Source organism: Coffea arabica, chromosome 1e, assembly GCF_036785885.1.
Source record: "Coffea arabica cultivar ET-39 chromosome 1e, Coffea Arabica ET-39 HiFi, whole genome shotgun sequence".
Lineage (NCBI taxonomy): Eukaryota > Viridiplantae > Streptophyta > Magnoliopsida > Gentianales > Rubiaceae > Coffea > Coffea arabica.
Genome location: NC_092311.1, coordinates 2,837,707 through 2,909,795, shown reverse-complemented (window position 1 = coordinate 2,909,795; position 72,089 = coordinate 2,837,707). Strand labels below are relative to the sequence as shown.

General features: G+C 35.8%; 4 protein-coding genes and 1 long non-coding RNA gene across 7 annotated transcripts; all 5 read left to right on the top strand.

The window, feature by feature from the left end:
• The first annotated feature begins 20,532 nt into the window (after positions 1-20,532).
• Positions 20,533-24,960, top strand: LOC113699284 (uncharacterized). 2 transcript variants are annotated; one of them, XR_003450396.2, is made up of 7 exons: positions 20,533-20,697; positions 20,846-20,998; positions 21,095-21,283; positions 21,379-21,444; positions 23,889-24,127; positions 24,448-24,505; positions 24,597-24,960. XR_003450396.2 is itself a non-coding variant. In XM_027219549.2 (5 exons), exons 3-5 carry the CDS (start codon positions 21,236-21,238, stop codon positions 23,976-23,978), a joined length of 204 nt encoding a protein of 67 aa, XP_027075350.1. In that variant the 5' UTR covers positions 20,533-20,697; positions 20,846-20,998; positions 21,095-21,235; the 3' UTR covers positions 23,979-24,233. The 2 variants fall into 2 exon arrangements, 1 of the variants encoding a protein (XP_027075350.1); XM_027219549.2 differs by lacking the exons at positions 24,448-24,505; positions 24,597-24,960 and having other exon boundaries at positions 23,889-24,233.
• Positions 24,961-26,129: 1,169 nt separating this feature from the next.
• On the top strand, positions 26,130-27,804 carry LOC113699302 (UDP-glycosyltransferase 74G1-like). The gene is made up of 2 exons (XM_027219567.2): positions 26,130-26,773; positions 27,082-27,804. Exons 1-2 carry the CDS (start codon positions 26,141-26,143, stop codon positions 27,802-27,804), a joined length of 1,356 nt encoding a protein of 451 aa, XP_027075368.1. The 5' UTR covers positions 26,130-26,140.
• Positions 27,805-45,439: 17,635 nt separating this feature from the next.
• LOC113688606 (uncharacterized) lies at positions 45,440-46,771 on the top strand. The gene is made up of 3 exons (XR_003448001.2): positions 45,440-45,684; positions 46,085-46,151; positions 46,615-46,771. It is a non-coding gene; the product is annotated as an uncharacterized lncRNA (long non-coding RNA).
• Positions 46,772-48,621: 1,850 nt separating this feature from the next.
• On the top strand, positions 48,622-51,040 carry LOC113690498 (uncharacterized). 2 transcript variants are annotated; one of them, XM_072071786.1, is made up of 8 exons: positions 48,622-48,863; positions 48,973-49,043; positions 49,175-49,351; positions 49,460-49,681; positions 49,772-49,864; positions 49,957-50,043; positions 50,162-50,505; positions 50,738-51,040. In XM_072071786.1, the coding sequence occupies exons 1-7, from the start codon at positions 48,695-48,697 to the stop codon at positions 50,498-50,500; spliced, it is 1,158 nt and encodes a 385-aa protein (XP_071927887.1). In that variant the 5' UTR covers positions 48,622-48,694; the 3' UTR covers positions 50,501-50,505; positions 50,738-51,040. The 2 variants fall into 2 exon arrangements, with proteins under 2 accessions (XP_071927887.1, XP_071927896.1); XM_072071795.1 differs by lacking the exon at positions 48,973-49,043 and having other exon boundaries at positions 48,728-48,863.
• A 12,303-nt stretch (positions 51,041-63,343) lies between these two features.
• Positions 63,344-65,281, top strand: LOC113688617 (UDP-glycosyltransferase 74G1-like). The gene is made up of 2 exons (XM_027206497.2): positions 63,344-64,029; positions 64,334-65,281. Exons 1-2 carry the CDS (start codon positions 63,397-63,399, stop codon positions 65,054-65,056), a joined length of 1,356 nt encoding a protein of 451 aa, XP_027062298.2. The 5' UTR covers positions 63,344-63,396; the 3' UTR covers positions 65,057-65,281.
• The last annotated feature ends 6,808 nt before the right edge of the window (positions 65,282-72,089 follow it).

Sequence of the window (72,089 nt, the reverse complement as noted above, 5' to 3'; positions counted from 1 at the left end):
AAAATGGGAAAGAGAACAGACCGTATGGACATGGACGAATTTCATAAGGGAATTTAACGAGAAATACCTCCCTCCTTTAGTTCAAGAGAGGAGAGAGGAAGAGTTTATTGGACTACGCCAGGGAACGTTAAGTGTGGCCGAATATGAAACGAAATTTACGAAACTATCCAAGTTTGCTTCTGAATTGGTGGCCACAGAACGGCGAAGAGTAAGACGGTTTATACAAGGATTAAATTTGGAACTCCAAGAAGCATTAGCGGCAGTACAAGTGAATACGTTTACGGAGGCCCTTGAGAAAGCTCAAAGAATCGAGACTGCAAAGGCACAGATAAAAGCTTCCCAGACCCAGAAAATGAGTGCATCGAGTAGTGTAGTGGAGGAATTAAGTGAAGCGAGAGTCCCTTCCAAAGTGCAAAAAGTGAACTTTTTGTCCCACCCACCATGGACATTAGGGGCGATAGGTGAAGGATCTACAAAAGAAAGCCAAATCAGATTTGGGAAAAGTTTTCAAGAAAGCCAAAAGATGGCTTCTCACGTGGTCTGTGGGTACTGTGGAAAGGCAAATCATGTCGAAAGCGATTGTTGGAGAAAGGGGCGGAAATGTTTAATCTGCGGAAGTGGCGATCATCAAGTTAGCAACTGTCCGAGGAGACAGTCACGTGAAACCAATACTCTGCAACTGGATGGAGCTAAATCACAAGTGAATGAAGGAGGGAAACGAACTAGCGGACCGGCAAAGGTTTATGCTTTAGACAACCAACAAGTTCCGGACTCGTCTGAGGCAACTGAAGGTAAAATTTCGAGGACGAAATTTTTTTAAGGGGGAGAGAATGTGAGGACTCGCAAATTTCTTGTATTTTTCTCAAAAATACCCTTTTATTTGAAAATTATTATTTATCAAAGCCCACTACCCAATTATTTCACAATAAGTGTAAGTAAACCTAGAAAATAGGGTTTTACGCTTCGGTTTCAAGTTTGGAGCAAAATTAGGGTTTTCGCGATTTTCCGCCGGATGAATTTTCGGTATGGAGCAAGGATCAAATTTGGTGATTAAAAGTGACTTTTAAGTGAGAAATAATATGTGATTAGGAGCAATGAGATAAGGTTAGTGAATAGGAAGTAAAAACCCTAGTACGTGTGTTTTTAAGAAAAACGGCGCGAACCGGCGGGTCCCGCGCACTACCGGTTGAACGCACCACTTGACCACCACTTTCTTACCATACAAGCTTATTGATATTTGAGCAAAATATCTCCTAAATTCCAGCTAAGCTTGACCGAAATTAGAGGCTGAAAATACAAGAAAAGAAAAGGAAATTTTGCTTGGTAAGGGTTGTGACAAGTGTCACACCATTAGAGGCCATTGACCAAGACATTGTCCAACCTTCTTATCCCCAAAATTGCACCATTCTTCCTCATTATTTCTGCTGAAGAGCCGTGAGAGAGAGAGAGCAAAAACAAGAGAAAAGCTTCTCCATTTCTTCTTGAATCAAGTCACAAAGTGAGGAAACAAAGGAACTAAACCGATTAAAGGCACCCTTGAGTGTTTATTGAGTGAGCTATTGGTGAAATTTTGAAGGGGAAGGCTAGGGTTGCTCTTGGTAGACACTAAGCAAGGTAAGGATGATGATTTCCCCAATTTTTACTCTTAATCTTGTTTAAATTAGCTTAGCATCTCAAGATTGTGATGAATTACGGTTGTTATCATGTTTTGGGTAATTTTCCTTTTGTTACATGAGTTAGGGTTTAATAAATTTCTGCCTAAACTTGATGTATGATGAATATATGTTGTATCCAAGGTTATATAGGGGGTTTTGGTAGCAAGTGGAGTAAGAAATTAAGAAAGTTATCATTGAAACCAAAAAGATTTCAGATTTCTGGAAAATTGTCACTAGGTTCTGCCCGTTTTTGTTGCACCATTTTAGAGGCCGAATTGGGCTTAGCATAAAACATGAAAGTTGTAGAGAATGGTATTTTATAGGTGGCTACAAAATTTCAGCTCAATCGGAGCAACATAACCCATGAAAAGACGAAAATACCCTCACTGTTTTAGGAAATTTCCAGTGTTCCGTTTTGGTCAGTTTATCCAGTTTATCATGTTTTTTCACTAGGACCCATTCTGATTTAGCTTTTTTCCAAAACATGAAAGTTTTAGTGTTCTGTCTTAGCTTTCAAATGCCTCTAAGAACACCTGATTTGGACTTTTGTACACTGAGTTATGACCATTACAGTGCTCTGCGTTTAAACAGCCGACGAATTGGTTTCTGGTTTAGTAATTTGAGAATTTGACCAAGTTACATTAGAAACTGGACTAAGTGACCTTAATGAAACATTATAGCCATGTGTCTTAGCTTCGAAACGGCATAGGTTGCGTCTTAATCCGATAATCGTAGCCTCGGATATGTTATTTCCGCATTCGCACGTCAAATCTGTCTTTTGCTAAATTGAATTTCTGCACTTGTTATTACTGTATTTCTTATTATTATGATATTGTGAGCCTATGGAACGGCTCTTGACTTGAATTGCTTATGTGTGATGTTGGGTTGTGGTTGAGGAAAAATAATGAAGCCAAAATGGCTGGAAAATTAGGTAAACGCAAAGGGCGTGCTGCCCAAATTTTCGCCCGAGGGCTATGTTTCTATTTGAACTTGTATACTTTTGTTTGGCCAATACCATGACCGGTTTTCCATTTGTAAAACATGAATTTTCATCCTTGGGTTCAAACAACCCTCTTCTTACTTGAAAGTCATCTTTACACGTTTTACTCCTAATTAGTCGGGTTTCTTTGTTTCCCTTAACTGTTTTGCTCGATAAACTGTAATATGTTCTCTTGTTCAACCTTAGGTTTCATTGGTGATTAAGGGTAATATCCGGAAGGATATTTTGCACGATATTTTGCATTTCTAGGTGAGTGTTCCTTATTTGATTCTATGGCTTGTGTTATCATTTGCTAATGTGTTAACTGCTTTTAATGATTTCCAAACGAGCTTCCTAGGCGAGTGTGTACTTTATCGCACTCGACCTAAATAACTGTGCAATTTTCAAGGATTTAATGATTGAAATGTTACTTGCGCATGAATGTAAGCCTTTTGGGCTGAACTGGCCATTGCCCCTTGTTACCGGTCGTCTCGAGCCAGAAGCGGACTCGGTCGGGCGATTAGGGACTTGGGTGAACGTTTGGTATACTCGAGTATTACCCTGTAGGTTGGTGGAGACTGGCCAACGGCCAGGATGGGGGTGAATGAATGAATGAATGAACGAACGATCGAACGAGGGTTATTGATAAACGAAAAATGCAGTTCCAAATGATTGGAGGAATAAGGGGAAATGTCAGGAGAACGAATGAACGAAATAACGAATTGCTCCTTGTGAGCCGTATCCTTTTAATGAATGTGTTACTATCGCTTTCCATTGTAAATGTTTCTTGAATTATTGATACTCCATGTTTAATGTATTGGATTGATTATCTGATTATGTGTTCGGAACCTCACTGGGCTTTTAGCTCATCCCTTTAGTTTTGTTTTCCTTACAGGGGAAGGCGAGCGAGGACGTGAGCTTGAGATAGACTAGCCAATCTAGTTTTGTTTCTTTTGTTTCTTTTGTAGTGGTTCTCGCCTAGTGCTTGGCACGGGCTGGACGTATGAAGGATTGAGAACCCTTGTATATTTGATGTTAATATACTCTTTTGGGTTGGCAATGTATATAAGTTCCGCTTTAAGTTTGAATCAATGCCCTATTTATTCTTGTGATTTATTTCAATTTTTAATTGAGGACTGTAGCGAACGACTGAGTCCCGGCGAGAGCTGGGCAGGCGGCCCGCCGAACCCTCTGGTACGCCTCAGGGGGAGGTGGGGTCGTTACAAGTGGTATCAGAGCTTAGGCTTTAGATCTCTGTAGTGTATCCTAGGCTTGAAGTTTAGGATGTCGGACTGTGGGATTCGATTTGACTTGAAAGTTAAACGATTGAGGGATAAAACCTATAGCTGTTTCGCGTGGTCTCTGCGCGACGTGACCCTGGACTAAGTGGTGAATAAGTATGAGGGACTAAGTGAAGCTATGAATTGCGAATGTTATAGGCCTTAAATCTTTCTCATGGTATCTGAAGACCATAGATAGGTATGTCAGGTAGGAATTCCGATTGTAGATAGTTTACTCTTGAGACTGCAGCTCGAGATGTGAATTATTTTATTTCGGATTCTCGTGCCTGAGTACTCTATAGTTGAGGTGCTGCTAAATACTTGAGACTTGTATTTTGGGAACATGAACAGGCTTTGTCTGCCTAGAATGAGCACAAGAGGTCAGGGACATCTAGTTTGGATAGTAAGTGACGTGAGAGACCAGACGGGCTGATACTGGGGTGACTTCACCTTTTCCTTTTGATTTACCTGTATATTGTTACTACATGACGTTAGTATACCTGTATGTACATGGTTATCTGTCCAACTTGATATGTATTTGTGTATTTGCTTATCCGTCTTCTTGGTATGGCGTGTTATGTGGGTATATGTTTATTTGAATATTTGGTGCCCTCAATAGTTACTTTAGTAACCTTATCGTGTTCATTTACTAAATTACCTTTTTGGGGGAAAAGAAAAGAGAGGGAAAACATATATATGGACGGGAGACGTAGCCGTGGACGTGGACGTGGCCGTGGGAATGAACGAGCTCAAGAGCCAAGAGAGGAAAGAGAAACAACAGCTGCACAAGAGCAAGGAACGAGGGTTGAAGCCGAAGACCAAATGGCAACGGTAATGCAACAAATGACAGATATCTTGGCAAGACTGGTGGATCAACAAGGCCAAATGGCCGTGAATCAACCCCAGAACCCTGAAATCGGAGAAGATAAGGCTCTTGAGAGGTTCCAGAAATTTACTCCTCCGAAATTCCTTGGAGGATCTGATCCGGATATAGCCGAACAATGGTTAGAGGCCATGATTAATATTTTCACCGTCTTGAACTACACCGAGCAAAGACAAGTAAACTTTGCGGTGTTCCAATTTGAAGGATCGGCCCGAGCGTGGTGGAACGTTATTAAAGCAAAATGGGAAAGAGAACAGACCGTATGGACATGGACGAATTTCATAAGGGAATTTAACGAGAAATACCTCCCTCCTTTAGTTCAAGAGAGGAGAGAGGAAGAGTTTATTGGACTACGCCAGGGAACGTTAAGTGTGGCCGAATATGAAACGAAATTTACGAAACTATCCAAGTTTGCTTCTGAATTGGTGGCCACAGAACGGCGAATAGTAAGACGGTTTATACAAGGATTAAATTTGGAACTCCAAGAAGCATTAGCGGCAGTACAAGTGAATACGTTTACGGAGGCCCTTGAGAAACAACAGCTGCACAAGAGCAAGGAACGAGGGTTGAAGCCGAAGACCAAATGGCAACGGTAATGCAACAAATGACAGATATCTTGGCAAGACTGGTGGATCAACAAGGCCAAATGGCCGTGAATCAACCCCAGAACCCTGAAATCGGAGAAGATAAGGCTCTTGAGAGGTTCCAGAAATTTACTCCTCCGAAATTCCTTGGAGGATCTGATCCGGATATAGCCGAACAATGGTTAGAGGCCATGATTAATATTTTCACCGTCTTGAACTACACCGAGCAAAGACAAGTAAACTTTGCGGTGTTCCAATTTGAAGGATCGGCCCGAGCGTGGTGGAACGTTATTAAAGCAAAATGGGAAAGAGAACAGACCGTATGGACATGGACGAATTTCATAAGGGAATTTAACGAGAAATACCTCCCTCCTTTAGTTCAAGAGAGGAGAGAGGAAGAGTTTATTGGACTACGCCAGGGAACGTTAAGTGTGGCCGAATATGAAACGAAATTTACGAAACTATCCAAGTTTGCTTCTGAATTGGTGGCCACAGAACGGCGAAGAGTAAGACGGTTTATACAAGGATTAAATTTGGAACTCCAAGAAGCATTAGCGGCAGTACAAGTGAATACGTTTACGGAGGCCCTTGAGAAAGCTCAAAGAATCGAGACTGCAAAGGCACAGATAAAAGCTTCCCAGACCCAGAAAAGGAGTGCATCGAGTAGTGTAGTGGAGGAATTAAGTGAAGCGAGAGTCCCTTCCAAAGTGCAAAAAGTGAACTTTTTGTCCCACCCACCATGGACATTAGGGGCGATAGGTGAAGGATCTACAAAAGAAAGCCAAATCAGATTTGGGAAAAGTTTTCAAGAAAGCCAAAAGATGGCTTCTCACGTGGTCTGTGGGTACTGTGGAAAGGCAAATCATGTCGAAAGCGATTGTTGGAGAAAGGGGCGGAAATGTTTAATCTGCGGAAGTGGCGATCATCAAGTTAGCAACTGTCCGAGGAGACAGTCACGTGAAACCAATACTCTGCAACTGGATGGAGCTAAATCACAAGTGAATGAAGGAGGGAAACGAACTAGCGGACCGGCAAAGGTTTATGCTTTAGACAACCAACAAGTTCCGGACTCGTCTGAGGCAACTGAAGGTAAAATTTCGAGGACGAAATTTTTTTAAGGGGGAGAGAATGTGAGGACTCGCAAATTTCTTGTATTTTTCTCAAAAATACCCTTTTATTTGAAAATTATTATTTATCAAAGCCCACTACCCAATTATTTCACAATAAGTGTAAGTAAACCTAGAAAATAGGGTTTTACGCTTCGGTTTCAAGTTTGGAGCAAAATTAGGGTTTTCGCGATTTTCCGCCGGATGAATTTTCGGTATGGAGCAAGGATCAAATTTGGTGATTAAAAGTGACTTTTAAGTGAGAAATAATATGTGATTAGGAGCAATGAGATAAGGTTAGTGAATAGGAAGTAAAAACCCTAGTACGTGTGTTTTTAAGAAAAACGGCGCGAACCGGCGGGTCCCGCGCACTACCGGTTGAACGCACCACTTGACCACCACTTTCTTACCATACAAGCTTATTGATATTTGAGCAAAATATCTCCTAAATTCCAGCTAAGCTTGACCGAAATTAGAGGCTGAAAATACAAGAAAAGAAAAGGAAATTTTGCTTGGTAAGGGTTGTGACAAGTGTCACACCATTAGAGGCCATTGACCAAGACATTGTCCAACCTTCTTATCCCCAAAATTGCACCATTCTTCCTCATTATTTCTGCTAAAGAGCCGTGAGAGAGAGAGAGCAAAAACAAGAGAAAAGCTTCTCCATTTCTTCTTGAATCAAGTCACAAAGTGAGGAAACAAAGGAACTGAACCGATTAAAGGCACCCTTGAGTGTTTATTGAGTGAGCTATTGGTGAAATTTTGAAGGGGAAGGCTAGGGTTGCTCTTGGTAGACACTAAGCAAGGTAAGGATGATGATTTCCCCAATTTTTACTCTTAATCTTGTTTAAATTAGCTTAGCATCTCAAGATTGTGATGAATTACGGTTGTTATCATGTTTTGGGTAATTTTCCTTTTGTTACATGAGTTAGGGTTTAATAAATTTCTGCCTAAACTTGATGTATGATGAATATATGTTGTATCCAAGGTTATATAGGGGATTTTGGTAGCAAGTGGAGTAAGAAATTAAGAAAGTTATCATTGAAACCAAAAGATTTCAGATTTCTGGAAAATTGTCACTAGGTTCTGCCCGTTTTTGTTGCACCATGTTAGAGGCCGAATTGGGCTTAGAATAAAACATAAAAGTTGTAGAGAATGGTATTTTATAGGTGCCTACAAAATTTCAGCTCAATCGGAGCAATGTAGCCCATGAAAAGACGAAAATACCCTCACTGTTTTAGGAAATTTCCAGTGTTCCGTTTTGGTCAGTTTATCCAGTTTATCATGTTTTTTCACTAGGACCCATTCTGATTTAGCTTTTTTCCAAAACATTAAAGTTTTAGTGTTCTGTCTTAGCTTTCAAATGCCTCTAAGAACACCTGATTTGGACTTTTGTACACTGAGTTATGACCATTACAGTGTTCTGCGTTTAAACAGCCGACGAATTGGTTTCTGGTTTAGTAATTTGAGAATTTGACCAAGTTACATTAGAAACTGGACTAAGTGACCTTCATGAACATTATAGCCATGTGTCTTAGCTTCGAAACGGCATAGGTTACGTCTTAATCCGATAAGCGTAGCCTCGGATATGTTATTTCCGCATTCGCACGTCAAATCTGTCTTTTGCTAAATTGAATTTCTGCACTTGTTATTACTGTATTTCTTATTCTTATGATATTGTGAGCCTATGGAACGGCTCTTGACTTGAATTGCTTATGTGTGATGTTGGGTTGTGGTTGAGGAAAAATAATGAAGCCAATCATATACCACTATTATGGAAATAGTAGCTTTAGGTAAAATTTTAGTTGTCAATAAATTATAATCTCAAAAAGTAGTAATTGCCCATTAGTAAATTTGTAACACTCAATCATAGTGTCACTCGTTTCTGTTTTTATCAAACCCCAAACTAAAAACCTTAAAAACGTGGTTGGAATATCAATTTTGCCATACTTCTATCATTTAATTGATCTTTGAACAAATATCCTTAAGTTTATTAGCTGTGATGCATATAAAAATAAACCAAATGGATACTCTAGTTATAACATTATGGACAACAATTCTAATGGATATATACAATGCTTCAAACAAATCTACAAATTTTCTCAAGTTGATTTCTTCTTTTTCTTTCTAATTATAAATGGTGGGATTGGTTCTGCAAGGTCAATAGTTCCCATTTTTTATATTTCTTCCTTTTCATTTCGATTCTTTTTTATCCTTTTCCGTGCCATCTTGCCACTGCTCATGCAAATTGTAAAGGCTATTTACTTTATTCAATACATATCAGTTTGACTATTAGTGATAAATGACTAATTAAATTTTTATTCAATCAGCGTGCATGTAACTTATAAGTAACCAATTAAGGGTCCGTTTGGTTGGATCAAAATGGAAAATATTTTCCTAGGGACAAGGGAAAATATTTTCCATCGAAGTAATTTTCCTGAAAAATCATTTCTTTCTCCATAATTTTCCAGTGTTTGGTTATTAAGTGAAAATATTTTCCAAATTCCTTTTTTCATAATTTTCCAATGTTTGGTTTGTCAATGAAAATATTTTCTAATATGTTTGTTGATATGTTGTAAATATTTTTCTACTCTTAAAACATTCATTTCATTAGAAGTTAATTTTAGTTTCTATCCATTATAATCATATTATCATTTCTATAAAATATTTATTCATATTACACCATGAATTCTTAAATGAAATTATTAATGATACTAATGAATTGGCTAGGAAAGAAGAGTTAAAAATCAAACGAAAACCTAGCAGAACACTATTCTTTATTGGTATAGTATCATGTCATTATGTTGTTCCTTTGAAAAGGGAGAAGAACCTAAATGCAGAGAATCCTATATTGGAATATAAACCAAGATTTCAGCTCCAGAATAAAAAATCTTATTCATGGTACAGAATTAGAACCATTGGTACATACAAGCACCCTAATCAAGCCTATAGTGACTCAAATCCCTGCTTTAAATGTTGTTGGCCTCAGTTGGATAAAAAATCTAGAACAATTCAATACAGACAGAGGCAAATATAAGCCAAAATATAAAATATTGCTCAACAAAAATGAAAATCACATCTCCAAATGGAAAATGGTCCCAAAAATATCAGTTGCCCAGGTAGTAAATCATGGATACAAAAGGAAACATCTATACAACACGTCACCAATGTTCATGTGAACGTTTTACAGGAAAAAATTTAGTGACCAGAGTCTTGAACAAATCCAGTTGGCTTGCACCTACAAATTCCCAAGACCAAGGCAAGTGGCAAGGCACTCAGTCAGCCCTCCTTTTTTCCACTTGTAGATCATCTCCAAGGTGGTGCTGAAACACAACAGGAAAAATAAATTTCTTAATACGTGATAGAATCTGGTTCTTTCTTAACTAACTGATGCTTTCTTTTTATTTTAACCTGTCACGTGCGTTGATAACTTAGCAATGACACAAAGGACATTGTGAATAGCCAGTAAATAAACCCTCAACAAGGATTTATAATGACTTACCTTACTATCTATGTGACATACATATGGGCATGTTGGACAAAAGAATCTGGCAGGGCGGTCCATATGCGACAATTCATACTGCAATAACATCCCACAAGTCCGGCAAAATTCCATTGCAGTCTCTTTTAGGATAATCCACTATTTATGTATGTCTCTACAAAATTAAAACAAGGGGAAAAAAGCATCAGAGTAACATAATATTAGCACACAAACTTAATCTTCACTTGATTGTTTCATTCACAATTTAAAATAAATAAGTAACACATATGCAAGATGCGCAAAAATGAAGCACTAACACAGTGGCCATAAAGAAAGGAAAACAGAAGTATCTAGATGATTAGAAAAGAAAACAAACTCTTTGATTTGACTCAAAATGATGAGCATTTCATTCCTTTCTATTGTTTACCTTTCAACACACACGCTCTCTCCTTTCTCTTCTTTTTTCTCCCTAATCCCAGAAGAGTATATGTGCAACTGAATGAATATTTAAGATACTAGAGAACCTCACCTTGCGAACATCTTAACAACTTAACCGTTACCCCAATCCCAAAACATAAATCCTAAAATTTAAATTCTCTAGACAAGAAATCCCAACATTCAGTATTCATATCGCTCAGAGAAATCAATAACAACCATATACATTTAACAACAAATTTCTCAATAGAAAGACAAAATCAAACTCTAAGGACACCAATTGATTGATAATTTACAAAAAACTACTGAAGTTTCTTAATCTATCAATCAATTGATACAAAAACAATCATGCAAGCTCAAGCTCTTACCTCAATAAGAATCGTTAGAAAAGGGGTGCGGAGTAATAAATTTTACCAGAATTCCTAGAGCTTCATATAATTATAGAAAAAGAAAACTGAAAACTAAAGATAAAAGAAGCATCTTTCAAAAAAAAAATCCAAATTCCTCCGTGAAACTAGTGCCACAATTCTCAAGAATTATAGCAACAAAATTTAAAAAAAAAATCGATAGAATCCTAGACTGGAACAACCGATTTTATCAGATTTTTTTGGAAAAAATAAAAAGATATTCAAGACAAAGCCCTAAATAAGAATCTCACCCAAGTCACCTTGCCAGAGTTGGAGATGGCTGCCATCAGAAATGATCATATTGTTGGTGATTTCTCAGTCTCTCCAATCTCCATTGCTCACTCTCTGTATCTTTAGCCGCAAAGTCTTTGTTTGTTTTTGTTAGAATGTGGGAGTAGGGAGCTCTATTGTGAAGTGCAAGAGCCGCTCGTTTTAATGAAGGAAAATAACTTCAGTAAGTCAAAAGAGAAAGTTATTTTCCACCAAGTGAAGTAAAATATATTCCCCGCATAAATCTTTTTCCAAGATAAAATGATTACCAAACATGGGAAAATTTGGAAAACATTTTCAGGAAAACATTTTACATTCAAACAAACACACCTCAAATGTAACTAATTTTCACCAATTTGTGAAATAAAAATCTTTATTTCCTTAAACATATCGTAAAATGGGCTAAACATACCTAATGTCTTTGCTTCACCAATATTGATTGATATCCATTGATTTGTCAAAAGACGCTATCTTTGCCCATGACATGCTGCAAAATAAGGTGAATACGATATAATGTGTTAACAATTATATATAGAGTATAGCTAATCAAACCCCAATTTGTATGCCTATATGAACTCTATGTAACCAATTAACAACTATATATTAAATTCATTCTTACATTATGTGTATGCATGTGACAGTGTGTAAGGGCTAACAACCAATTACAAATTTAAACGATAGACTAACTTCTATAAATTTATGACCATGTAAGCGTACATAACATATAGCACTACTCCATATCCACTAACAACGTGTACCCTCAACAGAGAAATTTTAATATCAACTATACCAAAGTTTGTGGAATACATTCCAACTCATGTAACTACTTTTTTCTGCGTTATATCTAATATCTCTTTTATATATATACATAGTCAAGTAACTAACACCTAACATGATGTACATTTTTGTAAACTGATTGTATCTCGTAGATCACCTTGTGTAAGATACTCACAGACAAACAAAGACTACTCATACAAGTAAAATTACACATCTACTGTAGGAAGATGTACAAATTGATCAAATGGCTAAATAACTGCTTCAAATTTATGTATACAATTGCACTACCTTTTATAGATATACGCATTGAAGTAACTAACATCTAACATAATATACATTTTTGTAAACTGATTGTACCTCATAGATCACCCTATGTAAGGTGTTTATAGGCAAATTAGTATTATTCACATAGATAAAATTACACACGCACTGCAGCCTGCAAGGAGATGCACAAGTGGGTCAAAGCATCAATAACCATTCCAAATGTATGCATACTATTGCACTATGCATATTGCTGTGATGACTAATTGCAATATGCATGTGAACAAATAACTGCATGTTTAACAATTTCTATGCATCGTATTGATGAATAACATATTGTACATTCTGATAAATATGGTGTACATCACACACTTTATCTAGGCCAATAACCATTTCAAGGTTATAGATATCATTGCAGTACCTTTCACGGATATACACAGTCAAGTAACTAATACCTAACATGATGTACATTTTTATAAACTGATTGTACCTTTTAGATCACCCAGTATAAAGTACTTATAGGCAAATTAGTATTACTCATACAAGTAATATTACACATCTACTGCAGCTTGTAAAGAGATGCCCAAGTTGGTCGAAACACCAATAACATTTCCAAAGGTATGCATACCATTGTACTATCTTTTATAGATATACACATTTAAATAACTAATACCTAAGATGATATACATTTTCGTAAACTAATTGTATTTATACATCACACTGTATAAGGTGTTTACAGACAAATCAGTACTACTCATACAAGTAAAACATATTTACTAAAAATCAGTACAAGTTGTGGCTGCAACGGCTAATTGCAATATGCATGTGGACAACTAACCGCATATTCAAAAATTTGTACACATTGTATTTGGTCGGTTACATGCTGTACATTATTTCAATCAAATTGTACATTCACTAAGTATGTATGTACTGGCCATTCATTGAAGTAAACTATCTATCTAATTTAATGCATTTTCATAAGCACTAATTGTCAATTTCATAGACAATTGGAACAAATAACCATCTAGTAAAAACATCTGATATAAATGTTATTAATGACTAACATGCTATACGTTCCAATAAACATGATGTACATCACATACCTTGTCTAGACAAAATCTTACAAGTTATCAAAAGTTTTGCCATACTTTAAAAGCAATTACAAGTAGTAAAATTTATACCGTGCAACAAGTTACACCATACTTTAAAAGCAATTACGAGTAGGCAAATATCATTGTAATCATGTTATGGGATACCTTGCAACAAGTGTACCTTCTTGATGTTGTCAAGCCATCCTAATCCTTGTTTAGTTAGACTTTCCGGATGCTGAAACCTATGACAAAATCATATATGTGAGTGATGGTCACATAGTGTCACAGTTGTGCACAATAGGTTTCCGATAATATACATGTTGTTAGATGACAGTTACGGTTTATAGTCATAAATGTACACATTGTGAGTCAGGCATTGCAGTGTTGTACTCCCTATTTCATTTGTGTAACTCACTTTACTTAACTTTTATCTTTGTCTACTGTGATGTAAGCGTCCATACACAGTCGGTAATACAGTTTAAACTATATGGTGTCACTGCTATTCTGCAACAAGAATAAAAAAAAAAAGCAAGTAACAATTACTTTTACACTCTCCCTGTTATTTTATATACCTATAAATATTCTAAATCATTTAATTCGTCTATTGAGTCAAATTTACAAACACTTGGCATGCATAAGTTCCCTGTGCATACATTCTTTAAGTTGGCTCTCAATGTATCGAATTTATGCTACCCATATGATTTCCTTGTTTAGGAGTTTTCGCAAGAATTCCAATTTCATTATTCATGTCACACTATCTTAAAACGAGCTGTACAAACAAAATCATGCAAGTAAATTCATCCCCCTTCTGTCGCAAAACAAGTCAAATAGTGCAATGAGTTTGCAATATTCTTACCTTTGGGGTTTAGTCCAATTCGATTGAGTCTATCTCTGCTTCAGATCTCACCAACTTCTTTCTTTTTGCAGCCTTCATGAAAAATTATTGTCCCGCAACAGTTACTTCTGCAACACTATACACTTTCTCCAAAAACCTCTCATCTGAAACTTTCCAATTTGGGGTAGGGATATTATTTTGCTGATACTCTGGAATTGTGAATAAATGTTCACAAGATATGTTTTTGGAGGGAGACCAAAATTCTATTTCATTTGAAGATTTCAGATGAAGAGTCGTGCCTCATTAATTTGAGCGGGAATTTTTGGAACGGACAGCTGAGGTATTTTAACGGAGCCCGTTAGCCCCTCAGATGTTTTTTTATTTTTTTTTCTACTCACTTACTAAAACAACGTCGTTTTCCTTTGCTGTTGCTCCCATTATACGTGGCCTGTTGCAGTCCTCTCATTTTCTTTTGTGAGAGGACCGCTCAGGGACGGTCCTTCTGCCCCGTATCCCCGTATCCAAACATTAAAGACTTTGTGTCAGATTTGGCTCAATCATGACGAGACAAAAGAGCTTATTTTGTCCTTTATTTATTTATTTGTTGGTGGGGGACTGTAGGGGGAGGGGTGGGATTGGTAGGAATTGATTTATCTTCTCCATAAATAATCAAAAGACCGCAAGGTATTTGTCACCTAAAATTTAGGAAGAGTGACTGACATTGACCCTTTTGGTTGCCATTTTTGGTTGTTTTTTGTTTTTTGGTTGCCATTTTGCCAAACTAATTTTGCGCAACCTAGCTGTTCTCAAGATCATGTGCATTGATGGTTCATCAAAGGTTATGGAAGCTTAATCATGAAATACTAACCCTTCCCCCCTCCTTTCCCAAAAAAATTGAAGTTATACATCTTCCCAGATATGGAACTTGTGCAATTGTCCGTATCAATTACACCCGGCGATGTGTATACTATCATAACAAATATAAATATTTAAAAAATAAATAATAAATTTAGACACTAAAATTACATACATGCACAACAAATTTTGTCCTTCTTTTAAAATTTTTTTCCCAAATTCAATCTCATCACTTCAATTTAAAACTGAACCATGCCCATCATGAGTTGTACTTTACAATCACAATTATTTAATCACCGTCATGAGTTGTCCTTTAATTTTTCTATTATGAATGTCCTTCCGTCTTTTTATTTTTTGAGTTGTTGGGAATAGTAGGGAAAAAGACAGCCAACCTATGATTAATTAATAAAAAGAGCTTATGGTTAATTGACTCGTTATAAGGACAGAAGTGCTAATGTTTTAAAATTTGTATTCATACATGTACACAATCAAATTATCGTAATGGATCTTCTGTCTCACTTTTAATTATATTGTTATTTTTTCTTTATAAATATCATATTTTAGTTCTTTTTTGTTTCCTTAAGATCCAATAACTATTAATCGAGTAATATACAAAATTTAACAAACTTAAAAGATCAAAATGCATAAAAAATGAGATTTTTATGAATTTTTTGATGTATTTTTTCAAAAATTTTTATTATATATTGATTTTTTGAAACTGTTATTTTTGGTTATTATTCAATTAATAGTTATTGGATCCATATAAAATAAAAATGAACTAAAATATCATATTTATGAAAAAAATAGTAATACAATAAAAAAAATGGACAGAAAGTGGCACAAGAAGTGAGACAGAAGATTCGTTACATAAAACTATTTACATACTGACCACAAATTAATAGGGGATAATTTCAGAAACCTCCTCTGAGGTTTCTGACAGTCTCACTTTCCTTCCTTGTGGTTTCAAAAATATCACAAACCTCCACTGAGATTTAGGATTTTGTAACAAAATCAGCCCATGATGTCAAAAGTGAACATAAAAAGTGTTTTCAAGAAAGAAAGGAAATTTTGTTTCCATAAATGCCCCTGAGGTAAGTGTACAAGTTATATTAGTGAAATAATGAAAACTAATAAAAATAAAAAATAAATTAGAAAAAAGGGTTAATTTTATATACAATATTTTATTCATCAATAATATTATATCAAAAGCTTTTATTAGATTGTTATTTGTTCCAATTGCATATTAAATCAACTATTAGTGCTTATGAGAGTGTTTTAAATATTTAGTAGAGAGGTAATTTACTTCAATAAGTAGCATGTATATAAATACTTAGTGAATGTACAATCTGGTTGAAAAAATGTACACCATGTTATCGACCAAGTACGATGCATAGAAATTGTTGAACATGTAGTTATTTGTTCACATGCATATTGCAATTAGTCATCGCAGCAATATGCATTTGCAATATGCATAGTGCAACGGTATGTATACATTTGGAATGGTTATTGGTGTTTTGACCCACTTGTGTATCTCCTTATAAGTTGCAGTGGGTATGTAATTTTATCTATATGACTAATACTAATTTGCCTATAAACACCTTACAAGGGGTGATCTATAAGGTACAATCAGTTTACAAATATATATATTATGTTAGATATTAGTTACTTGACTGTGTATATTTATAAAAGGTAGTGTAATGGTATGCATAAATTTGGAATGATTAGGTGTTAAAAAAATGTATATCATGTTAGGTGTTAGTTATTTGACTATGTATAGATGTAAAAGGGAGATTAAATATAGCGTAAAAAAAAGTAATTACGTGAGTTGGAATGTATTTGTCCCGATAATCATGAAATATTAGTTGACTTGTGAGGATATTTAAGTTTTTTGGCCATGATGATGTAAGAAATGAGACCTAAATTCTGACAGGGGAGGTTTGTGATATTCTTGAAACTACAAGCGAGGAGAGTGAGACTGTCAGAAACCTCAGGGGAGGTATTTGAAATTATCCCAATTAATAAACATGACTTCTTTTATTTTATTTTTTGGGGCCATAACTTAAGTCAATTTTAAAATCCGAAGAGCAGTGCTTCTTCCTTCATTCTATTTTTTAAGTTGTTAGGAACAGTAGGGAAACGGGCAGCCTTTGATTAAATAATAATGAGAGGTTATGTTTAAACTATTCATCGTAAAGGACATATGTATTGATTTTATAAAATATGTATTCATAAATGTACACAATCAAATTATTTACATTGCCTCACAAACTAATACCCATGCCTTCCTTTTTTATTTTTTTTATAAAAGGAATAATTTCATTCTGGTATTTGCACGAATGACAGCAAATACATCAGAACATGACACGGATACATAGATCAAAAAATCAACTTATACAACAAATTTAAAATTATAATATGCTTGATCATAATATTAAAACTCCGAGAGCATGCCTTCTTTTACCCATGCCTTCTTTTACTTTACTTTTTTTGGGACAGCAACTTAAGTTTACATTCTCTTTCATTAATTAATGTTCTTAGCAACCAGCTCGTGTAAGCTCAATTAGTAAGAATAGATACTTGTCCCGATGAAAAAATAGAAAAAGATACTTGTCCCGAGAAATGTCCCATCCCACGATGACGACCTCAAATGTAAACACTTAAACTTTTCTTTTCCCAAAAAAAAAAAAAAAAAACTAATGCACCTAGCATGCCCTTCCGACTAGGGATGTACGCGAGCCGAGCTACTCGCGAGTAGCTCGGGAGTAGCTCGGGAGTAGCTCGGGAGTAGCTCGGTCAACGACTCGGCTCGAACTCGGGTTGACCGAGTTCGAGCCGAGTTTCAAGTAGCTCGAATGAAAATCGAGTTGAGTTTCGAGTCGAAATATCCCAGCTCGAGGCTCGTTGAGTAGCTCGACGAGCCGGAGTTATTTAAATAATATATTTATAATTTAAATAATATATATGTATTATAATTATAAAATGACCGTTATGGGTATAAGTTATATGGAATTTACAATATATTCTTCTTTATAATAAAATCCTATAATGGCAAAAAAGTAATAACATAATTGTAAAAAGACCTAAAATGAAAAAATGTCTAAAAAAAGGAAGAAAATACTTTCTTCTCTGTTCGAAGAAAGCCTCGCCAAAAAATTCACTTTACCAACCACTGATTCTGACTGATTTAGATCTAAACCCTCACTCCATCACTCTCAGTCTCTCGTTCGTCGCCGACGCCGTTGCTCGCCGCATCTGTGAGACTCCATCGCCATCGCCATCGCATCTGGTTACTGGTATGTCTGCCTCTGCTCTAATGTAGTATGATTGATTACCGCATCTGGTTACTCTGAGTTTGTTAAAGTTGGTGTCTTGGTAATTTTCGCCGCAGCTCTTGTGGTATCCTTTGCTTGATGATTTGCTTTGTCGAACTTTCTTGGACTGTGCCTCGGTGCTGTAAAAATCATTTTTGAACTGTTCTCTAAATAGGGGTTTATTGACTATCCATGCTTCCATAGCAGTACTTAGCTGCTTAAATAGTTTGTTTCAAACCTTTCTCTTGGATTAGTAGGTAGAATTGTACGGTGGAATGATTTCCCTGCATCTTTGGGTAAAGCTGTAATTGGAGATTTGAATGAATGAATGAAATGTTTTTTTTTATACAGTAAAAAAAAAATAAAAAAATTCAAGAGTGACTAAATTAATTCCTATATAAGCACTTGATTCCGCAGCATAGTACCAAACAGAAAATTTATTACTTGCTTATTCTGTTCGTTTTACAGTAACGAATATTCCGCATGGCTCTCAAAAATTGTTTTCTGTCTGCCTTCTTCGTCATCATGCCATTTTTGTCCAGTTTTTGTTCTTGCGGAAGTGTTGGGTCGCTTAATGTAACCAATTGTTCATGTCATAATGTCTACCTCAATTTAGAAATGATATCACCAATTGTTCATGATTTTTTTTTTTAACAATATTCTGCCATTCATGAAGGTAGTGTACTTTGCTTGCTAACTTTGGCTTCTCATGCCTCCTTGAGGTTTAGCACAATTGTTAGAAGCTCCCCTTAGATATGAAATGTTGCACGTAGCTCCCTGATGCTTTTTTTGGTGTCAGCATAGGTGATACAGCTATAGTATATAAGGAACTCAAAAGTCAACAATTGTGATTGGCTTTTATTTGGATTATAGATTTGAGCAACCTCACATGCTTATTCTTTTTCTTTTTCTGCTCCTTCTTAGACCACACTTTGTTGTTTTGGATGTCTTACTACCTTCATGTCTTCTGAATCCAGTCGGGCAGAATCGTTGACAAGAAAATGCAAAGTGGCACTAGACATTCAACGAGTTGCTCAAGATTAGAAGGCAATGCCGAAGGAATTTCTGGATAGATCTTGGCATTGGTTTCTTGAATTGAGCTTGTGGTAGTTGGGATATTGTGGCTGTTTGAGATAATTAGTGATATTGTGGTGTTTGACATAATTGTTTGTCTCTCAATTTGGTGGCTCAGCTCATGTTTTGCTGAGTTTTGGAATTTTGTGGGGAATTTTGGTTAGTTTGGGTACTTTCGCAGCACACTTAGGAACTATGGTCCGAGGAATTAGAATCATCCAGTTTTTGCTGCTCTTGTGGGCACCTACCGTTGGTGGGTAATTGCTGAATTTGAAAGTTTCATTGACATCAATCCAGCAAGTGGGAATTTCCCTTTTTTCTTCTCTATTCTTCTTTGTGGTGAATCTGATTTTTAGGGGTGTTAAAGATGCTAACTATGGGAGGTAGAATGTGGATACTTTTGGTTGTATTTGTATCGATGAATCATAGATTTTATGCCTCATTTACTCTAGTTGATAGCTACTTGCGTGCCTTTGAATCTTCCCAAAACGTCACCTTTGATCTGGTTTTTTGGTCAAATCGAGTCAAAAAGCTTGATAAGGCTCGACTTGATAAGGCTCGATTAAAGGTCGAGCCTTATTGAGTCGAGTCTCAAGCCTAAAGGAAATTCTTCGAGTCAAGTTTCGAGTATCGATTTTTTGGGCTCGATCGAGCTCGAGCTTTGGTGTTTATGAGTCGAGTCGAGTCGAGTCGAGCTCGAGTATAGCACTCGAGTTCGACTTGGTTCGATTACACCCCTACTTCCGACCAATTTTCTTTGATACTCAAGGAAAGCTAAAACATTATATTTATTTCAAAATTATTCTTGTTTATGCACTACTTTTTTAAATCTCGAGCCATATTGAGAGGGCTGCTAATGAAAACTCTGCCCTCTTTCTTAGATTGTTTATGCACTTTACTTGTTTCAGCTGCGTATAATGCAGCAGGGCTATCAAGAACGATGTAAGAACATTGAGCTCAAGTTCCAGACACTACAACAAAAATGATCTTTTCTGACATATCTATAAGGACACTTGCTGGTTTGTGCCATTATAAAACTTCTATCATGACACAAGTTATCAACTCAATAATATATACTCTAATTTTTTTTTATTTTATTTGATATAAAAATAATAATGTACCTTTAGACTCCCTATTATGACACTTATGAAAATGTGAGATACACCAAAAAAAATTAAAACACAAAACGACGTCGTTGGATTTTGGCGGAAGATTCCTTTGCCAAAACACTTAGTGAAATCTCAAAACTTCATTTTGCCTCCCAGTGAAATTTTGCTTCTTCTTTATCTCTCGCACAAAGTCTCTCTCTCGGCAAACTGTCTCTCAAAACTCTTGGCCAAAATTTTGCTTTCCCGCAGAGTTTTTCCTGTTGAATCTCTCCGCAATCAAACTACCCTTACTTTCCCATTGAAGGTATGTAATTGCATGATAAATTTTTGCCCTAAATTGATTTCTCTCGGTTGCCTAAATTTTTGCCCTCTGCCTCTCTCGGCCACTTTCCTCTCCTCTGCTCCCTACCTCCGCCGTCCCGTCGCCCCTACTCTTTCCCTCTCATCATCAGGTTTAGGTTCGTCAAAACCAGAAAATGGAACAACATGACATTGAAGAGGACGAGTTCGGATTCTCCAGAAATTATTTCTTAGCAAACGAATTAGGCAATTCCGGTAAGAAATCCAGCCGCATGCTCGCAGATATCGATGTCGTCGATGAACAGGTTATACTCTGTAATTTTTCTATATGTAAATTTTGGTTGGTGGTTTCCTGCAAAAAGAGTTACGTTTTTGGGCCTTTTCCTTACTGAATAATGCAGGAGCTAAGGGAAGCCCTCGCCCATCTCCCCAACATTTCTAATTTCCAAATTGGTGTCCGACGAAAATTAGGGCTCTGAGTCTGAGAGAGACCTTAGATTTGGGGCAGTTATTCTTTCTTCGATTTCAACGATTAGCAGCAAATGTCGCCTCCTCCTGGACCCTACTCCGGCACCAGCACTCTCGCCTTGGTAAACCATCTACCTCCGCCAGCTTTAATTTCTCACAATTTCATTGATGTCTGATTTAATTTGGATTTTTTTCGTTTTCGTATAACTGGTGGCAGGTGGCTCGTGCTTCAGCCTTCATGTTTGGAGTCGTCTATGGAAATCTGAAGCTTAAGTATCTTAAGGTATTATTCTCTATTATTTTTCTATTTTTCTCTAATTTTTTGAAAATTTTCTTTTGTTTACTTTTGTCTGATTTTGAGTTCTTTTTGGGTAATTATTTTTTGTTAGTTGGTGATTTGGGTTTACATAGTCAGAAATGAACATGTATGGTGCATTTAGATTTGATATTTTTTGGGGAGTTTTACAGTCCCTTTAGGGTACTACATGGATGAGATTAAAGGACTGTAGCATTTTGTTGTTTTTTAAACTGAGTGTTAGAGAGTGGTTTTAGAGGATTAAGCCGTAGAATGATTAGGCTTTATAAATCATAGCTTGCTTTATTCGCTACCCGAATGTAGACTTGTATAATTTACTTTAGTGCTTGGTAATCACTGGGAACTGATTCAGTTTGTTGAGTGTTATAAGAAGTACTGGTAGGCTTTGGCAGCATAGGGGTGTATTAATAATGAGTCGTACATGGATATTTGAGAGGCTTGAGTCATGGGGATTGTAGCTTCTGATGCATCTGTGATGTTGAATTGGTGATACAATCAGCACTAGTTTATCATGCTGTTGGATAGCAGTTAAAAATTATCTTTTCGTGTGAGAGAGTATATAGACAAAATGCCGAAACTTTAATTTGTCTCCTTGTCGTGGTTGCCTTTGGTGAGGTTCTGACCTGATTTTGCATGATCCCTTAATCTGATTTCGAAGAAGTGCTTTGATCTGATGTACAAGTTTATAACTTTGAACTTGGACAACATCTATGGTTATGTTTGTGTGAAATAAGATTAAATTTTGCTAGCATATGATTCTTTAGCTTAAGGGATGCTTGGTATCGAACACTGTTCTGACTGATCATGCTGGTGGTTCTACCATCATTTTCATAAAAGAGAGAAATTTAAGAATCTCTCATGCCTCTGAGCTCCTGAATCTGTGCACTTTTGTGTCTGCATCCACACTCGTCCCTTTTGTCGTGACAAATGCCCCTTGTAGTTGGTCAAACATAATATATATTATCTGATGTTTAAAGGAGAATGATTAATCTGCTTAGTCATACTGTCTTTTGTTCAGTGTATTACTTGACAGTGTTGGTACTGTGATCACTACTGTATGTAATGTTGCATGGACGACGAGCTTTAGTTTCAGCTTGTTGACAATGTTTGCTGTTCAGGCACCAGTTAGTGATTGGGAGTACAATGCTACGCTCCCCAAAACTGCGACACCTTGAGCAATCCATACACAGAGTTTGCATAGGCAACCATAAATACAGAAATTACAAATATCATCCCGAGCTGCATAACTAATTCCAGAATGGCAAAACTGGCAGCAGTTTAGTGCATAAGATGCTCCTCTAACATTCTACAAAAACCTTCCTAAAGGGGATAGCATTATAACTAAGTCTTCATATAACAAAACTATATTGTAGGCGTTTCTGGAACTTGGTTCTCACAATAAACAATCACATACCCCACTTTCCAAATTTTCAAAACATAGGTGACAGGACCAGGTTAGTGTTAGGTACATACGTGATTTTGTGTCCAAAAAATTTTGAGAAAAAAGGAATAAAGAAAAAAGAATCCTAGTTTTCGATGTACAAAAAATCAAAGGACAGTTTGATCAAGTCCAACAGTCTAAACTGCAATATCAACCAAACATAGTGGAGAAAGAACAGAAAAGATTGACTGAACCTGGACAGATCTACTAAGAAGATCCATTAAGAAGAAAATGGTAGATCTCTAAACATTTATGCCTCAGACGTCAATCTAAAGCATTTTTCAGCTATCAAGGAGGAGATGGCATTTCTTGAAATATGGCCATCAATTTTATTATGCCCCTTAGCTCAAATGGAAAGTTTCCTACAGAGTTGCATATAGGTCTGACACCCCTTCTACCTTTACTGTTTGACAATCTTGTATTCTTATTTTAGGGGGTCCTAATTAAAGATAACATAAGCACTGGAAAAAGGAGCAGAAATGTAACAGCAAAACCAAAAAGCACTGAAGATATAGCTTTCTTGGTGGCATCTGATAAGTAGCAACAATTAAGTTTCCTAACCTCTGTACTCCCGTATAAGTTCAAGATAGCAGTATGGGGCAATAGCTTCAGCAAACTCTCACATAGGGATAGGTGCAAAACTTCACCAGTTAAAACTAGCAACTTCAAAGAACTACGAAGTCCCATATAATGTGGACCTTGCAAAGGAAGGAGGACTGCTCTCAATAGTGATGGAACTGCAAGTAGGAAATTGCAGTACATAGTTATGTCCAATATCTATAATTTTTTCCATAGCATTTGATAGACCAAAGGCTATATTTCTAGCATGACATGATTTCCAGTAGGTTGAATTGCTTGAACGCAAACTATTTCCTGGGGTGTTATTCTATTATTATTGTTGCAATTTTTTTCCTATCATTTTCCAATCTCAAATGCTCAAGAATTGGAAAAAAAATTTCTGTTTCCCCAGATCACTGGATACACTTTTCTTCATCCCTTCAATTTCTCGGCTGTTTTCTCTTCTTCTGAAGGATTGGCACTAACCTCTACTAAAGCATAGCCGGACTGCTCCACCTAGAGATGGCTGAAGGAAGTGGAAATGAGGAGACAACTCTTGAGCATACATCAACATGGGCAGTGGTAGTTGTTTGTTTCATCTCGATTGCTGTTTCCATACTTATTGAACATGGTCTTCATCTTCTGGCTAAGGTAAGCCATACATTTCTATTATGATTCTACTAATGTTTGAAGCACTAAATGTGAAATTGCTATCTATTTTGAATGAGTATCTGTTTCTATGAAAACTTTGGCCAAATATGCATATGACAATAGTTTCTAATGAAGTTACAAACGATGCTGAACCTCTGGCATTATACCAAGAAGGTGTTAATCAAGTTAACTGGTTTCACTTCTAAGCCCTTGCCTGTGGGCAGAATCTAAGCTAGCTTTATTCATTTGTAGCAAGAAGTAATTTTGCATGCCAGTGCCATGCATTGTTGACTAACCTGTCGCATTCAGTGTTTGGATAGGTGGGAGTATATTGGCGGCACTTGGTTCCTTTCAGCAAATGTGGTTTTCAAAATCTGAGTAAGCTTTTACATCCACTCTACCTTTCAATATTCAACTTTTTTTCTTTTTTTCTCCCCATTTTCAGTCTGTTTTATCTCTCGATTAACAGGTTTGAGGAACATGGAACTTCTTATGTTCAAAGAAAATGCCCGTAAAGTACTTTACTGGTGCAAACAATTATCACATTAGACAGAAATTCATGGAGCTGACTTCACTTTGATTAGTTTGCTGATGGTATGGGTTGCTCGGTTTTAATATCCTGCTTTATAGGAACCCAAACAATGTACTATATATATACTATACCTCTCGCGGATCGTTGCTAATATTGTACAATTACATTACCTGACTTTTAGCATTTCTTTCAACTTGTTAGGGATGAGAGTCTTTTTGTTTGTGCACAAGAAAGTCTTTCAAGTTATTGTAAATGAGAATCTTTCGGTACTTTATTGGGATTTTAGTACTTGCTTTGAGCACTTGTTTGCGATTTTAGTAATTGCTATGTTTGTACTTGTTATCGACTTTTAATTCAATGAATTATATTTGAGTATCGACTTCTTCTTTTAAATTGCTATATGCATTCTGCTCTTTGAGATAATTTTACAAGTCCCTTAGGATTTTGGTTGATGGAATGTACAGCAGGGAGGACTAATTGCAGGTTGCTTCCATATAAAAAAAAACAGGGAAAAAACTCCTGGCAATTAAAAGTGTCAGCATAGCTTAGCTTCGAAAAACACTAATGACAAATGGGCATGTCGTCCAAAGCAGTGTAAATTCACATGGCTACGTGTCCTTAAAGTCATATATTAAGACAACTAAAGATGCCTTCATAAATTGGATATACTACTGATCCGCTACTGATGTTCTAATGCTATACGGACACTTTCGATTATCACAAAAAAAAGTTTTTGTTGGCAGAGGGAATGCTATAGCAGCATGGTTTTCCGGACACGTTTGAATGTTGCTAAAGATTTGAGGCTATCCCCACATTGGAAGGGACAACACTCGCCCTAGGTGTGAGGATAGATAAAATGTCAGGTTAGATTATCTATACTGACACTTTTAAATGCCTCTAAAGGCCATTTTTGTTGTAGTGAGACGTGGTTGGAATTCTTTACCTCTGATTAGATTGATAAAAGGAGAAGATCAACGTTGATTTCTTATTAAATGTCGACATTTGTTGTGTTAGTACCGATTGAGAAGAATCCAACCTGATCCAATCAATAGCTATTAGATGTTAGCTAATTTGAAGATTGTAATTTATAAAAATAGCCATTGTTCTCTGAAATAGCGGCAAGGAAGCAACCGCTCCAAAAGGTTTTTACTAGTGTGTTTGAATAGTAAATTATTTGAAAATTTTCTTTATGTTGTATTATAAACACATTTTTTAAAATCTTTTAATTTTTCAACCAATTTTAAGTATAATATATCTTGCATTTCAAAAAAAATACTATAATATTATTATAAAAACTTTTCCAAACAATGTTCAATGAAAATAATCTAAAATATTCCAACTTTCCATTGGTCCATAGCGATGGACAGCACCGCCTACTGCGCTATATTAAATTCTAATGTCCTGTTTTCTGCTACAAGTGCTATGCAAAGGTTGTGGAACCCCAAACATTGCATACTCAAATTTCTTGGTTATAGCAATTGATGGAAACTCACAGAGCTCATTGCCTGATATTGCCATATCCCGTCCAAGGTCACATAAACCCAATGCTCCAATTTGCTAAGCGTCTGCAACATGAGGGCGTCAAAGTCACGTTTGCTACAACCAAGTTCTTGTTTGAAACCGTGGGTGAAGTCTCAGCTTCTATCTCAGTGGAGACCATCTCTGATGGATATGATGAGGGAGCAAATGGAATTGCAATGGAAATATACTTTCCTAGGTTTCAAAAGGTTGGCTCAGAAACTCTGACTGAGCTAGTCTTGAAGCTTCAAGATTCGGGCCGTCCTGTTGATTGTATCATTTATGATGCATTCTTGCCTTGGTGTCTAGATGTAGCCAAGGATCTTGGCGTACGTGCGGGTGTGTTCTTCACTCAATCCTGTGCTGTCAATAACATCTACAACCATGTCCACAAAGGACTTTTGAAGCTTCCTCTAGAGGAGAGTGGAGTGGACATTCCCGGTTTGCCACCATTATTAGCTTCAGATCTGCCCTCTTTTGTGTCTAATCCTGGTCTATATCCAGCAAGTACACAGATGTTTGTACATGACCAAATCGAAAATTTTGAAGAAGCTGACTGGATCTTTTTCAACACATTTTACGGGTTGGAGGAAGAGGTAAGCGTACTTCAATACGTCTTTTTTTTTTATTTTCTTATTTTAATAGGGAAATTATTAGATTTAAGAAGCCCGGGAGGGAGAGGGAGAATTTGAATTTAAGATTTCTAATTTTTGAGAGCTGAATTTTAAGCACTAGATCAAGATTCCCTCCGGCCAATAAATCTAATAATACCTACACATATTACAGTCGGGAACCTAAGTCCTGAATGACCATGCCAGTTAGGTGTTTGTTAACTAAAAACTGAAAAAGTGGCATTTTGTCTACTACTATGAATTTTATTGGTTTTGTATTACATATTGCTTAGGTGATTCACTGGATGGCAAAAATCCTACCGGTAAAGACAATTGGACCAACTATTCCATCCATGTACTTAGAAAAGCGCCTTGAAGATGACAAGCAATATGGTCTCAATCTTTTTAAGCCAATGACTAATGCTTGCATGTCATGGCTAAATGAAAGGTCAATCAATTCAGTTGTTTATGTATCATTTGGAAGTTTGGCAAAACTTGAAGTTAAGCAGATGGAAGAATTAGCATGGGGCTTGAGAGCTAGCAGCTATCATTTTCTCTGGGTGGTTAGAGAATCAGAGTCAAAGAAGCTGCCAAAAGACTTTGTTAAAGAAACATTTGGCAAAGGACTAATAATCTCATGGGGTCCTCAGCTTGACGTTTTAGCCCACAAATCTATAGGCTGCTTTATAACACATTGTGGGTGGAATTCAACATTGGAGGCCTTAAGTTTGGGAGTCCCGATGATAGCAATGCCACAATGGACAGATCAAAGCACAAATGCCAAGTTTGTAAATGACATTTGGAAAATGGGAATCAAGGCTCAGCCAGATGAAAATGGAATTGTTAGAAGAGATGTCATTGGTCAATGCATAAGCATAGTGATGGAGGGGGAGATAGGACAAGAGATTAGGAAAAATGCAAAAAAGTGGAAGGATTTGGCAAGACAGGCTCTTGAAGAAGGGGGAAGTTCAGATGAAAACACTAAAGACTTCGTATCCAAATTGATTCAATCATGAAGAGATAAAAGAGTTTATTTTGTCCTTTTTTTTTTTTTTTTGGTTTTTGGAGGGGGGGGGGGGTTGTTGTAGGAATTGATTTGTCTTCTTCATAAATAATCAAAAGACTAGCAGGTATTTGTCAATTGTCACCCAGCAATTGTTGTGGAAATATGGAATTCCTGATGCCTTGATGTCTAGCACATGTTGTCCGTGTACACAAATTGAATCAATATTAATAAAAGTGTTTGCAATCAGCTAGAGTATCATTTAGTTATATAAATTGTATTTTGACATATGGGTAACAAAGTACCTAGTTGTGTTGGAAGAACGAATGGATTAGGTGGTAGAAGAGGAGAAATTATAAGTAATAGATTTCGGATTTCAGACTTTCAATTTGCAAAAAAAAAAATAAAAAAAATTGTATCTCCTTACGCTTGTTGCCTGGTTCTTTTATTGCTGAAATGAGAATAAGGAAAAGGGAACCAAAGACAAAAAAGAATACTAGGAAGTTTAGTTAAAATGGTCAAAAGATAAAAATAATTAACCCTAAATTCAAGAAACACTCTTAAAAAATAAATAATAAATATAGACACTAAAATAGCATACATATATAACAAATTTTGTCCTTCCATTGAATTTGTGTTCCAAATTTAATCTCATCCCTTCGATTTAAAATTGAACCATGCCCATCATGAGTTTGTACTTTATTATCACAATTATTTAATCACCACTATGATTGTAGAAAACCATGCCCATCTTAAATGAAGCTTTTGCTTTCATGTTTATGATCTGCTTATTTTTTGGTTTTTCCAGATACCCAAGGCTACAACCATATTTGTCAGCTTGCAAACGGGGCGTATAAACACTTATTTATTTGAGAGCTCAGGCTGGAATCCAGGGCCATCCTTTCAGTACCTTCACCTTCGTGACTATGTATATGAACGTGTGATTGGTTTCGGATACTACTGGGATCGGGACATCATTGATACCTTTGCGTTATTTTTGGTGGATGCTCGCTTTTTACACCCTGCAGTTGCTAGTGCTTTAGCTTTATTTGTGCATTTCCTAAATCTAAAAGCTAGATCTCGATTGGGAAACTCGTTCATTGTTCTGCAGTCATGCTTCGTTTAAATTCTGATATAATCATTTGAAGGATATAGTGTGTAAGGAACTGGCATTGCGATTGTTCCTATTTGAGTAGCTCCATGCAAACAAACTACTTCCTGAAGAAGTAGTTTGTGCAAGGCTGCTGAAAGGAAGATGGTTCTTTGATCAAACTGTTCAGAAATTGTTCATTTAATCATCGACTTTCCTCCGCAAAATCTCTTTCAAATCAGAAGAGCCGTGCTTCAATTTTTCTATTATGAATGTCCTTTTGACTTTTTAGTTTTTACTTTTTGAGTCGTTAGGAGGAGTTGGGAAATGGACTGCCAGCCTATGATTAATTAATAAAAAGAGCTTATGGTTAATCGACTCATTGTAAAGGACAGAAGTACTAATGTTTTAAAATTTGTATTCATAAATGTACACGATCAAATTATATACATTCCGACCACAAATTAATACGCACGACTTCTTTTTTCTTTTTTGATAAAAATGGTAATTTTATTCCAGTATCTGCACTAATGATGGTAAGTACATCCAAATATGACACAAATGCAATCAATTGATACAACGGATCTGGAGAATAATAAACTTATTTTATTTTTTTTTTATTTTTGGGACAAAAGCTTGATTTTACATTCTCTTCATTAATTAATGTTTCTAGCAACCAACTCATGTTGGCTAAATTGGTAAGAATGTATGCTTGTTCTAAGTAATGTCCTTTCCTGTAATGATGACTTGAATTGAAAACACCCGAATTTTTCTTTACCAAAAAGAAAAAAACTAATGCTCCTAGCATGCCCTTCCGACCAATTTTCTTTGGTATCTATCAAGCAGCAGGGTAGATGCTTGAGGAAAGATAAAACATTATATTTATTTCAAAACATGAGAGACTTATGCTACAAATAATTTTAAATCTTCCAAATATAAGAGTTGTATTAGAATAAGCAAACTAATTCCTATTGAAAATTAATTTTAGGTTTCTGGTTAGCTTATTTGTCTATAAATATTTATTAAGTTTTTGGTAGCAAGACTAAGCAACACACAAATTACCTGAGATTTTTTAGAAAAATATTGAAAGGAAAATACTCAAAGTTCGTCCAAGAAAATAAGAAAAAATTCACGTCTCTTATTTCTCTCAGTTGGGTGGACTTTTCATATTAAAAAACTAGGGTTTATCTTGTCAAATTTATGTGATGTGTTTTGGCAGTAGTTAGCACTAATCTAGCAAAGTTGATTCAATCTAGGAGGTTCTAACTAAGGAAGTTTATGTTGATTACCATTAGAGGCTAGACCCATGTGCGGTTACATAGATCTCTTTGCCGTCCTATGCTTCAAACTCCATCTCTTTAAGACGATTTTCATGGGTTGAAATAATCTTGTGAAACAAACTCTATGTCATGTGAACTTAATCGAAAGACGATCTATTAAGGGATCAAAAATTTTAATTTTTTCGCTGTGCATGCTCGTGCGATTCCCTACAGCTATGTGTCAGGCAAATGCAACGTTCCTATTTTTTTAATTTATACTATATTCTAGAAGAAGGGAAAAAGAAAAAAGAAAAATTCAAGAGCAAAGTTGGTGTTTTCAGATAGTAAATTATTTTAAATTCCTTTTTTATTACATTATGATTAAGCACGTTTCTAGGAATTAATAATATGCCTAAAGTGGTGGATCTTATACATGATGGAAGCTGGAGTTGGCCCAGTGGAAGAAGAGTTTCTGACTGGTGAGGTGAAGGAATTTCAGGCTGCAACTCCAAGTACTTTCTTGAGTCAACTACACATAGATGATCATGTGCTATGGACTGGGTATTCATCAGGGTCTTTCTGTCAGGTCAACTGTGAAAAAAAAATCACCTTCCGGTGTGAAAGCGCAATGGAGTAGGTAGCTTGGGCCTTCGTGTTGTGATTACTATTGAGGCAACGGCTGACTACTAAAGATAGATTAAGGAAATAGGGTATTTTGAAGGGAGAACGGTACCAATTGTTCCTCACATAATACAGATCTGAAAATTTAGTCCCTAAAAATAAAAATAATTAATTTTAGTTTCTAACAAACAAAAAATGATCATCTTTGATCCCTTTTCACTTTTTCGAGCAAATTTTGGCCGGAACTCACTGAGTTCACATGCCATGCCCAATTTTTAAACGATAAAAGTGGCAAACCCCCGTTGACCAATTATGTGAGGGACTAAACGTGCAAAATTTTAGTTAAACATTCATCAAAAAGCACAAAAACTAACCCACCATTATTTGCAATTGATCTCAACCCAAAATCTTAATACCTAGCAATTCAAACAGTATATCATTGGCCTTAAATCTTAATAAATCTCACCAATGTGCTCAAGAAAATAAGTGATTTACCAAAATCATTCTCGGATTAAAAAGCATGTACTGGTACTAGTACTAGTATAAAGTCCTTGCCGTTCAAATTTATCCACCGCTGTCATTTCTCAGACCATCAAAAACCCCTTCCACAAAACGCTGTGCCCCGTGGCCAACATCATTCCCTTGACACCACAGCATGCATGCCACCAAAATGAAACATCCTCCCCCACCGCACTACAACAAATCCCAGGCAAATCCATTGCCAATTTAGCACCAAAATTGTACCCAAAATGTCAAAGTCTGTTCCTCCACCACTTCCCTTGACCCCTACCCACTTCCCCTCCCAAAAATTCCTCCTTGCCATTCCAAAACCCAAACATACTCCATTACATCAGAATTTTGTCCTAGTTCATTTGCCCTGGAATGATAAGAAAACCCGGGACTTTCCAAATTTGTCTGACTGCCATGGCTGTGGCCTTTGGATCGATTATAGTAATCCCAAACAATGCCTTCAACCCCCTAGACAGCTTTTGAAGGATTGTTCTTTGCAAGAAATGCATCAAGCACATAACTTCTGGCCAAATATGTATCTACTATTTCAAAGACATCACAAATCCTTCTTCTAGCTAAATATGTCTCTACCCTGATCCTGATTATTGCAACTTTTCAAAGTATTAATGCATCTTTTCATCAATCCTAAAATTCTTTCATTTAGGATTAAAATATACATACCGTAATCTGGAATTCTGGTGTTATCTTCTTCATTCATTAGCTCCGTTAGCTTTTCTCTTACAAGACTTCAATCACCAATTTCCTTCAGATGAATTTCAATCATCTGGGAGTTTGCAATTCGGGTTTGTTTTATGTTGAGATGAATCATAGGTAATGTTGGGTTAGTTTTTGTGTTTTTTTCTGAATGTTTAACTAAAGCTTTGCACCTAGTCTAGTCTCTCACATTTCTGGTCAATAGTGAGGTGGTTTGTCACTTTTATCCTTTAAAAATTGGGCATGGCATGTGTACTGAATGAATTCCGGCCAAATTTTACTCGGAAAAGTGAAAAGAGACCAAATGTGATCATTTTTCGTTTGTTAGAAATTAAAACTGATCATTTTCGTCTTGAGAGACTAAATTTTCACATCAGTGATATGTGCGGACGATTGGTGCAGCTCTCCCTATTTTGAATATATCACCCAAGTGTGAGCTGTGTCAGCACCAAGAAGAATCTCAAAGTCATTTATTTTTTATTGCAAGTTTACTAGAGCAGTGTGAGATAAGGTCCAGAATCTTTGTTTACTATTTAGAGGCGCAATTACTTGGTCAGAGGAGGTTTAGTGGCGGTGTAGACACTGCAGCACAAACTGCTTTGACCATAGAGGTAAAAGGCTTGCTTTTGCTAATTGCTATGGCGGTCTACTTTATTTGGCAGGCAAGAAACAAGTGTCCTTTCCAGCATTTGAGACCATCTATTCTGGGTGTGGTTGCTGCTGTGATTAACGTCATGCAGCTAGTTGATGCTTCTTGGAGTAAGATTCCACACACTAAACAGAACTGGGAACTGGCAATAGAGTTGGGCATAGAACATAGCTGTTTTCTTTGATAAGTACTACTCGCTTTGTTTTTCTCACTAATCTTTTTTTGACAAGTAAAATGTATAGAATAATGTAGTGAATGTAGATACAAGGATTCTCCCTCCTTTGTGAAGCTTTCATAGTTGATCAGTAAATGAAAAGTTTAATTTTGCTCCAATAATTTTACTTTTTTTAATCACCATTACATCTCACATGCAACAGCATTACAAAATGAATTAGACAGTGTTGTTCTATTAAATTTTCCAAATAATTTAGAGTTTTGTTTTTGGTGAACAAACCTAACCAACACTCCGTTGGCCCCATAGCGATGGACAATACCACTTACCAGTTGTGTTTTCTTTTGTTTTCTTTACATTTTCTTGATCCACTCATACAAGGTACAAGTACAACCCCGCGAGCTCACAAAGCAGTCCATACTCAATAGTCTCTTGGTCATAGCAATTATGGAAACTTACAGAGCTCATTGCATGATATTGCCATTCCCCATCCAAAGTCACATAAACCCAATGCTCTAATTTGCTGAGCGTTTGCAACATGAGGGCACCAAAATCACCCTCGCTACAACCAATTTCTTGTTTAAAACACTCAATGAAGGCTCAGGTTCTATCTCAGTGAAAACCATATGTGATGGATATGATGAGGGAGCAAATGGAATTGTACCGGAAATATACTTTCCTAAATTTCGAAAGGTTGGCTCAGAAACTTTGACTGAGCTAATCTTGAAGCTTCAGGATTTGGGCTGTCCTGTTGATTGTATCATTTATGATTCACTCTTGCCTTGGTGTCTAGATGTAGCCAAGGATCTTGGAGTACGTGCGGGTGTGTTCTTCACTCAATCTTGTGCTGTCAATAACATCTACTACCATGTCCACAAAGGGCTTATGAAACTTCCTCTAGAGGAGAGTGAAGTGGACATTGTTAGGGTGGTTATTTATATTTAACTTTTGGTGAAAATCATCACCTATTAAACCCAAAATCAATATGGCGATTATTAAGAAATAAATTAATAGAAAAAATTGCAGAAGCGTACCTGGATTCATATCGACAAACTGATATATGAATCTCCAAAGGTATTGGGGTGGCCTTCCAGGTCAACACGTATTCACCGATTCTTGAGAGAGCCCTTTAGTATCTCTTTGGAATCTTTCCTGATGATAGGATATTAGGGAAGAACTATATTTTGTGGTACTAGAAAATACGACAAAAGAATAATTCGTGTGACCTGAGGATCATAACCCTATTTATAGGTAACATTCCTGTTACTTTTTGGAACCCTATTTCAGCCCATCATAGAAATAGGAGCCCTTAAGTTTCTACATATTAAAGGCCCACACCCTATTAGATACTGTTGGAAGTAGTTAGTGATGAATCCCACATCGAAAAGACATGAAGAATAGAAGAAGTTTATAATCAAGTGCACACCTATTCAAATCAATTTGGATAATAGGAAATTTTGGAGGGAAACTTCAAAATTTCACATGCATTTGTCATGTTGACTATTAAATTAAAATATAAATTTAATGGTCAAAAGATTGGCACTTGGGCACTTGGATCTTAAGAACTGAAATTAATTTTAATTAATTTCGTTTTAATATTTCTTCCTAACTAAACGGTTTTCGTTAGGGGTTGCATCTGATGATACAACACATACAACCGTTTACGTGTCCATTCGTTTGGAATGGTACCTATTCATGAAGAAATACGCATCCAAAAGACATGACATTTCTTTTGGGGCATCTAAACGCTATAAATAATAGCGTCCAGATAACAGAGGCCTCACTTTACTTTTAATTTTTATTCTTCTTCTATTTTCGTTCAAAACAATATTCTCTAAATCGTCTTGGGAGAGTTTCTGCATACTACTGTGTGGAAATTCTGATTGGCTTTGTTATTCCTAAAGGAATTGCTGCAAACCCGGTAGTAGAATAGTGGGGGCAAATTTCCCTAAGGAAAGTGAATTTTCACGTCAAAGTCGTATTTTGTTGTTGTAGTTATTACTGTTTTCCTAACAATCTTAAGGAAATTTGGTCAACATGGAGGGCACCAGTTCGGATAATCTTCTGAACAAATTTTTCAAGTCTGATATGATCAAGTTGGATCGGTTTGATAGCACCAATTTCACCCGCTGGAAAGACAAGTTGTTGTTTCTTCTCATGGAATTGGGCGTTGCATATCTGTTGGCTGATAATCTGCCAAAAATCCCTGAACCATCTGATGGCGAGTCTGATGAGATCAAGGCAAGTTGCAAGAAACGTGAGAAAGACGAAGTTCGCTGTAGGGGCTTCATCTTAAACGCCTTGTCAGACCGCTTATATGATCTGTTTCGTTCACGTAAATCACCACAGGAAATTTGGAAGGCTTTGGAGAACAAATACATGTCTGAGAAACAAGGTACAGATAGATTTTTGACTATGAAATTCTTTGAGTTTCAAATGTTAGATAACAAGTCTGTGATGAATCAAGTGGATGAATTACTTATGTTAGTGTCTAGACTAAAGGATTTAAGTATTGAAGTGTCGGATCAACTTCAAGTGGGTGCTATGATTGTAAAATTACCATCCACTTGGAATGATTATAGGAAGAAACTACTGCACACTCCTGAAACTTTCACCATAGACCAACTTACAAAGCATATCCGAATTGAAGAGGAAACTCGTATTCGGGAGAATAAATTTGCTTTGGAATCTGGTACTAAGGTGAATAATATTGAGTCTAGCGGTACTAAAAAATATGGAAAAAGCGGAAACAAGTCCGGTAATAAGAGAAAACATGGAGATATGTCTTCTGGAAATTCTGCGAATAATAAGAAAGACAAGTCATGTTTTTTCTGTGGAAAGAAAGGGCATTTTAAGAAAGAATGCAGGTTCTACAAGAAATTGAAGACAGAGGCAAATGCTGGACAAAAGAAGGCAAATGTTGTTGAAGATTCTCTTCCCAACAGTGCTGAAATTGTTGCTATGATTGGTGGACTTTCCATCAATGTAGTAACTGAATGTAACTTGACAAATTGCCAATCTAATGATTGGTGGTATGATTCGGGTGCTACTGTTCATGTATGCAATGACAAGAATCTATTCAAAGATTATCAAGTTGCTGCCCCAAATCAAATTGTGTTAATGGGAAATCATAACACATCTGATGTGTTTGGAAAGGGGACGGTTGAATTGGAGTTTACCTATGGCAAAACGTTGGTTCTGACCAATGTTTATCATGTTCCCGACATAAGGAAGAATCTGGTTTCCGCAAGTGCACTATGCAACAAGGGATTGAAGGCTGTCATAGAGGCAGGAAAATAATTCTATCCAAAAATAATGTATTTGTTGGCCAAGGATATTCATGTAATGGCATGTACAAACTAAGTATCAATAAAGTTATTAATATTTATGCTTATTTGATTGAGTCTTCCATTGATTTATGGCATGCTCGTTTGTCACATGTTAATTTTAGATCAATCAAGTTCATGTCAAAACATGGATTAATATCTTGCACAAACGACAATTTTGGAAAATGTGAAACATGTCTACAAGCAAAAATGACTAAGAAACCTTTTCCAAAAAATGAAAGAACTTCTAAATTGCTTGAAATTATACATTTTGATATATGTGAATTGAATGGTCATTTAACAAGGGGTGGAAATAGATATTTCATAACTTTTATAGATGATCATTCTAGATTTACATATGTTTATTTACTGAGAACAAAAGATCAGGCATTTGATATGTTTAAATTGTTTAAAACTTTGGTTGAAAATCAGTTGGAAAGGAAAATTAAAATCCTACGAAGTGATCGAGGAGGCGAATATTTTCCAAATGAATTTTCTATTTTTTGTGAAGAAAATGGTTTGATCCATCAAACAAGTGCGCCATACACCCCTCAACAAAATGGTTTAGCCGAAAGGAAAAATAGAACATTGGTTGATATGGTAAATGCTATGCTTATGCATGCTAGATTACCATTTAACCTTTGGGGAGAGGTTTTATTAACCGCTTGTCATATACATAATCGAATACCTTCAAAGAAGATAAAGGTTTCGCCATATGAACTATAGAAAGGAAGAAAACCTAATTTAAATTATTTGAAGGTGTGGGGTTGTATAGCCTATTATAAGGTTCCTGATCCTAAAAGAACAAAATTAGGACCAAGAGGCTTAAAAAGTGTTTTTGTGGGATATGCTGAAAATTCTAAAGCATATAGATTATTAGATTTAGACTCAAATACAATAATGGAGTCTAGAGATGTTGAGTTTTTAGAAACAAGCTTTCTAAGTGATTCAACTTCTAAACCAGATTCTATATTACCACAAAACACGGCTATGGATCCTAATACTTCTACAAATGATAATAAAAGGAAAATAGTTGAAACTCCTAGTGAACTTAGAAGGAGTAAGAGAGCACAAAAAGAGAAGAATTTGGATCGAAATTTTATTTATTCACAGTCATTAGTCTTTTTAGTTGAAGGTAGTAGGAATGGTGTATTCAATAAAATACCTATACTTTTACATTTGGAAGAGGATCCTAAAACTTATAAAGAAACATTAGCTTCAAAGGACTCAGCTTTTTGGAAAGAAGCAATTAATGATGAGATGGATTCTCTTATGTCAAATGGTACATGGGTGTTATGTGATTTACCTCCTGGTTGTAAACCTATAGAATGTAAGTGGATATTTACAAGAAAACGTAACACTGATGGTTCGCTACTAACCTTCAAAGCAAGACTTGTTGCAAAAGGTTTTAAACAAAAGGAAGGAATTGCTTACTTTGACACTTATGCTCCTGTTGCAAGAATTACTTCTATAAGAGTATTGTTTGCTTTAGCATCCATATATGATTTATACATTCATCAAATGGATGTTAAAACAGCATTCTTAAATGGAGATCTGGACGAGGAAGTGTATATGTGTGACAGCCCCACCTTCCCCTAAGGCGAACCAAAGGGGTTAGCGAACTGCCTGCCCAACTCTCGCCAGGACTAACGGTTCGGGATAGAGCGAGCTAATACATTCCGGAACTTACCAACGCGGTAAACAAATCAAAATGTCAAAATAAAAAAAATGAAACCGAAGTCGGCTATGAATAGTAACCGACCCGTCAGAACCCAACCAAATATCAAGCAAACATTCACATCTTGAAACTTAGCATTTACAAGCCAAAGTGGCATACAAAAGTATTCAAAAGTGGATACATGTCTGGTTTGCCAAGTAAAAAGGGAAACGGTCCCAAAAGTACATTTAGGGTTTCAATACATGAGCTATACAAAAGATATGTTCAACTAGCTCAATTTGGCAGGTAATTGTCAAATCCAGTCCAAAAGTATTTATTTTCCTGTAAGGAAAACAAAAACGAACAGAAAGGGGTGAGTTTTCGCTCAATGAGGTACCAAACATATAGCAGAAAAATCATGGCATTTCACATTTAACAAATCAGGTACACATGACAGATGTAAAGTAAAGGAACCAATGATTCAAATCAGAACGATACAGGTGGCTCTCAGGAGCCAAATTCCCATTAGCATCATCGAAGCTTGATCGAAATAATAGTTGACACTCCGTCAACGCTAAAGGAGTAACCAATACCGTAGACTCCACTTTCTTCGATTCCTTCCACCTCACATACCCCACCGGGCCCGAAATCCAATCAGATCAGAAATGGTAATACTCGAGTATACCCGGAATCAAGGGTCTCAATACCCAAAGATCCCAAAACAGACTACCGTGGTTCGTTATCTAATCGACCAAGCCCTTGCCGGCCCGACTCGAGTAGCTGGCCACAGGTGTTGAGCTCAGAGGTCACAGAAAGGTCGTTGGACACAGGCTTCCAAACGACATCAGAACAGATACAGATCCAGATACAGATAACAGATACAGATACAGATAGCAGATTTAGATACGCGCTCAAAATTGTCATATGAACAGACTAGAGAACGAGTGTGATAAAGTACACCCTCGCCTCCCTTTTATCAAAACAGTATTTGACTCCAACAGTCATAAATCAAGTATTTCAGATATTCAGATATTTCACATAACGGGTAGCAGGTAGTGGAACACTCACCAGGGTCAGTACAGATACCTCCCAAAAGAGAGCTTTAATCACCAAGAAACCCTAAGATAATCCAAAGAAAACAATTGAAGGTTCCACTTTCAAAATCAAGTATACAGAATGCACATGTGAGGCTCGACTACCAGTCGTATGCCTAGCCAAATAATTTCTAAAGCAAGGGTGCAAAACATGATTTTTGGAAACGAAAAGGTAACATGAAGACTTAGGCTCAAACAACCCAAAAGCCCTTCGCTAAATTCACATATAAATCCAACTAGCCTTCAAGTAAAATTTCGGCAGCATAACCCTTGTGTTTACCTATTTTCCAGTCATCATGGCTTCATTATTTCCTCAAAGAAGTCCCAACATTTCGTACAAAAATAATCTCATTCCCAAAAGCCGTTCACTAGGCTTAATGGCATTCAAGTACAAAATTTAGCTAGGAATTGACCGGATATGAAAGGCAAGCCCTAAACTATTCAAATAAACACAATAAGACTTTATTACAAGTCATAAACCAATTCTACATACTACCAAAACAGGGTTCCCTACACATACACAAGCAAGAGAGGAAACCAGAAAATTCGGAAATGGAACTAGCTTTAACCCTGAAAAAATAGTTTTTGACGTCATTTTGCGGTAATGGCACCAATGGCGCTACGATGGTCGGATGAAGGTACAAGACCCACCGTTTCGAAGCTAAGAAATAGGGCTACAATATTACAGAAGGTCACTCAACCCAGTTACGAGTGTAACCAGGTCAAAAATGCAAGATACTATACCAGGATCACAAAAATAGATTCACAAAACGCATTCTAGCGGAAACATCATAACTCAGGTTCTCCAAGTCCAAATCCAGAAATTCCAAAATCATCTGAAAGCTAAGAAACAGGGATACATTTCATCAGAAGACCTAAACAACCAATTCGGAAGCAATTCCAGCCAAAACAACCAATTACAGGCGCAAGTCTTACATTTGGGTAAAACCAGAACAGCAATAGTAATTTCGACTTATCTCATTCTACACTAATCCGATTGATCTGAAATTTTGTAGGCACCTCTAAACTGTCATTCCCTACAACTTTCATGTTTTAAGCCAAGGCCAATTCGGCCTCTAACTAGGAGCTAAAAATTCGGGCAGAATGCTCCCACTAGAACCCTAATTTTCTGAAATTTCTTCCAAACCAGAAATTGGTTGCAATTAATCACTTTTTCCACCTTCTAGAATCATTATATATCATTTCCAATCATCATAGATAGCCACACAATCATGCTTATATTAAAACAAAAAAATCTCCAAAAATAATAAAACTTCATCATTTCAACCACGTACAAATCAAGAAATAATCCATAAACTTGCATCTCATACTACCACTAAGCATGATTTAAGCATCAATTAAAGAAGGAGGGTGGTTCTTCACAACTTACCTTAAAAACAAGAGAGAGAGAGAGAGCAATTGGTCACCTTAACTTTCCAAATAACTCCACAAATCAACTCACTAACACAAATTGAAGAGGTTTTATGGAACAAAGACAAGTTTAAATGGTTGGTTTAGTGATTTGGAGCAAGATGGAATCAAGAAATTGAAGAGGTTTTCTTTCTTTCCTTGCTTAAGAGATTCGGCCAAGAGGAAGAGAAGAATGAGGGATTTTTGGTGAATTTTTTATTTATTTGGTCAATGGTAAGAAAATGAATAGTGGTCTTACAAGTTCCTCCAATCAATTGGTGACACTTGTCACTTATTTAATGCAAGTCTATCACTTTGTTCCCCCTCACATCAATCCAAATAGCTTCCTCTAATTATCTCTTAACACCCGATAAATTAATTCCAGTATCCAAAACTTAACCTAGTTGGCCGAATTTTTCCGAACTTTTCGCACTAGTGGGTCCCACGTCCAGTATACGCTCTTAATTTCTCAAAACCTATTCGATACTAGAAAAATCATCTAAAAACTATATCTGCTCCTTAACAATATCTAGAATTTTTCCTAATCACGAAAATGCAGAAAACAAGCCATGAAAAATGCGAAAACCTAGAAAATGCAAATTACGGGTTCTCACAATATGGAGCAACCTGAAGGGTTTGCACTTCCTGGAAATGAAAAGAAAGTTTGCAGATTAGTTAAATCCTTGTATGGTTTAAAGCAAGTTCCAAAACAGTAGCATGAGAAATTTGATAAAGTAATTTTATCAAATAGCTTTAAACACAATGAAGCAGATAAATGCATTTATTCTAAATTTACCAAAGACTATGGTGTAATAATATGTCTCTATGTGGATGATATGTTAATCATGGGGACTAACATGCAAGGAGTAAATGAAACTAAGAAATACTTAACCTCCCAATTTAAAATGAAAGATATGGGAGAAGTTGATACCATCTTAGGAATTAAAATTAAGAAACATAGTGGGGGTTATGCTCTATGTCAATCTCATTACATTGACAAGATTCTATCCAAATTTAATCATTTGGGAATAAAAGAAGCTAATACCCCATTTGATGTTTCTAATAAGCTAATAGAAAATTCGGGAAGATCTATTAGTCAGTTAGACTATGCTAGTGCAATTGGTAGTTTGATGTATGCTATGCATTGTACTAGACCTGACATTGCGTTTGCTATTTGCAAACTTTCTAGATTTACTCATAATCCTAGTACTGACCATTGGAGAGCAATTGGACGAGTACTGGGTTACCTTAAAAAGACAAAGTCTTTTGGATTATATTACAACAAGTTTCCTTTGGTACTTGAAGGTTACTGTGATGCTAGTTGGATAACTAGTATAAAAAGTAATAAATCAACATCTGGTTGGATCTTTAAAATGGGCGGATGAGCTATCTCGTGGGTTTCTAAGAAACAGACGTGTATTACTCATTCGACTATGGAGTCTGAATTTGTTGCATTAGCAGCAGCAGGTAAAGAGGCAGAATGGTTGAGGAATTTATTGCTAGATATAGAGTTGTGGCCACAATCGATGTCAATCATCTCTTTGCACTGCGATAGTGAAGCAACTATGTCTAGGGCATTTAGCAAGATTTATAATGGTAAATCTATACATATTGCTTTGAGACATGACTATGTAAGACAATTAATTTCTGATGAAATTATAACAGTTGTCTATGTCAAGTCTAGTAAAACCTTCTGCAAGTACATGGTGGCCCAACATTTTGCATTGTAACACTCTATGCCCTTGGTCAGTTTATGATCCAACCTTTCAACACTCTGTCCGTCATTCGTATGTCCTTCTTATCCAATTCTCTAGTAAAACGCAGTGAGGGTTGTCTCAGATACTTAATTAATTTTCATTGTTGTAACTAAGAACGAACAAAGTTGTAAGTAAGAACGTACGAATTGTAATTAAATATGCACTTTGGTGTTGACCATCATAGTGTGTTGTTGTTGTTGTTCCACTAATCATATGAAGTTCGTGTATTAAGATAACCATACAATCTCTCATTATAAACTTAATAGTGACAGGTTTGCTGATGTCATTAACACAGAACAATTTTGTAACGCAAGTGAATTCAGATGTAACTAACATCATAATACTTCAGCTTAAAACTTGCAATACAAATTGGTATGTCTTCATTCAACAATACAAGGATGTCACATACTGTGCGAATGAGCATACATTTACGACAAACTACCAGCGAAATCCGGTTCATATGTCTTTAAGTCTGGGTAAAGTAGAGTCAGCGAAAAACTGCTATTATTAGCAGCAGAAGGCCAATCGATACCGAAATCATCAAGAATATTTTCATTTGTCGAATGTCACTCTCAATGCATTGCACAGGATACGAGAAAGTGTTTGATTGATGGAGCACTGTTCCGGGATTGTCGAACGAGCTTTCTTTGCTTATTTCTTATCAATTAGGTGAGGTAATAGTTAGTCTGAACAAACTCATGATCCCTCCCTATTGGATGAGCCCAGGCGAAAAAAGAACATACTTTTGTTTCACAGACGAAGTACAGCAAGCCCTTCGTTGGTTTCTGTGACTCCACGATTTTCAAGCCAACCCTTTTTTCACAATTACAGTACCAATATTGGTACCTTAACTCACTAGATCCGCCACCAATATTGTTAGATGAAGACATGTGAACGGCGTAAACCTCCTTTGATAATATGTTAGGCAAAGTGTTTGGTGGGAGGATGAAGTAATGGTTGTCTGTTGAGAAGAGATCAGTCACACAGGTGGGCTAGTGGTAATATGTAGTGTTAGAAGATGTAAACTAGCAACTAATATTAGCTGCGGAAATGAGTACGTATGAAATCCCAGGTTGCTTTTTGTTGTTAAAGATACAGAAAAACTAGTGTACATTTTTAGCTGCATATGTTTCGATCTCTACTATGATAATAATGCAAACAATTATTTTATAAAACTTGCTTGTTAGTCGACGTGTTTGGGTCGATGTTGTATAACAATGCATGTATTGTAACTTTATATGTGTTCTGTGTAATACACTTTGAACTATGAAAGCTATTCTTGGGTCCAAACGTGACGTTGCTTTTTTTATAACAACTCTTGGCCACAAATCTTACATGATATAACAAGTAGTTGGCATGGACTTATGCTTTGTTGTTAAAAAATATCATGCTTGTTTAAGGTTAAGACACAGTTGATTTAAATGGTGTCTTTGGTCCAAATCGTAGGGATATTTCGAAATAGCAAGTGGATTATATTACAAGGTTTCGTGTTAGAGGTTTCATCAAAAAGTATATCGAATTTTCTGTGTAATGCATTCCCTACTGCTGGAAAAAATGGTTATTTGTCGAATTATCAAAAAAGCATGCATTCAATTGGCCACATGAACATCTTTGCTATTGGCTCAAAATCGTGAAACCAATGGTGACCTTCGGTCCAATTTATGATGTCTTGTATGGACCCCATACTGTAATGTGTTCGTCATCCAAATTTAACAACAAGTACACTTATGTACATATGATGACTGTCAATTTAAACGATTGAATAACATACAATCAGGTTAATATAGTCCTTCTCATTGGACCAAAACCTAGTCTACACCAATCCAAAAGCTACATTAGACACATAACAATGTACAAATGGGAGAAGATCCAATTTTGTCCAACTATAGTCATATCTAACTTGTCTTCATTCAGGCATTACCAACATTCAATCGCGCCCGTTTTGGTACTTCCAGGTTTGCAAAGCTGTCCGAAAACTTAGAGTTCTCCGTTGAGGTACACAATCGAGCTGTGTACAGTACTCGATACTTGCCAATACTTTCCTATCCAATTTAAACGTAATAAGCATTTTCGAAAGCAAAGGTAACAACTATAGACCACAATTCCAGATGTAAACTAGGAAAAAAACAAGCGAAAATTGTAATACCTCTGTAAGCCGAACAGCCAACCTTTCGCTCCAATACTCTAGGAATATCATAATGAAGACACCACTGTCACATCTGTTCATGTTGTCTTCTCATTATTCAGTTGGAGTATATGTGTTGTAATAAAATATTTGCAACTCTAACAATAATGATGTGAGAAGTCAAACTATTTACACTTTATTTGGTGAGTGATGAGGGACATCGGCAACTGCAAACGAGAAACTAGAGAAGTCAATTTCCTTGCCAAACTTTGTTGCCACGACCAACCTCGGAGCATGTTTCTATAGTACCAAAGATTATGTAAAATAGATTAGAAACACTACTATTTCATCTTCTTCTCTTGTAATGCATTTAGATGACAGTCCAACATACCAGTCGATTAAGTACACTTATGTCTTTGCTTTTTACTTGATCGTTATTAGGGTCTAGCAGGTGCACTTCTCTCTGTGAGACATCAAAACTGTAGACAAACCAATACCTTTCTATGCATTCCGGGACAAGTATCTGAAACGATTGAGGTATAAAAAAAGTAACATAGAAAAGGTATGTAACCTGATTCTACATTTTTGGATATTCAACATCTAATAAAAAAGTCTTGGGTTAAAGGTGTTAATTGCATACCCACTCATAATTCACGGGATCAACCCCCGTATTGTTATTGTCAACTTTGAATAGTTTTTTCAGCTTTGCAGATAAGCTGGCATTAGATAGCTTGTCGAATTTTTTTATTTCTAAAATTCCTTCCTGCAACCAATAACATGGGCGAGTTGGAAGGAGTGTAGAAGAGATCAGTAATAGTGCATTGGCTCGTAATACCAATTTACATATGATGCTGAAAAAATTTAACACATAATAAGATGCAGTCCAAATTACAAACTCACAACTGCGATGAGTTCAACGATGTAACGTTCAAGTTTCCTATTTTTGGCAGTTCTTCCACCCCAATTCATGAGACAGGCAAACATGTCAATCACCTAATCAATATTCAATGGTAACCAAAATATATAATTGAGTGTTACAATTGCATTTACACTACAAAAAATTATTTCTTTCGTGACAAATTTTTCATGACAAGAAACCTTTTCGTTAGGAAAACCATGCTTTTTATGACAACCCGTCAAGCAAATATCCTTCAAAAGGTGCTGCTACTTTAAACGAGTTTTTCTATTTATTTCATTGTCTAAAATTACTTTCCCCACATCAATTTGTCAGGAAAAGTTTTCATTCTCCCTCCATTTTTTTCCCACCAATTTTTTTCCCCTCTTGGACCGAAAAGGAATTTAGAAGGACATCTTGTCCTTATGACATAGACACCGGGAAATTCAAGAAGCACTTTTCCCAAATCTCTACTTTTGGAACAACAACAACAACAAAGTACACTTTCTCCAAATCTTCAGCTTGTCTTCATCTCCAACAACAGAGAACACCAACGAACTCCTCCAAACTTGTCTTCATCTCTTTCAACAAGAGAGACAACACGATGGTCTAAGGTGATGTAAAAATCAAATAATCCTTCAATTTTGTCTTGAATCAGCTCCCTTTCTCCGAATCCCCCTTCAATTTTGTCCTTAATTGACTGTGAAATGACGGTCCTACAGATCATCAGTTCAAGTTCGGTGTCAAATATTTTCTATGCATAAAAATTGACTCATTTGTGATCTAAGTTTTCAGAAATTGTTTTGAAGAACCTCATTTGGCCCCTTAAAGTTTCAAATTTGATTATTTTCATTATTTTGGTTGAGAATGAGGAATTTAGTGCAAATTTGATAGGCTCCCATCTCCCTGATGTTCACAAAGGAACGGTTCTTGGAAAACTTGTTCTTGCGTGTGAAGAGTTGAGAATTCTGCACATGTACATATAAAATTGATTTGCCAGTTCGTTTTTGGCAGAATGGTGCAGCAGTCTGGTGCATCAGCTTTCGGAAAATTCAGGGTCAAGGATTGACTATTCTTGGAGGTGAGTCCTTGACAGGTTCAGTTCCCATTGGGCAGATATGACTTGTAAATTGCAAAATGAAATATTACTATATGAGCAAAATGGGTCCTATATTTTGGATTAACTCCAGAGTAGATCCAAACTTATGGTGCAATGTTCACATCTAGGTGTGCTAGACGCTTGTCTTGTGTCGAACATTTTTCCTGATTTATCCTTGTTATTTGTCTTTCAGTTTTTTGTCATACATGTGATGGGCAACCGGCTTTCAACAATTTTATCTACTACAATTTTCTTTGATTTTTCAATGTCTGAAACCTTGTTAAGGATTCATCTCTGATTGATCATTTAGTATGAGCCTTCAATGTGATGGCAGAGATACATGTTCAGTGTTTCTGGTTTGTCCTCTTGTTTTGTCATGAAAGTGTCTGAATGAAACTGGAATTTGTTTCCTATTTTTCTTCATTATTTGTTTCCTTTCATGCAGACCTTGTTCTGAAAGACAAGATTGTTGTTTATGATTTGGCTGGCCAAAGGATTGGATGGGCTAACTATGACTGTAAGTTCCCATATCAAGAGCATTTTCCAGCCGTTGGCTTGATTTTTACAGTGCCTTCTATTCATCATTTATCTGATTGGATTAAAAGGGGAAACTTGGATTAAAAGTGAAATTGTTTTCTCTGATACAGATACACTTGAAATTCAGTTTTTAGTTCAAGATTCGCAGAATTTGGGGTTATGTATGACATCTGTTTATACATGTACAAACACGAAAATGGGCCAAATGGGAGAGGAAAAAGTGGTGTTGCCGGAAGGGAAGAGTAGGTGCGGTGCGGTATCAAGTGGGGAAGGTAGTGGAATTTTGAGAGGTTTGGGTTTTAATATGGGAATAGTCACATTGACAGATTGGCACAGGTCTAATTTAATATAGGACGTGGGAGCAATTCACGCAATAATGCGACACAGTCAAGTGTATTTTAGATATTTTGGCTAAGGGCCCCTACTTATAAATTTGGAGCTGATCTCATGGATAAATATTTATGGTGAAGTTGGCTAGTTTGATATTATGTCATGGGGAGCATTAAAAATTTGTACCAGACGAAAAATGCATCAGCAACTAGCCTATATTGTTAGGGGCTTTTATCTATTGGTTTGGGTATTTGGAGTCTATGGTGAAAATGGACCATCTGGTTTTAGAGGTTTGGTTGGAATGGGAGCTTTTGGTTCTTTTTGTTAAGAGGATGGCTATACATCCATCGTGTCCAACTAAATCCATGCAAGAAATGTAGGAAGTAACATAAAAAAAAAAACAGTTTCACAATCATTAGCTCTTTCTGGTTTTCTGAAGTACTATAATATCCTTGCAAGTTTTATACCATAGGTTTTTTATGCCAGTTTTCAGTTAGCATTAGTAGGCAGGAAAAAGAAGGGAAACGTAAAGAAGTGCAGCACTTGTAAATTCTTTATCTAGTGTGACAACTTGATTATTACTCCTATTGGACAAAAAGTGATAGAATGTGACTGAACCACTATTGTTTGTCTTCCTTGCTATAGTTCCTGATCCATAACTTGACATGTTCCAAAAAAAACTAGCCCGCCATCAATTACTAAACCTAAGTAACCTAGCTAGCTAGTTGGAATGGATCTTTGAATGTTCTAAGTTTCAGAAGAAATCTTGATGATTTAATGTGGATCCTTATCCAAAGTCAATCCTGTTCACAATAAAATAGTTTTCAGTCTACCTTAGCAGAGAAATATCTAATTTCGCATTTCTTCATATTCAGCAGAACAGACTTGCATTCTCACTACCTTGATAGAGAAGATAAAGATCAACCAGAGAAAAGATTGCATAATTTGAGGTATGTGGTTATTTGGTAGCTTACCATAAAGAATGAAAAGTGTTTATCATGACTGCTAGTTTCTTGCAAATTATGTTATGGTTTACATCCTTATTTGTGTAAATCAAGTTATGGGTTATGATGTTTAATGTTTTCTATATACTATACAAGAGCATATACAATTAAACAATAGGAGAATAGTACAATCAGGAATGTGTTTTTAGTTTTATTGAGTAGTATACCATTTGGTGTAATCAGTGAATAATCTAATGTGTTTTCAGTTTTATTGAGTAGTATCGCATTTGATGTAATCAGTGAATAATCTAAGTAGCTTGGAATTCATAACTAAGCCATAAAAAGTAGGTAAATTGTGAATAATTCTATGTCTTTTTGCCTCATTTATCTTTTTATAGCTAGAAGACAATGTTTTTAAAGAAGATGGCATGCTTATTGAATCTTCTGATAGTGATGAAACCATTGACATGGATATAGATTTAGATAGTGCTTAAGAAATAGCATAGAAGTGCCAAGTGAAAAGGTTTTTGGCATTGGAGAAGAAAGTGTTACTCTTTGTGGTTTTACCCAATATTGATCAAATTGATATCTTTTTCATGGTTTTAACTCTTTGTTAAGTTTTTGGTATAACTTAAATTTTGATCTCTGTTTATAATTTGACATCAAAATTTTACTAATTTGACTCCTTTTTTATCATATACTTTGTTATTGCAGATGGCACCTTCCGGGAAACGGTTGAAGAGAAACTGCCCACCCAATACCAACTTGCAATCTGAACAACCACCAACTTCAAACTCAACTTTGGAGCATCAATCAGCTACCACAGGTGATGATATCCAGATTAATTCAAATAATAGTAATCCTACTCAAGCATTGGCGAATGGTAAGTGAAAATGCTGAATAATGATTTACTTATTACCATTCAATGTATGCATCCTTTTTGTGATAATTCATAATAAGCATCAACTAGAATGTTTAACATTTGTTCTCAGAACAAAGAAAGCAAAAAAAAGGCAGGGGCCCAACCACGGGAAAAGTTATCGAGAAGATGATACGAGCTAATGTAAATGCCATTCAGTACTAAGATGTGTACATATATAATATTACTGTCTATTCAAGATTTTTTTTTTATAATCAGTTTCCTAGAATTTCAATTGGGGTATACCTGAATGATGCTTCATTTGTTAATATTAGGGAGGCAAGCCATTGGAAATTGTCTTTCCTGAAGGATGTTGCAAACCAATCAAGTATGCTGCTCAACTTGCTAGTGGTATAGGTTATGTTGTAAGGCACCTCTCTTCACTGAAGGACATACGCACATATGATGACATACCAAATGAGAAAAAACAGAACCTATATGGTGGCTTGATGGTACCAGATTACACCGTTGTCTTTTATAATGACATTTAGTGTGTTAATATTTATTTTGCTGACTTGACCAATTCTAAAAATGATCTATTTCTTAATGGTAATTTATAGGGATGGTTTGACTTCAAAGATTGGGAAACTGATCCTAATGTGGAAAAGTATGTGGATGACATGCTTCAGAATAGCTATAGGCAGTGGAGGAATACTATGCACATAGATTATAAGATGTTGAAGGCAACTGGAAAAGATCCACTTACCTCATGTCCTTATGACTGGATTGAGCAAGATGAGTGGAAAAGTATGTGTGATTGGTTCAAAGATCCTATATTCAAGGTGATTGGTTCTAGTTTTGTTTACTTGCATGATCTTAATTCTTTTGTTGCCTTTTATGTTTTGTCTAACTATCTTTTTGGTATTTAATAGAAAAAATCAGAAGCCAATACAAAGAACCGTGCCATGTTACCCTATCCGCACACTGGCGGTTCAAAATCAAATCATGTTCGAGCACAAGAGATGGTATATTACTGATTTTTTATTTCCATTTTGGCTTATATTTATACTAGGAAGAAAACTAGAGCTAACTCGTGATCTTTTATGCTATAAAATAGGTTCCACCAAGTGCAATTGATGCCTGGACTGCTGCTCACATAAAAAAGGATGGCCAATTTGTGAATAATGCTGCAAAATCTCTCGATGTAATTTTCACTATAGTCGGCTGATTCTAGTAACTTTGTTTTTTATTAGTAACAGGACATTTACATATATATTATACATTTAATGACTCTTTGAGTTATGTGAATCTAATATGTACAGGATGAGTTAAAAGAAGAGAGAAGGCAATGCATCGAGAATGGAGAAATTGTCAATGAAGTTAAAATTATGGAAAATGTCCTAGGAAAGAGGGCTGGTCGTGCCAAAGGGTTGGGTATGGGGGTCATACCACCCCAATCTTCTCGCAAACCCGAATCTTCAGCTAATAGAGCACTATTTGAAGAACTAAAACAGTGCAAGGAGAAGATTCAATGCTATGAGGAGCGAATTCAAGCACAAGATACCCAAATCCAAAATCTTGTACAAAGCCAGCAAGGGATACAGGAAATGCTGCAAGAATTCCTCATTTGGAAACAGAAGCAGTGTGGAGGTTCTTCCTAGTAATGGTGAGTTTGTAGATCTTTATTCGAAACAAATATATTTATGTGCAGTTACTTACTATTGTGGAACAACTTGGTTACTTCAGCATAGTAATTATTCTTGTATTGCTTGTCCTCATGATTAGGTGGTCCTTAAGCAATTTGTAGTGATCATCCATGCATCATAACAAAAATACATCTTTTCCATGCCATTCTATTGTTTCTCTGATTTCAGATTTTTCTTGGTTTTATTGTACAGGTTTGGGATGAACGTTTGGGACTGCTTTTGGCTTTTGGCTTTTGAGTTTGGGATAAACTCAACATTATGGACTGCTTTTGGCTTTTGGACTGCTTTTAGCTCATACTGAAGAATTCCTCTATTTTGATATCATCCATCTCTAGTATGTTGTTGACCATGGAATTGAAGTCCATCTTTTGATTTTAGCACATGTTAGGTATATGGCAGTTATCTAGGGAGAAATAGCAATATTTATATTGGTTTCAAATCATGAAATGTAATGATATGTCAATGTTTGACATGGTTAACTTTTGTGGTTTGACATATTATGGTTGCCTACTAATGAAATTTGTGAAGTTTTGGTTGATATTTTGCTTGCATACTTTTATATTTTGATTGGGTGGAGTGTTTTAGTAGATGATATTATTACTTTGTTGTCACTAAAATTGCTAGGCTTAAAAATGCTAAATGGTGAAATTAGAAACTAATATATTATAGTGATGCAGCTGTCGTCAGGAAAAATAACATTGAATTGTCATTAAAGTACGTCCAGCAAGTTTCAATGCATGACTTTTCTTGACAATCGAAAAATTAGTGACAAAGTTCAGGGTCTTTCCTGACAAAGGTTCGTCAAGAATATGAGGTCTTTTCCTGATGACCGAATCGTCACGATTACCTTTCTTGATGACACGTCACAGAAAATGGAACTTTTCCTGACGAGAATTCCACTAGTTGTCAGGAAAACCTTTTGCCGACGGCGTATAGGTGACCAATCTTCTCTGACGACATTAGCGTCACGAAAACTTTTCCCGACGATATACGCAACTTTTCTTGACAAAGATTGTTGTCACTAGAAATATTTTTTTTTGTAGTGTTACCTATCACTAATCCAATCAATAAATTGATAATCAAACAATTGCAATAAACGTAATAAACTATTGATCCAATTCGACACATGCATGCCATTATCTAGTGTCTTCAAGTCAAGCCGTGTTAACGAGAATTGAAATATTTGAATAAGTATGTCCCTATCAGATCCGGGACACAATTTAACGATTTACTAATAATTAATACTCGTACTTCAAAAAGCAGACATGTAATGTATATGAAGTCAATTCTCATCCATTTTCATACTGTTTTCCTGTGCCATCTTACAATGAACCACATGCCCGGTATTGTTGAGAATGGATCACATTATTGAATTAATATTTTTGTCAAGAAATTTACTTCAAATTTTTGTCCGGGTGTCATGCATATGCAGCAACATTTTTATCATAAAAGTTTACTATCACATGTGCTGGTAGAATGTACTCGGCTGACTGCAGAACGGTGTTCTTCTTTGTTGCAAGTGTAGATTTGTGCTTTATCTCAATGTCAAGACCTCCTAAAAAGCAAAGAACATGCATTTCATATGCAAACATATCTATCGTTGTGTAACAAATTTTAACCAATTTGTAACAATTTTCAAATACACTGTAACTAACAGTCTTCAAACACCACTATTAATTTTCAAACACACTGTAACTTCCCAATAACTATTTTGTAACACTATTCAAATACACTGTAATTAACAGTCTTTAAACATTTTTGTATTAATTTTCAAGCACACTGTAACTTCCCAATAACTATTTTGTAATAGTCTTCAAACCCAATGTAACTTCCCAATAACTATTTTGTAACAGTTTTCAAAAATACTGTAACTAAATGTCTTCAAACAGTTTCGTAACAGTTTTAAAAAAAACTGTAACTTCCCAAATAGCTATTTTGTAACAGTATTCAAATACACTGTAACTTCCCACTAACTATTTTGTAATAGTTTTCAAACACACTGTAACTAATAGTTTTTCAAACATCTTGAATTTGTCCCAATAACATCACATGACATTAGGCTTATCTGGATGTAATTTGAATAAAGTCACACTTAATTATTATTCTCAATTCAGTTTGTCTAGGTCGTGGTTTATGCAGCTAACATTGGTGTGTTATGACAGTAAGCCTACAATTTTTCAATCATAACTAGCAATAATTCAGACCCATATAGGTAGCATCATTATGGTATAGATACAGTTAATGTATGTGTCTAACTTTTACAGTCATGTTATTTGAATTAGAACCTTATGAATAATACTACAGTATTAACCTTTTCTTTTTTGACCATATGACCGCAACCTACATGGTGTTTGTGGCTTATGCAGATGTGACGTTGATGCACCTGCAATTGAAGGTGGTTGCACCGTAGATTGACTTTCTTCGACAGGTTCTGTGACATTTGACTTATATTGCTCCTACTCTTGAAGTTGTATAATGCTTCCTTGCTTAGTTGTTGTCATGGTAGCCCCTTGTTGTAATCCCTGACTGATGTTATCGGGCATGACTGATGAGGTATAAAGTGGATTCTCCATGTCCATTACATCTTCATTCAGCTCTAGGAGTTCTCTGATTTCGATATTTGTCCTCGTATTTGCATCGTCTTCTTCATACTGCGCTGCATTATGCTCGTCTTCTTTAGATTCTTTCGCATCAATTTCATCAGCATCATTATCCTCATCGTTGCCCCCTTCTTCAGCAGATTGAAATTCCATCTCTTCTTCAGTATCAGGAATCTTATGCATTGTATAATCTTCCTGTATAGATTTTTTTCCTTTGTCCAATGCTACAGGCCTAAAAGTGGAAGCTTTTGCTCTCGGATGAAAAGAGAGCACTTCTGCAATCTTTAATATTCTTCATTGGCTACTAACAGTAATGTTATACAGCTCATTTAGCTCAGCCTGCAGTTACATGATTACATTACCAATCCATAAATAAGTCACATGCTCTCAAGAATGGAATATAATATAGGGATATATAATAGCACTACATCTAAGTGAAAGTTCTTAATTTAACATTTGTACTACTGGCATAGGTTCTATAACTGCAAGTTCTATGACAATAAATAAAATGGTCACAGTTTTGGTTGAATTTTAATTTATTTATAACATGATTATCCAAAAGATCACTACATTTATTTTTACATACAATTGACTTAATTCAAGATAACTTATTTGTTCAATGTAATATTAGGATTGGTTTCATATATTAAGATGTAACTGTATGTAGTTACAAGCTCATAGGGATACTTTGATCCATAACGTTGACAATAATATGCAGTAATTACGTCAATCCAATCAATAAATTTCGTTAACCATGAAACATGCCTACTTACACAGATATCAGCATGCCCGCTGTCCATCATCATCCCTACCAAATCAGGGGGTAGTTCAGTACGCCACGCACCATATTCATTCTCTTCCGCATCATGTGATCCAACCTTTAAGCTCAAATTAAACCAATAAAGCCATGTAATACATACACCAATACTTTTTATATGATATGAGTTAAACAATAAATAACATGTTACTAGCTTTCCTTTTCCATAAGCCCCAAGATTCTTAATCTCCAATGCATCGCTTTCAGAGATCAGAGTATCTGTCCATGCCTTTGCTCTTGGTATAGTTCTAGGTACTTTATGCTTCAGTATTTGCACCCGGTCAAAATAATGAATCTGCAATACAATAGAGCAATTAATTCAATTACAGATAAACTTGACCCCACATGAACATCATTGTAGAAACATTCATTTGGGTATAATCTAATCAATCCCTCATACTGAATTCAACAGAACATGGAAATGCAGACAGTAGTGTACATACACACAAAAGTGATTAATCTCTAGTGCATTATCTAACCATTAAAGCAAACTTCAATCATGACTACAAGTACCTAATTTTACCAGCAGAACGAAGATGCAACTGCCAATGTATTGGTGCTGCTTTTCATTTTTCTTTTGCACCTCTAGCACCTTATTGAATAGTACGATCCTGACATACTCAACCCAGTTAAATGTCGCTACCCCATCAACCAATTGCGTACAGGTTCAAAGCCTTATTTTGTGCTTGGCTCTAGCGCTTGGAGCCAGTAGACATCCACAAGAAAATGCAACAAATAGTTGTATGAATTCTTCCCCTGCATTCATGGCTACCAACTCATTCGATAGCTCTTTCTATTTGTATGCCCTGCGACTTGGTCCGGTTCCCCCAACCTCAGTTGTATCAGTGTCTTCAACTGGAAGGGAACCTTCGTTTGGGATCCCCAGGATTAAACTAATGTCCTTTGATGTTAAAGGCAACACACCATCTCCATGTAAATTCAAACTGCTCAATGTCGGATTAAAGTTGTCGACTAGCCAGGTAGCTATGCTATTAGGAATCCAATGACACTGTAAGTCTAGCAGCTCTCCAAACCCTATGTCTCTAATCTGCTACTTCTTTGTTTCATCGATTCGTGAAACTAAGTTTGGCATTTGCTTTGGCGAGCAAAGGATAGTGTACTTCTGATTCTACACCATTTTTAGATATATGCATTAGAAAAATATACAATTTCATTAAGTGTTTGATGAATCATGACGTGTATTTATCTTAATCTGTACCCGTGCTTTTCGCCCTATCGGCTTTCCAAGACGTTCCATTTCTTTCTCGTACACTTCTTTCTTTTTCAAATACTCCTCCTTTCGCTTCCTTAATTCTTCCTCACTCAACTTATTATATGCTGCCCGGGTAATGTCATTGTACTGCATTGAATAAACAAAGTCAAAAGACACGTTAAACTAAACACAAAACAATTGCTCGTTTCACTATTTTTTCCTTAGCCAGCCCATCAGTTCAATGATTGCAGTGTTATTTTGCTAGGACAGCATACCTCTGCCACCTTAACACCCTTCGCCGAAACCATGCGTTGATACTTTTTCCTGATCACATTCAAAACTCTAAAGTTATTTATGTTATTTAGTAGCATTATTTTTTCCTCAAATTCAATGATCTTACTAGAACTTCATCCATGGATTCAATGGTGGGACTGGTTTTGCGACCTCGCTTGTTCCCGCTATTTACATTTCTTCCTCTCTATCTAAACAATCATTCCATTTATTAGTTCTTTTCCTTCCCATCCGGCCCCTGCATAATCAATATTGTAATGCATTATAGTGATGACAAATCTAACCTGCCACGACTATACACAAGCATTGGCCACTTACCTATTCAATGAATTGGGTGGTGTCCTGTGTTTTGTACCACTAATTGTTTCAGCGAGTTCTTCTCTGTTTGCTTCTTGAAGTGTGCTATTTGTTCGCGTTCCTGCCATGTAAACTAATGTTTTTTACAAATAAATTGCACTTCAGTTCCAAAATTTCATTTCCAACCATAGGCATAATATATGATTAAGTACTGCTAAGCATAATATATGAGTATGAAATATTAGTCATACTAGTTATAGTACAACTTGTAACATTTTTTTTCACACTGAATAGATCATTCTTCACAGTTTGTCATTTATTCCAACTACCACTAATCATAATTTGTTGTCCTACCTATCAGGTTCTACTTGGGATCAACTTCTTCTTCTATTTATTATGCTATTGTATAATATTAATGCAGTAGAAATAGGGGGCAACCAAATTTATAGTATCTTGATGTAATTTTATAGACTAGTTCTATTACTGTCACTTCTGACCTACTATGTGTAACAACTATCAAACATGATATCCAACCACAATAATTACTATACTAGTAATCTTTCTTTTCACAATTTGTTTGCCACAATTCCAAAGTTTCTGGTTAATTATGCCTCATTTAGTCATATCATAATCTATTCTCCTACCTATCAAGTTCGATACAATCACTTTCTGCTTTATTTATCACCCTATTCAACAATACGAATGAAGTAACAAACCCGTGGAACAATTTCAAAGTAAGTTCAGCATTTTACAGAACACATCTACTACTGTCACTACTGAATCACTACGTGTAATAATTATCCAACATGATGTGCACCTATAATAACTAGCAAGATTCGTAACCATTTTTCCATACTGACTATGCCAAACTTCACAATTTGTTATTCCTTCTACCACACATTGTCAAATTAAAACCTACTCTCATAGAGTTCTATACAATAAACTTGCCTATCTTTATGCAACTAAATCAATAAACATACATCAATGTAGTAGTAAATATGACACGCACAACTAAGTACAATACTTTTGTACTCTGTTTCTTCTCTGTACCTGTTAAACCATAACATGTAACACTTATTCAACACTGTGTTCATACACACGAGCTAATACAATAAACATACACCAATGAAGACCCAAATACGACATCCCAATTTCTAACTAACATTTCTATTATGTTTCTATCCTGTTCCTATTAATCCACAACATGTAACAGTTATTCAATATTGTGTTTATGCATAACAACGAATACAATAAACATACACCAACGAAGTCTCAAATACAATATACTAATTACACACTAATATTTCTATTCTGTTTCTTCTTTGTGCTTGTTAATCTACAACATGTAACACCTATCCAACACTGTATTCATGCACACGAACTAATACAATAAACATACATCAATGCAGTCCTAAAGACGACATCCCAATTTCAAACTAACAATTCTATTCTGTTTCTATCCTGTACCTATTAGTCCACAATATACAAGACTTATCCAATAACATGTAAGACTTATCCAACATTGTGTTCATGCACATGAACTAATACAATAAACATACACTAATGAAAATCCAAATACGACATATCAATTTTACACTAACATTTCTACTCTGTTTCTTCTCTGTGTCTGTTAATCCACAACATGTAAGATTTATCCAATATTGTATTCATGCACATGAACTCATTTACTAGACATACACCAATGAAGTCCCAAATACAACATATCAATTTCAGACTAACATTTCTATTCTATTTCTGTTCTGTACCTATTCATCCACTGCATGTAAGACCTATCCAACATTATTTCGTGGCCCATAAACTAACAAAGCTTGTAACATTTTTTGCACGCTGAGTATGACACACACAACAATCTGTTATTCTGCCTAACGTATTTATATTACTGCCAACTCTTCTATCATCAAATTTCATACAATCTTTTATGGTCCTATTTTTCAAATGGGCTTCAAGTCACATATAGGGAGGTAACACTTTCATAATACCATATAATATGTCCTTCGCCTCTGGCCTTTGTTATTTTCTAGTCCTTTTCCTTATACTATGTACTACATACACCATGTTTTGACTTTGTTATTTTAATGCTTTACACTTTAATACACCGTAACATTTTTTCTCCATGTCACTTTTTTTTCCATGTAACATAATTTTTAGCCAACGTGTTATATGAGCTATCCTTCACTGAATTATCTTCTGACTATTTGGTTTCACAGTATATGATACACTCAACACGTTGTACTATCTACTTAGTACATAGTAATTTTTTACACCTACGAAACTCCTAAACCCATGCACACATTTTCTCAAGCAGTTGTGCCGCAAGATTTCCCCCTCCTTTACCACTCTCCTATTTCGATGCTCAAAGACTAACACATAATACTCCTATCACGCTGCACATATCAATTACTATACACAAAATCGTTCTCACATGATATCCCTCTATGCAATCATCATAGTGTACACCAAAAACATCCACAAGTAAGGTCCTTCCACTTTTTTGTCAAATTACACACATTACTATATCATCCTAGGCTTCCTCATGTTTTACCTGACTGATTTATGGTCGTTCACTACTCCGGATTCCACGATCTTTCACTTTGTAACTTGGATTTACCTTTCTTCTTCTTTTAATAAATCCTAATCACAAAAAATTTGTCTTTCTGCCACCACTTCTTGCTTCTCCTTGCTGTGATTTTTCTTCAACAATGCCGCAGTTCACAGATTTTCGCAATGTCGCACGTATGTTGCCAATCTCCTATTTTTCTCTATTATTTTCTCCTCTCGTATCTTGCCCTATTTTTTGACAGTTGTGAATTTCAGCAGCTGCTTCATTTGGGAGGGAGTCTAAGTGGGGCTCTTCATTTTCAACCTTTCATTTTGGGCGGGACTTTGCTTATTAATGGTGCTGACGTTCCGTAACGGGTCCATTATGATCACCACTTCTTCTATTTTTTTTCCTTCTCACTTAATAAAACGACGTCATTTTGGGGGTCTGCTAAAAGCTTCTGACGTACTTGTGAGGAGACCGCTCGAGAATGGTCAATTTGATGACCGTTCCCGCCCCGAATCTTGGCATGACAGGATTTTGAAGAAGGGGGAAGTTCAGATGTAAACATTAAAGACTTTGTGTCAGATTTGGCTCATTCATGACGAGACAAAAGAGTTTATTCTGTCCTTTATTTATTTATTTTTTGGTGGGGGACTGTAGGGGGAGGGGTGGGGTTGGTAGGAATTGATTTATCTTCTCCATAAATAATCGAAAGACCGCAAGGTATTTGTCACCCAAAATTAAGGAAGAGTGACTGACATTGACCCTTTTGGTTGTCATTTTTGGCTGTTTTTTGTTTTTTGGCTGCCATTTTGCCAAACTAATTTTGCACAACCTAGCTGTTCTCAAGATCATGTGCATTGATGGTTCATCAAAGGTTATGGAAGCTTAATCATGAAATACTAACCCTCCCCCCTCCTTTCCCAAAAAAAATGAAGTTATACATCTTCCCAGATATGGAACTTGTGCAATTGTCCGTATCAATTACACCCGGCGATGTGTATACTATCATAACAATATAAATATTTAAAAAATAAATAATAAATTTAGACACTAAAATTACATACATGCACAACAAATTTTGTCCTTCTTTTAAAATTTTTTTTCCCAAAATCAATCTCATCACTTCAATTTAAAACTGAACCATGCCCATCATGAGTTGTACTTTACAATCACAATTATTTAATCACCGTCATGAGTCGTCCTTTAATTTTTCTATTATGAATGTCTTTCCGTCTTTTTATTTTTTGAGTTGTTGGGAATAGTAGGGAGAAAGACAGCCAACCTATGATTAATTAATAAAAAGAGCTTATGGTTAATTGACTCGTTATAAGGACAGAAGTGCTAATGTTTTAAAATTTGTATTGATACATGTACACAATCAAATTATCGTAATGGATCTTCTGTCTCACTTTTTATTATATTATTATTTTTTCTTTATAAATATCATATTTTAGTTTTTTTTTTATTTCCTTAAGATCCAATAACTATTAATCGAGTAATATACAAAATTTAACAAACTTAAAAGATCAAAATGCATAAAAAAATGAGATTTTTATGAATTTTTTGATGTATTTTTTAAAATTTTTTATTATATATTGATTTTTTGAAACTGTTATTTTTGGTTATTACTCAATTAATAGTTATTGGATCCATATAAAATAAAAATGAACTAAAATATGATATTTATGAAAAAAATAGTAATACAATAAAAAAGGAACAGAAAGTGGCACAAGAAGTGAGACAGAAGATTCGTTACATAAAACTATTTACATACTGACCACAAATTAATAGGGGATAATTTCAAAAACCTCCACTGAGGTTTCTGACAGTCTCACTTTCCTTCCTTGTGGTTTCAAAAATATCACAAACCTCCACTGAGATTTAGGATTTTGTAACAAAATCAGCCCATGATATCAAAAGTGAACATAAAAAGTGTTTTCAAGAAAGAAAGGAAATTTTGTTTCCATAAATGCCCCTGTGGTAAGTGTACAAGTTATATTAGTGAAATAATGAAAACTAATAAAAATAAAAAATAAATTAGAAAAAGGGATAATTTCATATACAATATTTTATTCATCAATAATATTATATCAAAAACCTTTACTAGATTGTTATTTGTTCCAATTGCATATTAAATCAACTATTAGTGCTTATGAGAGTGTATTAAATATTTAGTAGAGAGGTAGTTTACTTCAATAAGTAGCATGTATATAAATACTTAGTGAATGTACAATTTGGTTGAAAAAATATACACCATGTTATCGACCAAGTACGATGCATAGAAATTGTTGAACATGTAGTTATTTGTTCACATGCATATTGCAATTAGTCATCGCAGCAATATGCATTTGCAATATGCATAGTGCAACGGTATGTATACATTTGGAATGGTTATTGGTGCTTTGACCCACTTGTGCATCTCCTTACAAGTTGCAATGGGTATGTAATTTTATCTATATGACTAATACTAATTTGCCTATAAACACCTTACAAGGGGTGATCTATAAGGTACAATCAGTTTACAAATATATACATTATGTTAGATGTTAGTTACTTGACTGTGTATATTTATAAAAGGTAGTGTAATGGTACGCATAAATTTGGAATGATTAGGTGTTAAAAAAATGTATATCATGTTAGGTGTTAGTTATTTGACTATGTATAGATGTAAAAGGGAGATTAAATATAGCGTAAAAAAAAAGTAATTACGTGAGTTGGAATGTATTTGTCCCGATAATCATGAAATATTAGCTGACTTGTGAGGGTATTTAAGTCTTTTTTGCCATGATGATGTAAGAAATGAGACCTAAATTCTGACAGGGGAGGTTTGTGATATTTTTGAAACTACAAGAGAAGAGAGTGAGACTGTCAGAAACCTCAGGGGAGGTATTTGAAATTATCCCAATTAATAAACATGACTTCTTTTATTTTATTTTTTGGGGCCATAACTTAAGTCAATTTTAAAATCCGAAGAGCCGTGCTTCTTCCTTCATTCTATTTTTTTAAGTTGTTAGGAACAGTAGGGAAACGGGCAGCCTTTGATTAAATAATAATGAGAGGTTATGTTTAAACTATTCATCGTAAAGGACATATGTATTGATTTTATAAAATATGTATTCATAAATGTACACAATCAAATTATTTACATTGCCTCACAAACTAATACCCATGCCTTCCTTTTTTATTTTTTTATAAAAGGAATAATTTCATTCTGGTATTTGCACGAATGACAGCAAATACATCAGAACATGACTCCGAGAGCAACTTAAGTTTACAAATTTAAAATTATAATATGCTTGATCATAATATTGAAACTCCGAGAGCATGCCTTCTTTTACCCATGCCTTCTTTTACTTTACTTTTTTTGGGACAGCAACTTAAGTTTACATTCTCTTTCATTAATTAATGTTCTTAGCAACCAGCTCGTGTAAGCTCAATTAGTAAGAATAGATACTTGTCCCGATGAAAAAATAGAAAAAGATACTTGTCCCGAGAAATGTCCCATCCCACGATGACGACCTCAAATGTAAACACTTAAACTTTTCTTTTCCCAAAAAAAAAAAAAAAACTAATGCACCTAGCATGCCCTTCCGACCAATTTTCTTTGGTATCTATCAGGCAGTAGGGTAGATACTCGAGGAAAGCTAAAACATTATATTTATTTCAAAAATATTCTTGTTTATGCACTACTTTTTTAAATCTCGAGCCATATTGAGAGGGCTGCTAATGAAAATTCTGCCCTCTTTCTCTGATTGTTTATGCACTTTACTTGTTTCAGCTGCGTATAATGCAGCAGGGCTATCAAGAACGATGTAAGAACATTGAGCTCAAGTTCCAGACATGGTTGTAATTCTTTACCTCTGATTAGATTGATAAAAGGAGAAGATCAACGTTGATTTCTTATTAAATGTCGACATTTGTTGTGCTAGTACCGATTGAGAAGAATCCAACCCGATCCAATCAATAGCTATTAGAGGTTAGCTAATTTGAAGATTGTAATTTATAAAAATAGCCATTGTTCTCTGAAATAGCGGCAAGGAAGCAACCGCTCCAAAAGGTTTTTACTAGTGCGTTTGAATAGTAAATTATTTGAAAATTTTCTTTATGTTGTATTATAAACACATTTTTTAAAATCTTTTTAATTTTCAACCAATTTTAAGTATCATATATCTTGCATTTCAAAAAAATACTATAATATTATTATAAAAACTTTTCCAAACAATCTTCAATGAAAATAATCTAAAATATTGGCTTTTGGTGAACACAACTATTCCAACTTTGGATATCGGGCACAACTTTAAAAATAATGATTTGATTGCGATGTTTATGCTTTTCTTTCTAATTTTACCTTCACAAATTCAAATTTTAAATCTGAATGATAATATGCATTTGATTAGAAAGAAGAGTTATATTAAAAAAAAAGATTAAAAAGTGTTTTGACTGTTTTAACATGATAAATATTTTAGAATATCTTTAAATAAAAAAATATGACATTTTTAATAAGACGAAGGGAGTACGATTACGTGAGTTGGTGGCCGAGGATCAAATATATTATCCTTGTAAATTGGTATGTGTACGATGATATGACAAAGTAAATATTTTAGATGCCAAAAAACAAAGCCTTTATACAAGAAAGACAACATGGGTGGCAGGTCAAGAATTTCCCAGATTCCCTATGTAAATGTCACTAGCACAAGAAATATTGTACGCATGAGGATGTTTCTTGCTCTCTATTAAAACTAATTTATTCAAAATTCAAAATAAGTTCAGAATAGCTGACAATTAACTTTTACGAAAGTGGTACAATTCAGGGGTTGAACGATAATTTTTGAGACTTTAACGGCGTATCCACATGCATTTCTCAAGGCACCAAAAATTGACCGATCAGATAAAATCTTATATACATCACAACTATCCCAACTCTGCATTGGTCCATAGCGATGGACAGCACCACCTACTTCGCTATATATATTAAATTCTAATGTCGTGTTTTCTGCTACAAGTCCTATGCAAAGGTTTTGGAACCTCCAAACAGTGCATTCTCAAATTTCTTGGTTATAGCAATTGATGGAAACTCACAGAGCTCATTGCCTGATATTGCCATATCCCGTCCAAGGTCACATAAACCCAATGCTCCAATTTGCTAAGCGTTTGCAACATGAGGGCGTCAAAGTCACGTTTGCTACAACCAAGTTCTTGTTTGAAACCGTGGATGAAGTCTCAGCGTCTATCTCAGTGGAGACCATCTCTGATGGATATGATGACGGAGCAAATGGCATTGTACAGAAAATATACTTGCCTAGGTTTCAAAAGGTTGGCTCAGAAACTCTGACTGAGCTAGTCTTGAAACTTCAAGATTCGGGCCGTCCTGTTGATTGTATCATTTATGATGCATTCTTGCCTTGGTGTCTAGATGTAGGCAAGGATCTTGGCGTACGTGCGGGTGTGTTCTTCACTCAATCCTGTGCTGTCAATAACATCTACTACCATGTCCACAAAGGGCTTTTGAAGCTTCCTCTAGAGGCGACTGAAGTGGACATTCCCGGTTTGCCACCACTATTAGCTTCAGATCTGCCTTCTTTTGTTTCTAATCCTGGTCCATATCCAGCAACTTCTCAGCTGGTTGTGCATGACCAAATGGAAAAATTTGAAGAAGCTGACTGGATCTTCTTCAACACATTTTACAGGTTGGAGGAGAAGGTAAGCGTACTTCAATACGTCTCTTGTTATTTTTTTATTTTAATAGGGAAATTATTAGATTTAAGAAGCCCGGGAGGGAGAAGGAGAATTTGAATTTAAGATTTCTAATTTTTGAGAGCTGAATTTTAAGCACTAGATCAAGATTCCCTCCGGCCATTAAATCTAATAATACCTACACATATTACAGTCGGGAACCTAAGTCCTGAATGACCATGCCAGTTAGGTGTTTGTTAACTAAAAACTAAAAAAGTGGCATTTTGTCTACTAATATGAATTTATTGGTTTTGTATTACATATTGCTTAGGTGATTCACTGGATGGCAAAAATCCTACCGGTAAAGACAATTGGACCAACTATTCCATCCATGTACTTAGAAAAGCGCCTTGAAGATGACAAGCAATATGGTCTCAATCTTTTTAAGCCAATGACTAATGCTTGCATGTCATGGCTAAATGAAAGGTCAATCAATTCAGTTGTTTATGTATCATTTGGAAGTTTGGCAAAACTTGAAGTTAAGCAGATGGAAGAATTAGCATGGGGCTTGAGAGCTAGCAGCTATCATTTTCTCTGGGTGGTTAGAGAATCAGAGTCAAAGAAGCTGCCAAAAGACTTTGTTAAAGAAACATTTGGCAAAGGACTAATAATCTCATGGGGTCCTCAGCTTGACGTTTTAGCCCACAAATCTATAGGCTGCTTTATGACTCATTGTGGGTGGAATTCAACATTGGAGGCCTTAAGTTTGGGAGTCCCGATGATTGCAATGCCACAATGGACAGATCAAAGCACAAATGCCAAGTTTGTAAAGGACATTTGGAAAATGGGAATCAAGGCTCAGCCAGATGAAAATGGAATTGATAGAAGAGATGTCATTGGTCAATGCATAAGCATAGTGATGGAGGGGGAGATAGGACAAGAGATTAGGAAAAATGCAAAAAAGTGGAAGGATTTGGCAAGACAGGCTCTTGAAGAAGGGGGAAGTTCAGATGAAAACACTAAAGACTTCGTATCCAAATTGATTCAATCATGAAGAGACAAAAGAGTTTATTTTGTCCTTTATTTTTTTTTTGGTTTTTGGAGGGGGGGGGGGTGGTTGTAGGAATTGATTTGTCTTCTTCATAAATAATCAAAAGACTAGCAGGTATTTGTCAATTGTCACCCAGCAATTGTTGTGGAAATATGGAATTCCTGATGCCTTGATGTCTAGCACATGTTGTCCGTGTACACAAATTGAATCAATATTAGTAAAAGTGTTTGCAATCAGCTAGAGTATCATTTAGTTATATAAATTGTATTTTGACATATGGGTAACAAAGTACCTAGTTGTGTTGGAAGAACGAATGGATTAGGTGGTAGAAGAGGAGAAATTATAAGTAAAAGATTTCGGATTTCAGATTTTCAATTTGCAAAAAATAAATAAATAAATAAATTGTATCTCCTTACGTTTGTTGCCTGGTTCTTTTATTGCTGAAATGAGAATAAGGAAAAGGGAACCAAAGACAAAAAAGATAAAAATAATTAACCCTAAATTCAAGAAACACTCTTAAAAAATAAATAATAAATATAGACACTAAAATAGCATACATATATAACAAATTTTGTCCTTCCATTGAATTTGTGTTCCAAATTTAATCTCATCCCTTCGATTTAAAATTGAACCATGCCCATCATGAGTTTGTACTTTATTATCACAATTATTTAATCACCACTATGATTGTAGAAAACCATGCCCATCTTAAATGAAGCTTTTGCTTTCATGTTTCTGATCTGCTTATTTTTTGGTTTTTCCAGATACCCAAGGCTACAACCATATTTGTCAGCTTGCAAACGGGGAGTATAAACACTTATTTATTTGAGAGCTCAGGCTGGAATCCAGGGCCATCCTTTGAGTACCTTCACCTTCGTGACTATGTATATGAACGTGTGATTGGTTTCGGATACTACTGGGATCGGGACATCATTGATACCTTTGCGTTATTTTTGGTGGATGCTCGCTTTTTACACCCTGCAGTTGCAAGTGCTTTAGCTTTATTTGTGCATTCCTGATGAATTTACTTTCCTAAATCTAAAAGCTAGATCTCGATTGGGAAACTCGTACATTGTTCTGCGGTCATGCTTCGTTTAAATTCTGATATAATCATTTGAAGGATATAGTGTGTAAGGAACTGGCATTGCGATTGTTCCTATTTGAGTAGCTCCATGCAAACAAACTACTTCCTAAAGAAGTACGGTCAGGATATTCTAGGTGGCAAATTTTGTGTTAGTTTGTGCAAGGCTGCTGAAAGGAAGATGGTTCTTTGATCAAACTGTTCAGAAATTGTTCATTTAATCATCGACTTTCCTCCGCAAAATCTCTTTCAAATCAGAAGAGCCGTGCTTCAATTTTTCTATTATGAATGTCCTTTTGACTTTTTAGTTTTTACTTTTTGAGTCGTTAGGAGGAGTTGGGAAATGGACTGCCAGCCTATGATTAATTAATAAAAAGAGCTTATGGTTAATCGACTCATTGTAAAGGACAGAAGTACTAATGTTTTAAAATTTGTATTCATAAATGTACACGATCAAATTATATACATTCCGACCACAAATTAATACGCACGACTTCTTTTTTCTTTTTTGATAAAAATGGTAATTTTATTCCAGTATCTGCACTAATGATGGTAAGTACATCCAAATATGACACAAATGCATAGATCTAAAAATCAATTGATACAACGGATCTGGAGAATAATAAACTTATTTTATTTTTGGGACAAAAGCTTGATTTTACATTCTCTTCATTAATTAATGTTTCTAGCAACCAACTCATGTTGGCTAAATTGGTAAGAATGTATGCTTGTTCTAAGTAATGTCCTTTCCTGTAATGATGACTTGAATTGAAAACGCCAATACTTTTCTTTACCAAAAAGAAAAAAAATAATGCTCCTAGCATGCCCTTCCGACCAATTTTCTTTGGTATCTATCAAGCAGCAGGGTAGATGCTTGAGGAAAGATAAAACATTATATTTATTTCAAAACATAAGAGACTTATGCTGCAAATAATTTTAAATCTTCCAAATATAAGAGTTGTATTAGAATAAGGAAACTAATTCCTATTGAAAATTAATTTTAGGTTTCTGGTTAGCTTATTTGTCTACAAATATTTATTAAGCTTTTGGTAGCAAGACTAAGCAACACACAAATTACCTGATATTTTTTAGAAAAATATTGAAAGGAAAATACTCAAAGTTCGTCCAAGAAAATAAGAAAAAATTCACGTCTCTTATTTCTCTCAGTTGGGTGGATTTTTCTTATTAAAAAACTAGGGTTTATCTTGTAAAATTTATGCGATGTGTTTTGGCAATAGTTAGCACTAATCTAGCAAAGTTGATTCAATCTAGGAGGTTCTAACTAAGGAAGTTTATGTTGATTACCATTAGAGGCTAGACCCGTGTGCGGTTACATAGATCTCTTTGCCGTCCTATATATGCTTCAAATTCCATTGCTTTAAGAAGATTTTCATGGGTTGAAATAATCTTGTGAAACAAACTCTATGTCATGTGAACTTAATCGAAAGACGATCTATTAAGGGATCAAAAATTTTAATTTTTTCGCTGTGCATGCTGGTGCGATTCCCTACAGCTATGTGTCAGGCAAATGCAACGTTCCTATTTTTTTAATTTATACTATATTCTGGAAGAAGGAAAAAAAAAAAAGAAAAATTCAAGAGCAAAGTTGGTGTTTTCAGATAGTAAATTATTTGAAATTCCTTTTTTATTACATTATGATTAAGCACGTTTCTAGGAATTAATAATATGCCTAAAGTGGTGGATCTTATACATGATGGAAGCTGGAGTTGGCCCAGTGGAAGAAGAGTTACTGACGGTGAGGTGAAGGAATTTCAGGCTGTAACTCCAAGTACTTTCTTGAGTCAACTACACAGAGATGATCATGTGTTATGGACTGGGTATTCATCAGGGGTCTTTCTGTCAGGTCAGCCGTGAAAAAAATATTTCCTTCCAGTGTGAAAGCACAATGCAGTAGGTAGTTTGGGGTAAAGGTTGTACTATATTCCTTTGTGTTGTGATTACTAATGAGGCAACGGCTGACTACTAAAGATAGATTAAGGAAATGGGGTATTTTGAAGGGAGAACTGTACTAATTGTCCCTCACATAATACAGATATGAAAATTTAGTCCTTCAAAATAAAAATAATTAATTTTAATCCCTAATAAACAAAAAATAATCACCTTTGGTTCCTTCTCATTTTTTCGAGCAAATTTTGGCTGGAACTCACTAGGTCCACATGCCATGCCCAAGTTTTAAACCATAAAAGTGGCAAACCACCATTGACCAATTATGTGGGGGACCAACCGTGCAAAACTTTAGTTAAACATTCATCAAAAAACACAAAAACTAACCCACCATTATTTGCAATTCATCTCAACCCAAAATCTTAATACCTAGCAATTCAATCAGTATAGCATTGGCCTTAAATCTTAATAAATCTCACCAATGTGCTCAAGGAAATAAGTGATTTGCCAAATCATTATTGGATTAAAAAGCATCTACTGGTACTAGTACAAGTATGAAGTCCTTGCGGTTCAAATTTATCCTCCGCTTTCATTTCTTAGACCATCAAAAACCCCTCCACAAATAGCAATGCCTAGTGGCCAATAGAACTCCCTTGACACCACAGCATGCATGTCTCCAAAACGAAACATCCCCCCCCACCGCACTACAACAAATCTCAGGCAAATCCATTGCAAATTCAGCACCAAAACTGTACCCAAAATGTCAAATTTTGTTCCTCCACCACTTCCCTTGACCCCTACCCACTCCCCCTCCCAAAAACGCCTCCTTGCCATTCCAAAACCGAAACATACTCCATTACATCAGAATTTTGTCCCAGTTCATTTGCCCCGGAATGATAAGTGTTGGGTTGTCGAACCAGCAAAAATAAAAGTTCCTACTCTAATAATATGGATTTGAGTGTAGCGGTGAGTAGGGTCGTATCTAGGGATGGCAATGGGGCGGGGGTGGGGTGGGGGATCCTTCCCCCGTTCCCCGCCCAGTTGTCAAATAACTCCTCCCGTCCCCCGCCCCATCCCCCGTCCCTTGCCCCCCATCCCCCGCCCCGTTTCCCCCGCGGTCCCCCTCGAAGAAAGAAATCAACTTATGAAAAACAAAACTCTCCTCATATATCCAAGCATTTTTGAGAACTAACAGGAGAGAGGAAAAATTTCCAAACACTAACTAAAAATACCAAGAACAGTTAAAATCCAGAAATAACAAAAAGAAAAGATCAATGGAAAACATAAAAGAGAAAATCAGCAAAATGAAGGAAAAAACAAAGCCATGGTTGTTGGAACTGCTTATAAACGATATCATAGGCCATGGAAAGAATTCTTGTTCCATTAGGCTCTCGTATTTAATTTTCATTAAGGTTTTTAGATAAACATCTTTTCATAGGCCATGGTTGTTACTTACTTTTGTGAATGTATTTTTATGCGGGGGATGGGGCGGGGGTACGTTGCCCCATCCCCCGCCCCATTTTAAGGCAGGGGTAAATATTTCGCCCCCACCGCCGCCCCCGCCCCGCCCCATTTCTACCCCTGTGGGCCGGGCGCCCGCCCCCATTGCCATCCCTAGTCGTATCCACAGGGACTGGGTGATCTATTTCTTTGTGAAAAATGGGGGATTAGGAGAAATTAACTAAATAGCTCACTTAAATAAAAATGAAGACAGTATCGCAAAATTAAATAAAACTAAACCAATGAAAGACAATACTCTAGTCGAAGGTCTAATTTCTACTTTGGTTCATTTAACTGATCATCGATGCAAAGGTGAAATCACTTATTCATGAATAAACTGGTTATGGTCGTCAACACGCTCTGACAACCTGCCTCGCCTTACTGTTTCGATAATCACAACACGCTCTGTGGCTATTTCTCTTGCCAATTAAGCAACCCTAAACAAGCTCTTAGGATTTAACCTATTGACAACATTAATAATTAGAGAAGCTACCAATTCTAACCAACAAACACACAAGCTCAGTTCATTTAAGTTAGATTATATATTCCTGTGACATAGATTCGAAAGTCTCTTTTACAATCAAATTACATCACGCGCCACAGATACTAAAACCATCAAACAATTATGGATTTGATATTTTAGATGGCAAAAGACTATTTCAACAATTAAATATTGATCAAGTATTTAACTGTAGAAAATAATCATAAACATGAATGACAGAGAATATATAAATACTCAGAAATAGATGAAGCAAATAAATCAAATTAGATCTCACAGAATTGTCGAACCAAAGCTTCAATTATCCTTCAACTAGAAAAGAGATTAGCCACTCCTCATGATAGATTCGCGGCCGTAAGGAATATTAGGGTTTTTTGTAGAGAAAAAGAGGAAAAGAATAAGAGCCAGTGGAAGCTCCTCTGCCCACATCTGTTTTCTCCCCTATTAATAGGGGATGGGCTCCTCTTTCCTTCTAAGACTCCTAGTTCCCCCAAAACTAACCAAGTAAGACCTTTTAATTGGTTTCCCAAAATAATTACATCGAATCATGGCCCCTCAAGGTCTCCAATCCGTGGCTAATGTGTCAGCCCATGGGATGCAATCGGCTCCTTGACCAATTGATAGATTTATCTTGTGTCTTGCGAACTTTTGACTGCTTTGTCAAATAAGGCGTGGGCATGCTTTATAACGAAAGCTCTTCTGGACATGGACCTTTAGAAGCACCACGTCAAGTTTGACAAAGCGTGGGCATGCTTTATAAGATGTCTTCTGTAAAGTCGACTTTTAACGCGTCTTTTACTTCATTCTCACTAACAACTCCTACAAACAGTACCGAAATTCAAATATGAGTGAAATATATCGACTAACGCCATACTTTAGCAAAACAAAGGGGATCATATGTACCAATTATATGCACAATTAGCCACTTAACAATAAGAAAACCCTGGACCTTCCAAATTTGTCTGACTGCCATGACTGTGGCCTTTGGATCGATTATAGTAATCCCAAACAACGCCTTCAACTCCCTAGACAGCTTTTGAAGGATTGTTCTTTGCAAGAAATGCATCAAGCATGTAACTTCTAGCGAAATATGTATCTACTGTTTCAAAGACATCACAAATCCTTCTTCTAGCTAAATATGTCTCTACCCTAGTCCTGATTATTGTAACTTTTCAAAGTATTAACTCATCTTTCAATCAATCCAGAAATTCTTTCATTTAGGATTAAAAAATACATACCGTAATCTGGAATTTTGGTGTTATCTTCTTCATTCATTAACCCAGTTAGCTTTTCTCTTTCAAGACTTCAATCACCAATTTCCTTCAAATGAATTTCAATCAGCTGGAAGTTTGCAATTCGGGTTTGTTTTATGTTGAGATGAATTGTAGGTAATGTTAGGTTAGTTTTTGTGTTTTTTTTATGAATGTTTAACTAAAGCTTTGCACCTAGTTTCTCACATTTCTGGTAAATAGTGAGTTGGTTTGCCACTTTTATCCTTTAAAAATTGGGCATGGCATGTGTACTGACTGAATTCCAGCCAAATTTTGATCGGAAAAATAAAAAGAGACCAAATGTGATCATTTTTTGTTTGTTAAGAATTAAAGCTGATTATTTTCATTTTGAGAGACTAAATTTTCACATCGGGTTGTTCCTTTAGAACTTGATATGCACGATCTACCTACAAAACAAAAATCAAAGAAAGAGAAATAAAGTAATTTTGACTAGGTGAGGCGCGGACTAAGTCGCTCTCTTAAGACGATTCGCGTCCCTCTCGAGATTATGCCCGATATAGAAGGTTGATGGCACGTCGCTTCTGGGATACAACAGCTCAGCCTATGCTGTTGTTTCTACTAAATCTACACGGTTTAGAGAAGCTAAAGCTCTTCTCAACACCTAACTAATGCCCAATAGAAATAAGAGGAAGATAGTTTTTTTTTTTTTTGAGATAGCAAGAAAAGTGTGTCAAACTTGGTTGACCTCTATTTATAGGCTAAATTTTTAGGAGTATTAGAATACCACCATTAAATGGAATAAATGTGTCATATTTTTCA

Excerpts from the sequence above, each read along its gene's own strand:
- LOC113699284 (XM_027219549.2), top strand. The coding sequence starts at position 21,236 with ATGTCGCCTCCTCCTGGACCCTACTCCGGCACCAGCACTCTCGCCTTG. Across the intron at positions 21,284-21,378 it reads GCACCAGCACTCTCGCCTTG|GTGGCTCGTGCTTCAGCCTT; the intron begins GTAAACCATCTA and ends AACTGGTGGCAG. Across the intron at positions 21,445-23,888 it reads TGAAGCTTAAGTATCTTAAG|ATCACTGGATACACTTTTCT; the intron begins GTATTATTCTCT and ends CTGTTTCCCCAG.
- LOC113699302 (XM_027219567.2), top strand. The coding sequence starts at position 26,141 with ATGGAAACTCACAGAGCTCATTGCCTGATATTGCCATATCCCGTCCAA. Across the intron at positions 26,774-27,081 it reads TTTACGGGTTGGAGGAAGAG|GTGATTCACTGGATGGCAAA; the intron begins GTAAGCGTACTT and ends CATATTGCTTAG.
- LOC113690498 (XM_072071786.1), top strand. The coding sequence starts at position 48,695 with ATGGCACCTTCCGGGAAACGGTTGAAGAGAAACTGCCCACCCAATACC. Across the intron at positions 48,864-48,972 it reads TACTCAAGCATTGGCGAATG|AACAAAGAAAGCAAAAAAAA; the intron begins GTAAGTGAAAAT and ends ATTTGTTCTCAG. Across the intron at positions 49,865-49,956 it reads ATGTTCGAGCACAAGAGATG|GTTCCACCAAGTGCAATTGA; the intron begins GTATATTACTGA and ends GCTATAAAATAG.
- LOC113688617 (XM_027206497.2), top strand. The coding sequence starts at position 63,397 with ATGGAAACTCACAGAGCTCATTGCCTGATATTGCCATATCCCGTCCAA. Across the intron at positions 64,030-64,333 it reads TTTACAGGTTGGAGGAGAAG|GTGATTCACTGGATGGCAAA; the intron begins GTAAGCGTACTT and ends CATATTGCTTAG.